Raw genomic sequence first — 72,089 nt, forward strand, 5'->3', positions numbered from 1 at the left:
AAAAGGAAAATCCAAAATAAAAGAGCGTATTTATATTTTATGTACCGAAAGTTGTTAGATGAGAAAAGCCATTGGTACCGCCGGTTTCAAGCCCGATAGTTAGGACCGTTTAAGATATCCTTATCAAGCTCTCTTCAGCCAATACTCGTCTCGTATATATACTAGCAGGACCCGTGTACCGGCGTGGGCAGTGGAAATATGACCAAACACCAGAAGAGATTTGGTAAAGTCCCAACCCCCGAAAACAATATTATGACAGGTATGTGTGGAAGCGCTCAAGAATTGTGTATCAACCAACGAAGAAAAGCTATCATCCAAGGGCTAGAAAATAAAAGAAGAAAAAAAAATATATAACGCCAAGTCGTTCAGTGAGTAACTGCTGAGGTTACTCGTGTAGAGTGTTGGGTAGTATCGAAGGGATTTTTCGTATCATGATGTTTGTGTCGACGGAATTGTTGGGGTTCATGACGGTCGTGTCGACAGAAGCATTCGTGTTACTTTTGTTGTTCGGTGGACTTGACGGTTGTCGCAGTCGTACTGCCGCGTGCAATAACAATAATTTTTTATGGTTCCGTCTGCTCTCTATATATAAAGCATCTTATTGTCCATGTAAACTACTATAAAGACTGGTTAAAACAAAAACAAATCTGGTCACGATATCTTATCAACTGTTTTCATAAAATTCTTTTTTTTTTAACTGAAAAGAGATTTTTTAGTCTACGTGTATGTTTATTAGGCGTTTAATTTTCTACTTAAATCTGTTTAACTTGTACATTATACGTGTGTCTTTTAAATTAAAAACATCCGTGCATGAAGTGAGATTAGCAGTAGGGTGGAGCGTCACACAAAGAGTATTATTATTTCTACTGCTACTACTACTACTACTACTACTACTACTACTACTACTACTACTAAACGCATGATTGGAGAGAAAGAAAGAGCAACAAAAGAAGAAACATAGACACCGGGAAGGAAAAGACTGATATGTTTTTTTTTTTTGTTTGTTTATTTATCTTTTTAAGTATACAGAATAATAGCGTTTCTGATTTTTTGAGATGAGGATTAGTTATTTATATTATTATTCATCGGACTACTGTTCTCATCTTGAGTGTGATTTTCACAACGTTTCGGTCGATATAACCTCCGACCTTCTTCAGGTGTATATTGTCGAACTCGGGAATGTTTCTGTCGAACTCGGGAATTTGGACGGAATTTCGAGCGGAACCCTTTATTTACTTCACGGGGGTAGCGTGCTCTTGTTCTGTCAGCCATGACTGGATAGTGGTCCTAAGTAATCTTTACAAAACAATAGCTTTTTTTTTTTTTAAATGTATCTGCTTATCCTACAGCTAATATCCATGTCTGTGGAGACTTCAATGTTCACAATGTGGAATGGTTAACTCACTCAAACAAGACCAATGATGACGGGAGGTTCTGTCATGATTTATCCATTGCTTATGACCTCACTCAGATTGTTCACGAACCCACCCGTTTACCCGATACTGACGGCCAGTATGCAAGTCTCCTAGACCTCTTTCTCACAACTTGCCCTGAACTGTGTTCAGCTTCTGTTCTGTCTCCACTTGGATCTTCCGACTACTCAGTTGTAACAGTTAAGATAAAAATGAAATGTAATAAGTCTTCATATTTACCTCTCCATCGTACAGCATATAGATACTTTATGGCTGACTGGGATAGCTTCCGCACATTTAGATCAGATCTACCTCTCCGTTCCATGTTTAAAAAGGATGTGTCCTCTATAGTATCAGACCTGACAGAATAGTTAATTGTTAGTATAGACCGTTTCATACCCTCGAAAACCTTCCAGCTAAAACCTAACAGCTAACCGTGGTTCTCTCCGGAATGCGCTGCTGTTATTGCGCATAGAAATCACTTTTTCCATTGCTTTCAACGTAATAGATGTACTGAGACTAAAGCCGCTTTCAGAACTGCCAGCAACCACTGTAAAAAAGAGTAATAAAGAACGCAAGAGAGTTGTATGCTCAGTCCGTCAAGTTCAAAGTAGCTAAGCAGCCGCTTGGTTCCCACCAGTTTGTGCAAATAGCAAACAGAATCCTGAACAGAAGCGTGTGCTCTATCCCAGCTCTAATAACTGAACCTGAAGTAATCTTGTCAGCATCAGACAAAGCCAAACTCTTTGTCAAGAACTTTGCAGCTAATTCTAACCTTTGCGACCAAGGCTTCCAACCTCCAATATTTCCTCCTGTATCAGAAAACATGCAATGTGATACACAAATATCTGTACGTGATGTTGCTAAGTTAATCAAAAACCTTGATTCCAGTAAAGCAACCGGCCCTGACGGTATTCCAACTATAGTACTCAAAAGACTTTAACCAGAACTTGCGCCCATCCTTACAAAACTGTTTAAACGTTGTCTTAAGGAGAATTGCTTCCCGTCACCCTGGAAAATCTCATCAGTATGCCCCGTATTTAAGAATTCAGGCGATCGCTCATCGCCCTCACAGTACAGGCCAATAAGTCTCCTGTGCGTCATGAGTAAGTTGCTGGAATCTGTGTTAAATAGAGAAGTAATCAACCATCTTAGCAAAAATAACCTTTTTAGTGATACGCAATATGGTTTCCGTTCTGCTAGATCTACAGCAGATGTGCTTACAGTTATATCTCATAGAATTAGCGAATCTCTCGACGGAGGATAACTTTCTAGGGCAATTGCTCTTGACATATCAAAGGTCTTTGATAGAGTATGGTTGACTTCACAAGATCTGCAGCTACGGTATAGCTGAAAATGTCTTCTCAATTATTAAATAATTTCTTTCTGATATGTTCATAAGAGTAGTCGTTGATGGGTAGAAATCAGAAGCTCTTAGTATTAATGCTGGAGTCTCTCAGGGGTCCATGCTGGGCCCAACTCTCTTCCTGATCTATATTAATGATCTTCCAAATCACATCCTTACATCGTTCATAGACATTTATGCTGATGACACTACTATCTATGGTAGCACATCTAAGACCATAAAGACCAAGTTCTCTCCGATTCTCTCTCCTCTGATCTTGAGCAAGTGGTACAATGGGGAAAGAGGTGACTTGTTACTTTTAATGCATCTAAAACCGAGCTTCTATCTTTACATCATCAACGCTCTGATCCCCATCTGGCATCAATTGAAATGAATGGTTCTCGTCTTGGGGAGGCCTCATGTTTTGACAAGCTTCTGGGATTGACCTTTACTCCTGATCTTAAATGGAACACATACATTAAATCCGTTGCCAAGGCCGCTGGAAAAATGGTGGGATCCTTCTATCGATCCAGTAGATATCTCACTGCTGATGCAATTCTCTATCTATATAAGAACCAAGTACGTCCAATGGTGGAGTACTGTTGCCACATCTGGGCAGGAGCTGCTAGAAAGGACTTATCCTGTCTTGATAGAGTTCAAAATAGACTTCGTAGCCTCGTGGGGGATGTCTTTTTCCCTTTCATGCAACCTCTTTCTCACAGAAGAAATATTACAAGTTTCTGCTTTATCGTTATTTTCATGGCAGGTTCTCGGCTGAGCTCCATTCTATGACTCGCCCCATCGCCAAACTGTCACAAGAAACACCCGTTTAGCAGAAAACACCATCACTCGTTTCCCCCATTCTTTATCTGTGCCTAAACCTAAGCGTAGATTCCATGAGCAAAGCTTCTTTCTTAGAACTGCACGCCTATGGAATTGTCTTCCGTTTTTCTGCTTTCCAGCTGACTACAATATGGCTCTCTTCAAGTCTAACGTAAACAAGTTTTTGATGAGCCGTTCCATATAAGTTAACAAATTTACCGAATTACTAACGGTTACTCTATTGTCCAATTTCTACTGTACACTCTTTAACTCTTATCCTCGAGTGGCCTCATGGCCTTGATAAGTGGTGATGCCTATGTAACAAAATGTAGTAATAAAGTGAAGAAATAAAGCATAAATAAACTATACACTCACTGTTGAGTTTAAATGTATTAAAATAAAAAAAAAAACATTCAAATCAACATCGTCACATACAAATAAAAAAATTACATCCGATGAAGACTGAAATGAAATCGGTTGAAACGTAATAAATATATCTGCTATTATGAAGACAAGAGGCAAATGGCGGCTTTAAGTACTAAGTGGAACGTCTAGAACGGCATCCAAAATAACATGATTAAGAACAAAAAGGAGTGTATCCATTCTTCTTATAATGTTTCAAAGTGCTTGCCAAGCTGAGAAATGTACTTAACTGACACTAACATATTTACATATTCGGGCAGGGAAAGATATAGTAAGAGAAGGAAGAAGACAAAATCAGATCAGAAGAGGGAAGCAGAGAAATATAATGGGAGAAAAAAAAGGAGAAAAAGGAAAGAAAATGCGGCCATTTTCTGGCCTTTATAAAGTACTAGCCTGGTTTCCCGGCGTTGTCCGGGTGTTTGGAGGTGTGTGTTGAGAAAACAAAAGAAATTAAAAATTAGGGGTAGTAGGCAGAGACAGGCTAGAACCCGTGACGCGAACGCGGAAAAAAGTAAAAGAAAATCTGACGTCTTACCGCTACTCCATGACGCGACCAGAAGTTCGAAACGTTAAAATTAGGCAAAATCAATCCAACCGATGACTTGCAAAAATGATACCGATCTCGTGAAAATTCGTCGGCTCTATCGAAAGTTTAAGGTAGGCATACATACATACATACATACATACATACATACACACACATTCATAAATACATACATACATTTAAACAGACAGGTTAGATATATATTATAGATAATACACTTTGATCTCCTGATAAATGATGATGTTCCTACGCTGTACTACTGAAACACATCTATGTAAAGATCTCATAGATAAATGTAAGATAACAAATGCGAATGAAAATTATAAAAAAAGCAATTTAACTGCAGCTATTGACAAGGCATCAGACTCAATGTTATACCTAGCTCTCATTCATTATCTTGCCCAATATAATGAACAGTTAGTCTAGCATATCTCCAATATGTGGCTTTGGTTTGCTGACTTAAGATGAAGCGAAACATGCCAGATATCAAGCACCGTTTTAAATCGCCGGTATCATTATGCTATATGCCTGTGTGCCCGGCGTTTCCCGGGTATTTGGAGGCGTGTGCTCAGAAAAAAAAAAGTTGTAGTACGCAGGCAGGCTCGAACCCGTGAGTCGAAGGCGGAAAAGAAAGTGGAGGTGTATGTAAGAGTATTGGTCGAAGAAAAAAAAAAGGGGAAAAGTGCGAGCGCAAAAAAAATAAATAAATAAATAAGTAAAATAGAGTAGTAAGCAGGCTAGAACCTGTATCCCGCCAAAGAAAAAAGAGGTGAAAAAAAAAAAAAATAAAAATAAACTGTCTTACTTGTGTGCCTACCGTGGGTGTGACGTCACGGGCGATCGAAATAACGCGTTATTTTTTTTTTTTTTTTGCGACGTCGTGTAAGCGACGTCGTGTAAGCGAGGGTTGAATAAAGTACTAGCCTTGTTTCCCGGCGTTGTTCGGGTGTTTGGAGGTGTGTGTTGAGAAAACAAAAGAAATTAAAAATGAGTGGTAGTAGGCAGAGGTAGGCTCGAACCCGTGCCGCGAAGGCGGAAAAAAGTAAAAGAAAATCTGACGTCTTACCGCTACTCCATGACGCGACCAGAAAAAATGCCAGCGAAAAAAAAAAACGACTCTGTACAAAAGTGCCCAGTTAAAGGTGAAGAAGTTAATGTTTTTGGCCAATTTTTAGATATTTCTCGTCCGAAGGGTCGACCTTCAAGATGATATTAATATTGTGAAAATCAAGTGCCTCTGTCCAAAGTTTTTGCGAGACGTACAAACACACACGCACGCAAACACAAACATTTTGCCTTTTATATATATAAACTAGCGGGGGGGTATGCGGCGTTGCCAGAGTGTTTGTAGGTGTGTCTGGTTGTTAATGAAAACCCAAGAATAAGCGAAGTAAAAAAAGAAAACAGAAAAACGTACCCGGGCGGTGGAGGGGGAATCAAAACATCGAAAAATCACAAAAAAACTAACGTAAGGCAAACGAACGATGTTAAATGTAAAAATCGAAAAAACAAAAACAAAAAGAAAATAGAAAAACGAACGTTAAAAATCCCCCAAAAAAAACACACGTAAAAAATTGCTTAAATAAGCCTGTTTCGATATTAAAATTTAAAAAATTCGGTGGGTACCCTGGTGTTTTTGGGTGTATGGTCGGGGTGGGGGTGTTAATGAAAACCTAAGAATAAGCGAAGTAAAAAAAAACAACAAAAAAAAAACAGAAAAACGAACGTTACGTGAAAAATGGCTTAAATAACCCTGCTTCAATATTTAAATTGAAAAAATCGAAAAGAAAATGACATCTCACACCACGATTCGAAGCCAAAACGGTTAGATAATGAACCATTGCTCTAACCAACCCAGCAAACACGACGTACATGAAATTTAGTCCGTTCTTTAACTATTTAAAATAAGTAAGGGCATGACGTCATCTGACGCATGCGTAGAACCGATCTCGGCATGAGAGGACGGTTTTTGTTGACCCCCCCCCTGTAGAAAATTTTTGATTTCAGGGTGAAAAAATTAACGTTTTGGGCCGATTTTTCGATATTTTTCGGGCGAAGGATGGAGTCAATTTTTGTCAATTTTTGTTCTGTCTGTCGAAAGTTTTTAGCGAACATACAAAAACATACATACATACAAACATACACACATTTTCGCTTTTATATATATATAGATAATATATAAACGGATATATGGCTGTCTGTCTGTCTGTCTGTTAGTGTGTCTGTGTGTCTACCGGTCTGTCTCCATTTTTTCAACTCTACCCCACCCCCGAAACTAAAAGTGCAGAGCGACGCGAGTGTCCTCAAATGGTTGATAGTTTTACGGGCCGTTTTTTTCTGGGTCTTTAGTTAAAATTGTTTTTAAGGGTTCAAAAATCAAAAATAGGTTAAATTGAAAAATCGTTTAACATTCAGCTTATTGTTACCTTTTAATTTTAATCGTTTTATATGCGTGTCATGTTGGTACAATGGTAACGTCACCAGATTTGAATGCTACGGTTTTGATTTCGATTCTAGCTGATGGCACCTAAATACATTTTTCTTACTTTTCAAACCACGACTCTATAATGATATATGCGAAATCTGGACAAATTAAAATATCATATTTAAACCTATTTTACGCTCGAACAAAGCCAGGCGACCCCCCCATTAGTATATATATATATATATATATATATATATTCGGGTTTAATAACCCAATATTTTGTAAGATGTATATCTTTCATAATATCGTCCATATTATTTTAAATAACAAGCTCAATAAAGTTATGTTTCATGCTTCAGAGCATACACAATGAGTGGTTACAACACAATGAATGAAAAAAGAATCAATCCACCATCATAATTATTTATTTGTATATTAATTATTGTTGCGAATGCCTATATGTTTCCTTTCAGTTTTACGCAACCTTTCACAACATAAATCGATTATTGTAGAACATTTTAAATGTATATAGAAATATATATATATATATTTATATATACTAGCGGGGGGTACCCGGCGATGCCCGGGTGTTTTGAGTAAATCAAAACTCCTGGGGGGGGGTAAAATAAAAAAAAGTTTTGGTAGATGAGTATGAGGATCGAACCCGAACCATTGAGGCGAAGTTGGAAATTAAAGTGTGAAAAAGAGAATGTGCGACGTTAACCATTGTCCCACCGCAATGTACTATCGGGAGCACGTTTGAATTTATTTAATTACTTAGATTTGGCAGGTGCACGTTTTAATAACTTAATGAGGTCAACTTTGACTGCGGGATAGTATTTCATTTACTGCGGGAACGCTTTTTTATTTTTATTTTCCGAAGATGTTGGTGGGGTCCAAATTGAATAGCAATTGTTTGATATATGGAAAATATTTCCACATTGATCAAAGCTGATTGCTTTCGGACATTTTCGGCGATCGCCACCGGAAAATACCGACAGATTTAGTGTTGCTTTTATTATGTGAAAAAGCCTAATCCACATGCGGCGAGTGACAAATGTTGAATGTTTATCTCCCGAAGTCGAGCAAATTAAATAGACAGGCGGGCTCCGTTGTTAACTCGTAGATATTACGATTTATATGCGATATAAAAAGTTTTAAGAAGTTGCGAGCCGACCGACCTCTTCTCTGAAAAAAAGCCCTTCTTGGACATACACAAAAAGCGAACATACATACACACATTTTCGCTTTTATATATATAGATTAGGAGAGATATAGAAAGAGAGGGAGAGAAAAAAGATTGATATTTAAGGTGTGTATTCAATGATCAATTCTGACACATAGAATATGAATTTGGTCCTGGCGAGTGTGCACTTATACATGTTTGCATAAAATATATTTAAAAACTTTAACTCGTATTCAGCACTTTAGAAAAATATTGGTTTTGATTTCATTATTGAATGCTTTTGAGCTTATTCTATAAGCTGCGACGTTATCTGGTTGTGGAAATAATTATATATTCTCTCTCACATTCTGAAAATTATTTTGGTTATTGCTCGTTAGGTAAGCCTGTCGTGGCGACATCCTTAGCGAGTAATAAAAATTCCTACTAGTGAGACATCGACTTGGGTTATAGCTGGTGGCGATGATCACATCCCTTGTTCGAGACGAAAGTAGGTTCATTCCACTGTCGGATTTCGTTGCGGTTTGCTTGGTGTAATCTTAATATGACTTTCTTGTGTGTGGCACGTTTGTTCAGTTGGTAGAGTGCTTGCCTCACATGCAGGAGACTCGGGTTTCGAATCCTGAGTTTGAATGTCTCTAACTGATGAGCCCAAATGAGGGCGAAACTCGATACTTGGACTTCCGGTTCCTTACCTTCCATGGCTATTGTGAGCTGCGACGTTTTCTGGCTGTGGGAATAATTATATATTCTATCTCATATTCTGAATATATATATATATATATATATATATATATATATATATATATATATATATATATATATATATATATATAAATGTGACTGCATTAACATTACAATGATTCGGATATAGTATTTCTTAATGCTTCATAAGGCTTTAAACGGGTAAATCTTTTCCATTAGCATTAGAAACATGTTTTCCGTCAGAAAATACGTAGAAATTATATTATTATTATTATTATTATTATTATTATTATTATTATTATTATTATTATTATTATTATTATAAAATTAATAGTTTACATGATAAATATGTTCCTAACATATGATAATCGGCAAATTAGTACGGTAACCAAAATATATATACTAAAATAAACGTTCCCTATATTTTTGGTCACGCAACATACACATGAAAATATTTTTGACTTCCGTAATTGAGTTCTGTTTGAATAAAAATATCTTTTGTGGTCATTCTAATTAGCTGTGATACGCAAATAACTAAAATCTGACCTATTTTTTCCTAACTTTGACCCTAACCCTAACCCTTACCCTAACCTGTCAATCTCTTCATGTCTCACGGAAGTTTATTTCATTCCCCGTTCATATTTTATATCCTCTCTACTTCTCATTCAGTACCCTGTTTCTTTCACTGATTGCGTTCATTAAAAAAGTGAATCAATTTCCCACAACAATACAGTGTTTTTGTTTCCTTCTTATATTCACAAAATGTGCATTAATATCTATACGATACGATAGTGTGTTTCTGTGTCACGCTTACATCCGTGTAGTTTAATTGTTATGGACTTCCATTTCTTGTAATAAATAATTTTACCAATAATTCTTCATAAGTTCTGGTTTCAGTTTCAATTCACCGAAAGTATCCTGTACCTCTATAAGGCCACCATTCGCCCATGTATGGAGTATTGCTGTCACATCTGGACTAGTGCATCTGCTACTAGTCTCTCGCTCCTTGACAAGGTTCAAAAGAGAGTCGCAAACCTGATAGGCCCTGAACTGACATCTAAGCTTCAGCCTCTGTTCCATCGATGAACTGTTGCATCCCTCTGCCTTTTCTACAAGTATTTTAGTGGTGAATGCTCTGACGAACTGCAATCACTTGTGCCCCCACGACGTAAGCACCCTCGGCAAACCCGACAGGCTGCTAAATCCCACCCCCACACTGTAGAGATCCCTAGATGTAAAAGATCATTTTACTCCAATAGTTTCTTCCCCAGAACCGCTAGACTCTGGAATTCCATTCCAGGTCCCTGCTTCTCCAACAGTACTGACGTGCAGAAGTTCAAGTGTAACGTGAACCGACATCTTTCTGCCCAAATCCCTGCATAGCACCCCAGTAGTTGTTACCCCTGATAGTAGCCCCCTACACCAAAGTGGCAATTTGCCTTGTTTGGGGTCAAAATGTAATAAAAAATATATATATATATAAGCGGAGGCAACCAAATCATATGTATATAAATATATATATATATATATATATATATTTTTTTTTTTTTAAATTGCAACTTCATAATATATAAAAATCGATAGATTAACTCTATAATAATATATACGAAATCTCCAAGAATTATTATACTACCTCCGGTCGGAAATAGTTGGTGCAGAATGAAAACCGTCCGCGTTTTAGGTTTTGTCACGCACCATTTCAATATTTTAAGGGAAACTGGTAGTACTTTAGGGCTTAATTGAAAAAGAACAGTTTTCGTTCTAAAAGTCATTTAGAGTTTAATCCATGCACATTACTTTGTTGACTGTTATATAATCTATTTTTTAAAAATACCCGCAGTGGCTATATAAATATGGAAACTGTAGTTGATGCCAATGTAAAAACAAGTGATAAGAGAGAATTGACAAATTCAAGACGAACAGCAGTTCTGCAAGCGTTGCTACAAAGGTCTAAAGGGGGCATCCTAGAACGAGGTGCAATCAAAGATGTTGCCACAAAACTCGGTATAGGAAGAAACACTGTAGGCAGAATTTGGTCACGAGCAGTTCGTCCGATATATCGGTGCCAATGGATTCTTTGAGCCGTAAGTTTCTCTGTGGCCGAAAAAAGAAGGACTATAGTTCACAGTTGGCAAAGATAAACACCATTCTCTTGAGAAAAAGAAACACTTTGAGGTCTACTGCTCAAGCATGTGGAATACCTAAGACTACGTTGATTGCAAGGATGAAAGATGGCGAAATTCGGGCACATTCAAATGCTGTAAAACCGCTTCTCACGATAGAAAACATGAAATGTCGCGTTGATTTTTGCCGTTCGCAGTTGGATTTAAATCGAGGAACTTTTAAAGTTTTACTGTTTGATGTCATACATATTGATGAGAAATGATTTTACATGACGCAAAATGCAAGGAAATTTTATTTAGGCAAAGACGAACATGACCCTTTAAGAACCACTAAAAGCAAGCGTTTCATTACAAAGGTAATGTTTCTTGCTGCCGTGGCTCGAGCCCGTTGGGATCCGTATCGCAAATGTTACTTTGACAGGAAGATTGGAATTTGGCCATTTGTCGAACAAGAGGCGACTAAACGTAGCAGCAGAAACAGGCCTGCTGGAACAATGTTAACTAAAGTCAAGGAGACAATCACGAAAATTCAGATTCGTAAATTCCTTGTTGAAACGGTCCTTGTTTCCACACGGAACAAATGACCAAGTGGATCTATTCAACAAGACAATGCTAAGCCACACGTACATCCAACAGACCCCGTGCTCAAACAAGAATCGGAGAGATTAGGGCTGAACATTGAACTAGTTAACGAGCCTGCAAACAGTCCGGATCTGAATGTGCTTGACCTAGGTTACTTCAATACAATACAATCCATTCAACACCAAAAGGCTCCAAAGAATATTGATGAATTAATTGAAGCAGTTGAAACCAGCTTTCAAGAATTAGAAAAATCAAAGTTGAACAACATTTTCCTGACATTGCAGGAGATAATGGAACAAATAATTTTGGCTGATGGTAGCAACAATTGCAGTCTTCAGCATATGTAAAAAGCCCAGCTAGAAAGAAATGGAAAACTTCCCACTTCAATTTTGATATCAGAAGAATTGAAAAGTAAATTAACACAATTGAATAAATAGGTTTGTTTTAGGTTTTTGCATTGTTTTTTTTTGTATATTTATTTAATTATACATTGTAAGAATGTACGTACAATCAATTGTCAATTTAATTACGTATAATTATTTGGTTAACCTGTATTTCCTTTCAAAAGTACTGCCTTATAAAACTTGAAACTTGTATGCACCAAGTATTTCCGACCAAACTGAAAATTCTTGTGCACCAACTATTTCCGACCGGAGGTAGTATCATATTTAAGCGTACTTTACGACCGAACTACTGCTAGCTTAGATAAATACTTCTTACTAAAAGAGCTACATATATCATAATATCAGAGCGTCTCTATTTACGCTGAACATCTACAGAATGCTAACATCAATATGTTACATATGAATGATTCTGCTGTAGATTCCACAGGCCACGCAAGTTATTATTATTATTATTATTATTATTATTATTATTATTATTATTATTATTATTATTTATAATAATAATAATATTAATAATAATAATAAGTCTACAATCTGCCAGTTTTTTGACACTTTGTCAATGACGACCAAATTCGGACGATTATGTTCCAATTGCTTGGTCGTTATGACACTTTTGTCCCACCATACCTCTACCTTGCCATCTTCCCTTGTTCTCACTTCATCAGGCACCTCTTCAAACCATTTTCCAGCACACTTCACCCCAACCCTCTTACACACCTCCCAATATATCCGGAGTCCCATACGATCATGTCTTTTGCGGTACTCTTTCTGGACCAGTCCACTACACCCCTACTGCAAGGTGCGCAATTGACCCTGAGGTCTTACCACAAATCCGGCATTCTACAGCAACTTTCTCTCCTAGAACCGCTTTTGTGAACAATCGTGTTCCTAATACCTGTTCTTGTGCTGCACAAACAAAAGCTTCAGTACTCTTAGCCAGATACCCAGCTCTTTCTGCTATATCCTGGAAGAACCTTCCATGCATTTCCTTCCTAGCCAGTTCCTCTGCCATTTCTCTATCCATACGTTTCAAATAATCAGCCTTGGTCTCACATACCTCCACTTCATCATCCACAACCTTAAGCATCAACTCCTCACTTCTAACCACATGCTCCTTCAACGATATTTCCTCGGTTTTAACACAATCTTTTACACTTTTCAATCTTCTCCCACCTTTCCTCTTTCGATATAGCCTTGCTACATTAATTCGAATGTGAAATATACCTAATATTGCTAAAACTTTTCTTGTTTTGATATCCATAGCCTGCAAATCCTTGTAATAATAATAATAATAATAATAATAATAATAATAATAATAATAATAATAATAATAATAATAATAATCTGGAAAGTAAATTATATAGTAGAAACTTAATAAAAGGTATAAATACATGGGCAGTATCGCTAGTGAAATACTATTGACCGTTTATAGGATGGACAAAAGAAGAACTGAGGCAGCTCGACCAGAAAACCAGTAAACTCATGACCATGCATAATGCACTACACCCGAAGGATGATATTGATAGACTCTACGTGAAAAGGAAAGACGGCGAGAGAGAACTGAGCTGTGTAGAAGACTGTGTGAAGGACACAAAAAAGAACTAGAAAAATACATAATGCAAAACACTGAAAGCGAGAGCCACTGAGAAAACCAACAAAACAGAAAACAGAGAGACAAATGACAACACGACAAAAGAGAAATGGAAAGAGAAACAACTCCATGGAAGATTCATAAGAATGACAAAAGATGAGAATAACGAAAACACCTGGACATGGATGCGAAAAGGACATATAAACCGAGAAACTGAATCTCTAATAACTGCAGCAAAGATAACTCGATAAATAGCAACCATATCAAAGCAAGGATCGATAAAACACGAGAAAACAGCAAATGCAGACTCTGTGAACAAAGAGATGAAACGATAAACCATATAGTAAGTGAATGCAGCAAACTGGCCCAAAAGGAATACAAAAACAGGCATGACCAATGAGGAGGGTGGTGCACTAGGAATTGTGCAAACGGCTGCATTTTGAGCGTACAGATAAATGGTACAAGCATAAACCCGCAACACCACACGAAAACGAGAACCACAAAATCTTATGGGACATGGACACACAGACGGACAAACCCATTCAAGCAAGAAGATCAGATGTCGTAATAATTAATAAGAAAGAGAAATCCTGTCAAATCGTAGACTTTGCTGTCCGAGCTGACCACAGGGCGAGTATGAAAGAAAAGGAGAAACGAAGCAAATGCACAGAACTAGCCAGAGAGTTAAAAGGGATTTGGATGATGAAGAAAATCAAAATAGTACCGATAATAGTAGGAGAACTAGGAACAATTCCGAAAACTCTGGAAAAAAGAATGACAGAAATTAGAATCAGAGGAATAGCGGCAAAAATACAACACCTAACGATAATGAAAACGGCTGAAATATTAAGGAAAACCCTTGAATGGGGAGAATAATACAAGACAATATAACGAAGAAGCGTTACAGGGAATGAAGAACACCGAAGCTGCAGATCTACAAGTTCTACACTCTCATCATGCATCCCTTCCACTGTCTCACCACCGTTCCTCCCAATAGAAAAGCGATACCAAAGAGCCGACTAGGGATTTTTATCGGCTGTCATCAAAATCGTCAGCGATTAGACCATTCCTGTAATTATCTACTCCCTGTTGATTGCAGTGTAGTGCTAGTTCTATGCAGTTCTAGGAGGTTCACTATCAGGGTTTAGCTTTCTCTCTTTGAGAAGGTTTTTTTTTATTGTAAATCCCCTGAGGCGCCTTTAGCAGGGAATGCCGACAGAGCTGCCTAGGATTTTTTCGCAGGTCAGAGTGCCTCTCTCGTAGGCGCTGATTTCTCAATCTTACTCTGTTGATCTAAGTTTTTGCAGTTGTTACGACATATAGTTTCAACTTTTCAACTGCGTCGTTGGTCTTGTGGTCTACCTGGAATTCATCTGTTCTTGGAGGGAAGCTTGAACCTGTTTGAACGAATGCATTTCACTCAAGACAATGGTTGGTTTTATATAATTTTTATTCACTTTCCAGGTGTTGATATCTTTGCTTGGGTGGTTAATTCTAGTCTTCAATTCTGAGACACGTCAGCTCACTTCCCAGTGAGGATGGGAGGACCTGTTATACCGTTCGCCCTGCTCAACGTCCAAATTCCAACTTCATCCGACCTGAACACGTAATAACAAATATGAACTTCCGGTCATCTATTTTTAGAGCTGCTGCTGCAACTTGTCCATTTCATAGTTTTTACAAGTTGCTCAAAACATAATTTCACATCTCATCTTTTTTTATCTCGCCAGTTAGATAGCTAGATCGAGATAGATAGCTAGATCGAGATAGATAGCTAGCTAGATCTATATAGATAGATAGCTAGATCTATATAGATAGATAGCTAGATCTATATAGATAGATAGCTAGATCGAGAAACGTGTACATAGATATATAGAAAGATCGGCAGACAGGGAAATAACAGATAATTTCCCGTGTTCTACAACTATATAACACAGTGAGAGAGAACTGATTACCTTCTCTAGAAATTTTCCTCCTTCGGAGAAGGTGGCCCACTGGATGAATGCTGATTCGCTCCGTTTTATTTGATTTATAACAATGGCGTCTGCTCCTCTTGGTATTTTTCTAAATGTCTGTAACAAACAAAATCAATGAAGGATATTTTTTCGAAAGTTTTTAATAATAATGCTAAACGAATCCATATTTATAAATAAAGACGTTGATTGCAGAGAATGTTGGTGACCATCTGAACTTGAGGTTCATGCCTTCCCAGCAGAAAACCGGCATTCACCACATCCAGCAGCGTTGTTTGCTATAAATCGACCTTAAATTCACTGTTTATTCTACTAAATTTAAATGGTAAAAAATTATTTTAATATTTATTAAATTCCTGCATCGATTAAATTTATTTAAAAAAAATAATTGGTTTTGCAAAGTAATTATTTTGTACTAATTCAAAGAAATATCGACGCCTAGAGCCTGCTCTCGGCCTGCCAAGCTCGCATTGCATACCGTAAACCTTTCTTATATTTGCATATTGGTTTCAATAAAGGGTATTTTATTAGTTAATTATTATTTATTGGTATACGTGTTGGTATATTTATTGGTAAATATTGGTTAATGACGTTAGACATGTTCCCTTCTAAATTTTTTTATCATTTTATATTTATAATATATTTCAATGTCTGAATATTAACGTATTTCATTTTTTTACCTATTTATTAACAAATTCAGACAATCCTACCTGAGCTCAATGAGTGAGCCAACGGGTCATATTCTTTCTTAGAAGTATTATAAGGAGAGTATGCCTGCGTGGGTTTTCTGATGAGGTTCAAGGTATTTGACAAGCCGGCGAATGCACTCAAGTGACTCTAACTCATTTGCATACTTATAACAAAAAGAAGCGTATGTGAAAAGAAAGCGAAGGTGAGAGAGAGCGAGAACGGGTCATTTTGTGGTTTTTTGTGAGAACGATCTAAACTGAGAATCATGGTAAATCTATTTACTTCTTTACGGCACTAGTAAGACACATCAAAACAAAGAGACTTGGATACGTGAATATAAGAGAAATAATACAGCAAGGCACAAAACGCAACAAACGTACGTTGATTATCTATATAAAGCTCGGTATGCTGACACACACACACACACACACACACACACACACACACACACACATATATATTCAGAAAGTGTGAGAGAATTATTTTCCACAGCCGAACCAAAGTCGCAGCCCACAAGAACCAAGCAAACCAACAAACCGGAAGTCTAAGACTCGAGTTTCGCCTCCATTTGGGCTCATCAGTAAGGAACATCCGCGAAAATAGCAACCCCTCCCTGTAGAAAAGTGCCTAGTTGAGGATGAAGGAATTAATGTTTTTGGCTAATTTTCGAGATTTGTTGTCCGAAGTGCGAGCTTCAAAACGATACTGATTTCGTGAAGATCTGTAGCCTCTGCTGAAGGTTTTAGGCAGACACATTTAAACAGACAGGTGAGATTTATATCATAGATGGTCAGTTTTACAGTAAATCGCAGATCTACGAATATATATCTATATATATAATGTGAGAAATATTTCCATTCTCTCTATGTAGCCCTTTTTTGGGGGCGCCTAGCAGTGCATGAAAAAATATAAGCAAACAACAAAATTACCTTAAAATTGAACAGACATCTTTATTAATGTAATCCTCGAGGTTGCAAAAAAAAAAAAAAATGCTACACTTTTTTCAGCTGCACATAACTGGCTCGGGTATAATAGGATCTTATGATCCAAAAGTTCCCTTGGGAGTATCAGAGTTCGATTTACAGAGTTAACAGTTTATCCAGAGTTAAAGTCCATCTCCTTCTCGTTTCAACGTAAGTCGTCACTGTCGACAAGTTGAGAAATGTTTAACTTAGACTTTTCGTCTAAAAATGATTCGTTAACATCGGCACGCTGAAACACGTTTAACTTAGATTTTTCATCATAACGGTTCACTCATGCCTTGTTGGACAAACAAGTCCGAAAATTAATTAAACCCATTTTTTAGGGTTTTTAAAATCCCCTCGTGGGGAATATCTTGAGGCAAAGGCTGCCATATGGTGCGGCGGGAAGGGTGACGTCTCCTCCGTTCGCTGTCTTGTTGAAAACTACTGTATAACGACGAGAGTGTTGACATTTTGTCCGTTCGCCGTCTATCCAAAAAAAAAACTGTCTCCTGAAAAACAAACAGACACAAATTTCGCGCCCAATCTCTTCAGAGTGGCGTGACAAATTATTAACCAATGATAACTCCGCTGCTACTGCTATAATTTCTCACAATAATTATTTTCCACAATCGGAACCAACGCTGCAGCCCACAAAAACCAAGAAAGCCAACAAACAGGAAGTCTAAGACTTGAGTTTCGCCTTCATTTGGGCTCATCAGGTAGACACATCCGCGCTCAGGATTTGAACCCCGAATCTCTTGCATGCAAGGCTAGCACTCTACCAACTAAGCAAACACGCCACACGCACAAGAATGTCTATTAACTTACACAGATCAAGCTGGTTTTATACTTCGTCCCTTGTTCGATATAAGGTAGGTTCTTTTCACTGTCGGATCTGTGCCGCGGGTTGCTTGATCTGTGTAAGTTGATAGACATTCTTGTGCGTGTGGCGTTGTTTGCTCAGTTGGTAGAGTGATCAAATACCGAAAATTAGCCAAAAAATTAATTCCTTCATCCTCAACTGGGCACTTTTCTACAGGAAGGGGTTGCTATTCTCGCCGAGATTTTCGGAAGTCATCCCTCTTTTCGATGGTCTAGCCTTAATTTAAGCCTACGTCACTTCCGGTTTGGCGATAGGTGCAACAGCACAGATGTTACCGTTTTTTTTCACGTGCTTTGCCTACTTAGCGGTACGGGTTCGAGCCTGCCTTCCAAATACCAGCTTTTTTATTCAATTTTGTTTTTTTGCTCAACACACACCTCCTAACATCCGGGAACGCCGGGCATCCTGGCTAGTATTTCATAATATAAAGCTAGGTATGTGGACATATATATATATATATATATATATATATATATATATATATATATATATATATATATATATATTCTATCGATCGATGCCTCCGTTCAGTCTTGAAAGACAGAGAATACCCCAGTAAAGGCAGCTGTGCGTGTAATTGTATGGCAGTGGTTGCGCAATCTCTAACCACGCCTACCCTGAATCGGCACTGCTTGAGTGCAGTAACAGGAAGTCCAGGACAACTGGAAGCAATGCCGAGATAACTGGAGAACACATACAGCACTTCGAATTCCCAAATTGTTACCCATTATGGAATCAACTTTGTATAAGCAATATGGCATAATCCCGTTTGACACACCGGTTTTCGTTTAATCACCGAAGTTAAGCAACGATGAGCTTGGCCAGTACCAGATGGGTTACCATTTGAGACTTCTGGATGATATATATATATATATATATATATATATATATATATATATATATATATACTTTTTATTTGTTTTACATAAGCATTAATATGTCACCACACATTCATGAGTATGTTTCAGTCAGCCAGTTACAGTTGGTATTGAGCACTCTTGCATTAACCTCATTAAAACTTGATGCGTTGCTTTACCTCTGAAAAATATTAACAGTGAAGTATATATATATAATATATAAATATATAATATATAATATATATATATGATATAATATATATAATTATAATATATAATTATATATATTTATATATGTATATATTTATATATATATATAATCGTCCTAGAAAGGGCGACATAATTCTATTTCCGTTTGATGAAAACCTGTTTACATTTTTTGTCGAAGACTATCTACTAGTTAGCCAGTTGTGTACAAATCTCAAGAGCAATAGTAATCTTTAACGTATCAAACTCCATATGACATATATTGAACAACAGTGACAGTCCGCTAGTTAGAGCCACACCTTGCACTGCTTAACTTTTCTCTTTCTCCCTTTAATTCCTGATATTAGTTCTTATCTCTCTTTCTTCCCCCTACCCCCGCCTTCAAAGTATTACCCATCTTGCGCCTTCTCCCTTTCTCTCTTTTTCTCTCTCCCCTCCCTCTATCACAATCCGTGTCTGTCTGCATATCTTAAACCTCCCCTCGCACCTACCACCTTATAATGTTTATTAAATCTTAAACTTAACTATTGTCGAATTAGAATTTAAATTCTTCACCCTCTTTTTTGTGCTTCTTCTAATATCGTTTCTAATCATGATAACCATCTCTCTCAAGTCTGATGAAGTTACTGGGTCGTTGATATTATTCGGTAACCGAAACTTGCGTAATTAAGCAGATAACACGGTTATATATATATATATATATATATATATATATATATATATATATATATATATATATATATATATATACATATATATATATATGTGTATATATATATATATATCTTCTTCTATAATATAAAGCTGAATATCTGTTTGTGTATGTGTGTATGTGTGTGTGTGTTTGTGTGTGTCTGGTCACGAATAGGCTCCTATATGATTGACTATTTAAAAAAAAAACTGATTATATATAATGATAGAAGATTTATCGAGAGACCGGAATGGGTATGTTTGATCTGGCAGAACGGTGGTTCATTAAAATTGTGGGGCCAGCGTTCGCGCCTGGTCCACAAAGTATGGAAATAAAAAATTTAAAAATAAAAAAAAAACGTTTACAAGTGTTTTTGATATAGATGTACATAATAATACTTCGATAAGTATGTTTTAACTTAAATAGGGATGGTATAATAAAATTGTGGGGTCTGCGTTCGCGCTTGGCGTCCATAGAATGGAAATAGGCACAAATTTTAATAAATGTTATAAGGTCTTACAATGGATGATGTTTTTTGTTGTTTTTTTTATTAGGTATCATCTTTTATTCGGTATCAGTGCGGCATTATTGGTGAGTTAAAATGTTAATGAATGAACATTTTGAAAAATGGGAACAACAGGAATACCGAGTGTATCTAAATACGACAATTCAGAATGAATCAAGAAAATAAAACAATGAATGATTCGTCCTGGTTATTGAACAAAACACGACAATCCACAATGAATCGGAAAAACATAATGGGAATAATTCGTTCTGGTTATTGAACTTTTGATGCAATAAAACGTAAAATGAGGGCAAAAAAAGTCACACCGAATGAATAAAAAAAAACTTCATTGGAATTGAGGAGTTGTTTGTTTTACAAATGCAGCTGCAACTAAAATAGTCTCCTTCTAGGAAAAATGTTTCTATATTTCTATTGTATGCCCTATATTTCTACAAAGACACCATTCGCCAATGCATGAAGTACTGTTGCCAAAACGAAAGTGTCCAAAGAAGCGTTTCATATCTATTAGGTTCCGCACTGTAGAACACAGTTCAACCTCTGTTCCATCGCTGCAATGTTATTTTACAAGCATTTCAATGGAATGTGCTCCGCCTAACGCGTAGCACCGCTGCGCCACTTTGACATAAATCCTCTCAACAAATACAAGCAGCCATGTACTCCGCGTAGAGATCTCCCGATACCGGAGATCCTACTACTCTAATAGTTTCTTCCCACGAAATGTTATTCTTTGGAGTTTCCTCCCCGTTTCCTTTTTCCCTATTATACTAACACGTAGAAATTTAAATGGAAAAACCGAATGATTTCCCAATGTTCAAAAATAGAATTGTCTCTCCTTGTATCCCACCATTATCTTATACGCAAAATACAGCCCCTCAATAGTTAATAACTGTTGAACGAGAATAACCTCAAGAAATGCACTTAACTGAATTTATCAAGCATTTCTGCATAAGTGAAACGCCGATAGGTAGATAGATTGGTAGCTTGCGAAAGAGAAAGAGAGACAGAAAGAGAGAGAAAGAAAGAGAGAGAGATAGGGGGGGGCAGAAGAGGTGGAGAAAAGAGAAAGCGGGTTTTGCGGCCTTTGTGAGAATAGTCTAATTTTAGGGTCCCCATAAATAAGCAATGTCTTTTCACTAAGTAAGAGATAAACTTCGGTCCAGAGGTTTGGCTGGTTTTGTTTCATCGTATATCAACCCTTTCTTTGTCATTTCATGCCGATGCCAGACATGTTAATGAAACTTGTTTGTGCTTCAAGTTCTTAATATCTTAAAATCTTTATAGATTCATTCATTTTGCAGGCATATGTTTTTTTGGATAAATAGTCTGCAAGCGATAGATTATATTTAACCTATATAGCTGGCTGAAGTCAATCTGGGAGTAATGGCAGTTCCATTCTCCCCAAACCTGTCAGATTGGTCCTTATCTACCGGATGTAGTACAAGGTCACCACCACGGCAGGATTGGTATGGATGTGAGTATCTGATAGAGTTAGGAAGAGAACAGGCAAAATAAAATTTTAAAACAACAATAATTAAAAGATAGAGAGGGATGAGAAATGTTCATTTTTTCCCCCCATTTTTACTCCAAACAAGGCACAGTTCAACTTTGACGTAGAGAGCTACTATCGAGGACATAATTTGCAGCGATTATATCCAGGGGGTTGAGAATCGAGACGTCCGTTCACATTACACTTGAACTTTTGCATGTCAGTACAATTGGGGAAGCAAGAACTCGGGAGAAGTATTTAATAATTTAGTAGTATTTATTAATTTAGAAGTATTTAATAATTTAGAAGTATGTATGAATTTAGTAGTCTTTATTAATTTAGTAGTATTTATTAATTTAATAGTATTTAACAATTTAGTAGTATGTATTAAGTTAGAAGTATTTGATAATTTAGTAGTATTTATTAATTTAGTAGTATTTTATAATTTAGTAGTATTTATTAATTTAGTAGTATTTATTAATTTAGTAGTATTCATTTAGGTCGGTTCTTTATTAAAAATACAATGAACTCTATTTTTAGAGAAATGTTAATTAAATCATATTGACTGCGTCTTATAAGATTTTGCTATTATTTTTTCTTTATCTAAATTAATATCAGCTTTATCAAAACATATTTATTAATTAAATATATTTCTCCATCCGTGGAATTTCCTCAGGTACTGCTAGTATTTAATATTAACAAGGAAATAATAGAAAAAACGTAACAATTAATGGTGAAATGAAACAAGGAGCATAAGTTAAATACTGGAAAATAAAAAAAAGGTAAAAATCTCTAACGTAAATTACATTCGTCGGAATGTTGCATCCTCGTGTCTGTCTTACGAATACTTTAATAGAATATGCTCTGACGAACTCGAGAAATTGTAACTCCAAAGTACCCGATAAGCACCTACATCTCATCCATTAACTGCAGAGGTCCCAAGCCAATAAACCTACTATTCTATTACGTTCAAGTGGCAACGTGCCTTGTTTGGAGTTGATAATGAATAATAGGAAAGAAAATATATCGAGAACAATAACGAGGGTGATGACGTAGAGATGATGGGAAAGGTTAGTTCAAGTAGTAGATGTAGGATAAAGAGCGCCCCCCCCAATGAAATTAGTGAGGACAAGGATGAGAGTCAGGCCTCGCCTGGATAATGAGTACCGAAGTACTTGTCGCGACGATAAGTGTACTTAACTGCCTCGAAACTTATTTCCATAATAAAGTTGAGATGAAAGACGCGCGTTCGAGTAAGAGAGAGAAGGGGGACGAGAGGAGGAGAGAGGGAGGAAGGGAGAGGTAGACGACTGGCTTGTTATGTGGTTTTTGTGGAGACGGTCAAATTTTAAGGTCCTGAAAACTGAGTGCGTCTGCATATGAAGTTGGCGAGTTGCGACAACAAAAGGCTAACTAATAACAAGTAGTACCATATTTATTACTAATTTAATAAGTGTTTGATCTCAGTGTACACACACACACACACATATATATATATATATATATATAGAGAGAGAGAGAGAGAGAGAGAGAGAGAGGGGGGAGAGGGGAGAGGGGGAGAGCGAGAGATAATATTTAGCGTTTTAATATCATCATAAGTTCTAATTTATTTATATATATGATGAGAATATATGCATATAAAATGATATGTATGATAAAAATTATCAATATCTGAAAGTTTTGGTGTCTGAAGAAGAGCTATGTGTAGAATATTTTTAAATAATATAATGTTTACACCTGTCAAAATGGTTACAAAACAATTGTAATACATAAGGAAATACACTATATTGATTCTTATTTTATATTTTGTAGTCTTGCTTATTACAAAAATATTATTTATACATACGTAGAAAAAACTTATATATACGGATGAAAATTATATGTACATGAATTACATATATTTATAATTATACACATGATAAAATTATATATATATATGTATACACACACACACACACACACACACACACACACACATATATATATATAATTATTTTATTTACTTACATATAATTTATATATCTATTTCCAGGACATTCTTCAAGAGTGCTAAATAGTTAAATAGAACTAACTAAGTTTTGGAAATATGTACAGCAATTTAGCTACATAGAATTCTCCGAGTTTAATTCCTGTGTTGATTGGCCATGCTATTGGTATTTATTTGATTCCCCACGAGAGCAAAATGTGACACAGGGTCGTTTTAACGCAGGGGAAAAACTCCGTAAAAAGGGGGCACTCTGGAGGCAGGCAAAAATAAAAATTTCCTTAGTATAGAAGGGATTCCCCTACATTGACTAAGTACAAATTAACTTAAGTGTAGCATCAGAACAGATACTACACTCAGAGCTCACTCCGAAAATCAGACCCTACTATTGCATGGAGAGGATGTTACTGACCTTTATGTTCTCGGTTTACTGATATTGCTAGTAAGCAAATCAGATACTTTGTTATTAACAAACCTATTTATTGCGCGTTTATCAGTCAAAGGTTTACTTGACCTTTAATTCACCTTTTCTTTTATCGTTTGGGAGAGAATGGGTCCATTTTTTTTCTTTGTGTTAGAAAGTACACTAGTTTTAATCTGGCTATTTATTCCTTACATTTTAGTTTGTACAAGTTTATTTTTTGTTTATCTATATATTAATACGATAGCGTGTGTGTTCTAAGTGTGTCACGCTTACGTCCAGGTCGTTTAATTGTTATGTTCTTCTATTTCTTGTCATAAATAAATTCATCAAGAATTTTCATAAGTTTTGATTTCGGTTTCGATTATAGCTGAAGGTCCTCAAGTTATATATATATATATATATATATATATATATATATATATATATATATATATATTTTTATTTTTTTTATTCAATTTTCACCCCAAACAAGGCACAGTGCCACTTTGAAGCAGGGGGCTACTATTAGGGAATTAATTAGCGGGGTCATTATGAAGGGAGAAGAGTAGAAAGATGTCTGTTAACATTACACTTGAACTTCTGCATATCATTGCATTTGGGAAAGCAGAATCCCGGAAGGGAGTTCCAAAGACCCGCAGTTCTGGGGAAGAAACTATAAAGGCTTTCTTGCACCTAGGGATCTCCACTGTAAAGGGATGAGACTTAGTAGCTTGTCGGGTTTGTCGGGGGTAGTTACGTCGGGGAGGTACAAGTGTTTGCAGTTCGTCAGAGCATTCACCATTAAAGTATTTGTAGAACAGGCAGAGAGATGCAACATCTCGTCGATGGGACAGAGGTTGAAGCCTAGATGACAGTTCAGGACCTATCAGGTTGGCGACTCTTTTTTGAACCCTGTCCAGGAGCGAGAGACAAGCAGCAGATGCACCAGCCCAGGTGTGACAACAGTACTCCATACATGGGCGAATGGTTGCCTTATAGAGGTATAGGATACTGGCAGGCGTAAGTAGTTTTCTAGCACGGTAGAGGGAGCCAACCTTCCTTGCAGCAGCCTTGGCAATGCTCTCAATGTATCTATTCCAGTTCATATTCCCTGTAAACGTTAGGCCGAGGAGTTTAAAAGAAGTACTTTCAGGCAATGTGCTCTTGGCTATTGCTATTGGTGGTAGAGAAGGTTTCTTGTAGTTATTGAAGGAAACAAGCTTAGTCTTAGCAGCATTGAATGAGACCAACCATTTTTGTCCCCATTCCACTACGGATTGGAGGTCATCCTCTAGTGTTTCTGCCATTTTCTTGGATATGTGTTCATTTGTTTTCCCCTCATATCTGTTATAGAGAGTGGTGTCATCGACAAATATACCCATCTCCGAAACAATATTATCAGGGAGGTCGTTTATGAATATCAGGAACAATAGAGGTCCAAGGATAGACCCCTGAGGCACTCCCGCATTTATGTCATATTGTTTGGATGTACGTCCGTCGAGGACAACTTTGATTTTTCTATTACTTAAGAAGGATTTAATTACGTTATGAATTCTTCCAGTGATTCCATATGATCTAATTTTCCTTAGAAGACCATCGTGCCATACCCTGTCAAAATCCTTAGAGATATCAAGGGCCACCGCTCTACCCTCCCCTGTTTTATCCAATGAACGGTATATACGTCCAGAAACTACAGTTAAGATATCTGCTGTTGAACGAGCTTGCCTGAATCCATATTGTTTGTCAGTCAGGAGTTTAGCAGCTGTTAGGTGCTGGACTAGGACTTGATTAACTAAGGACTCAAATATTTTGGCGAAAAGCGGGAGGAGGCTAATGGGGCGATAATTTAGTGGGTCATTTTATAAGTTTTTTATTTCTGTTTCGATTCAATGCACCCAAGTCATATGGACATATTTTTTATTTTTGAAATCGCAACTTTATAACATATAAAAATCGGCAGAACATTAACTCTATAATAATATATACGAAATCTGCAAAAAGTAAATTATCATATTTAAGCGTACTTTACAACCGGGCTTTACTGGCCGTTCGTGATAGCTTAGATAAATACTTTTGCAGTTTTAACAAAAAAGCTACAATAATATCAGAGCGTCTTCATTTACACTGAACATCTACAAAATTCCAACATCAATATATTACATACGAATGAGTCCCCCGTGGAATTTCTACAGGTCCCGCTAGTTCGTTGTTATTATTTATATTGTTGTTATTTTAATTTATTTTTATTCATGCAGTATTTTTATTTTTCTCATGTGTTATTAACTTAAGGTAAGCTTTGTTATTTATATATATATATATATATATATATATATATATATATATATATATATATATATATATATATATATATAATGCTCCTCATCTTGAGTTGAGCATACTGAGAAATGATACACGGATTACCATTAGCGCATACAGCGATGCTCTTTGGGTAAACAAATTGAGCTTAGGTATTTCGGACGATGTCAAAACATCGTTAATTCACGACTCGTTCAGCAGACACCGATTAACGTAATGGTTAGGAACCTTGAACGTCGTACAGGCGGTCGGATTTTTAAATCGTTGCTTGAGGTAGTTGCCTGTCTAGCCGTACTGATTAGTTGTGAAACGGCGAAACAGTACTGTATGTGCATTACTATATATATATATATATATATATATGTGTGTGTGTGTGTGTGTGTGTGTGTGTGTGTGTGTGTATGTGTACATTACTAGTTTTTATTATTGTAAAACAACTCTCTTCCATCCCCATGCCCTTCTTTGTCTCCCTCCCCCAATCTAAATGTTTTTTGTGCTTTCTGATATGTGAACTATTAAAGTTAGGGCTGGGGTTAATTAATTATGGTTTTGATCTATTGAACGGTTTCTAATCATATATTTAATCTACCGAGTTAGTTACATTCAAATATGTGATTTACGGTTAATCCTTACCGAAACTAACTCACACTAACTCTAACCATGTAGAGCACCGGTTTTTATAAACTTTTCAATAAATTTGCTGATTCCTAGTCACACCATTCTTGTGGATCCCTACTGGATCTCTTAACGTCTAGAGCTCAATCAACGTTGGCACAAAGGTTAAAAAATGGTACGACTACTACTATTCAGCAAAAAGCACTTTATATCATTTCTACACGACACTTTAGAAACAAGAAGACATAAAGAGTTAAATGTAGCATATGTCCAGAGCGAAGATTGGACATCTCAGGAGAATACACTTTCACGACGCACTGAACATGATTTATGATTTGCAGTGCAGCGCTGGAATGTTGCCTACGCTGAAATACGAATGCAGATATGTAGAAATATATACACAATATGATTTAAACATTAGCAACGAGTCCTCGAGCAAACCTTGCAGCAAGTAAGTAGCACACTTACAGAGATTATCTACAAGGTATCGATAGTATATATATATATATATATATATATATATATCATTTTCACCCCAAACAAGGCACATTGCCACTTTGATGCAGGGGGCTACTATCAGGGACCTAAGTTGCAGGTGTACTATGTAGGGAGTTTAGCAGCAAGATTTCTGTTCACATTACACTTGAACTTCTGCATATCAGTAAAGTTGGGGAAGCAGGAAACCGGAAGAGAATTCCAAAGTCCTGCAGTTCTTGGGAAGAAGCTATTAGAGTAAAAGGCTTACTCACGTCGAGGGATCTCCACTGTGCAGGGGTGAGACTTCACTGCTTGTCGGGTTTGTCGGGGGTATTTTCGTCGAGGAGGTATAAGGGCTTGTAGTTCGCCAGAACATCCACCGTTAAAATACTTATAAAACAGGCAGAGGGATGCAACATTTCGTCGGTGGGATAGGGGCTGAAGTTTAGATGAGAGTTCGGGACCAATCGGTTGGCGACTCTCTTTTGGACCCTGTCGAGGCGTGAGAGACTAGTAACAGATTCACCAGCTCAAATGTGACAGCAGTACTCCATACGTGGGCGAATGGTGGCTTTGTAGAAGTACAGGATACTTTCAGGCTTAAGTAACTTTCTAGTACGATAAAGAGAGAGCCCACTTTCTTTGCTCTCAGGTAAAGTATCTCTAGCCATAGCTATTGGTGGTTGGTAAGGTTTCATATATATATATATATATATATATATATATATATATATATATATATATATATATATATATATGACGGACTCTCCCGTCGATTTCGACGTATGAGGTTCTACCACAACAACTAAGTTCTTCGGAAATACACACAGATGAGTTGTTTATAGTGGCAAAGTTAGAGTTACCTTCTCATAGATTAACTAAGATTGGGGGCGCATCGCTCCCAGTGAATAAATGTGCCTTCAGATACCAAACCGGGAAATTTCTACCTCTCAATATTAAACATTGAATATTAAACAGTGTCACTATGTGATGAAGTGTGTATATATATATATATATATATATATATATATATATATATATATATATATATATATATATATATTCTAGCATGGGTGCCCGGCGTTGCCCGGGTATTTGGAGGTGTATGTTGAGCAAAAAAAAAGGTCAATTTTTTAAACTTTGACCCCTATTATGGCCCCTTTAAATTTATTAATAATTGAGTTATTAAGTAAGATCCATGTCCAAAGAACCTATATCTAAAATTTCAAGTGTTTTGACCATAAATTGTCGGAGGAGTTTGGTAGAGTTCTCGAAAGTCAAATCGTTGAACTTTGACCCCTTAACAGCCAAATTTCTGGCCGAAAACGGTTCACATAGATTTTTCTAAATCTCAGTTCTCTGTATATCAAATTTCGAGTCTATAGACTTAACACTAACAGAGTTATTGCGAAGGAAAATGTACACAGACAGATAGACAGACACACACACAGACACGTTCACTTTTATAGATATATAGACTAGCAGTTCCACCCGACTTTGCTTGGGCCCTATGTGCTGTTCATAAGGTTATGTGCATATGTATATATTAAAAAGTGTGAATGTGTAAAGTAATGCCTTTCTGTATTATAGTCTTCCTTAACTATCATACAGAAAAGACAGGCAGACATTTTCACTTTTGTAGATATAGATAGATTGATAGATAGATTGGATGTAATATATAGTAATTATTTAAAAAGTATTAAAAAAGACTTATGCGCCACCACCGAGAATCGAAACCAAAATGTTCAGCTCACGATTTACTTTGCCTCTGCCGTCAATGACTGGGCAATGAAAACATGTTTACTGCAATGCTAAAAATTAAAACATGAACCAATAGCTACTATATTATGCAAATTACATTTTTTTTTAAATTTTTACACTTTTGCACCAATTTTTCCGCGATAAAACCCAAATATATATTTTGCATGGATTCAAATACCTTGTATATGAAGTTTCATGTCTGTAGACCAAAACCTCTAGGAGGAGTTTGGTAGACAAAATTTGTTAAACAAAAATATATGCGTATGCATAAATATATATGGAAACAATTTTTTATTTACTGTAAATTTTTACGCAAATATTATGCAAGGATACATCATGTAGAATATCTGCATGAATATAATTACACGTAAAAGTTAACTAAAGATGAGCATCCCATAAGAAAACCGAAAAAACTAATAGGGAATTAATTAAAATGAATTTTTAAAAGAATATGCAAATTAGCTAGATCTTTTGCAAGTGAATGCAATTCCACAAGCCATGTATAAGAAAATTGTCTTTTCTATTTAAATAAATAGAAAAACGGGATGCGCAGCTGTCCAGGCTCCGCGTCCAGGAGTTTGGTAACTATTTGGCTGGCTCGCCCCGCCTGGAGGCGGCCCGAGCGGCTAGTTGCGATGGTCGGGTTGCAGAGTGTGAGGTCGTAGCTGCTATGAAGCAGGTCGCCTATAATAGATCACCAGGACTCGATGGACTGCCCTACGAGCTATACTTGAGGATGTCGCACATGTTTGTCCCGATTCTGACGGGTGGGTTTAACCACTGGTTTGACACGGGATCTATCCCGAGTCAGGTTACCAAAGGCGTGGCCACACTTCTGAAGAAGAAGGACACACATGTTGGGGGGGTTGGATGATTTTAGGCCCATCACGTTGTTGAACACGGATATTAAAATCCTGGCCCGAGTGCTGGCGAACCGTTTGCAGGTTGTTATCACTGACTTGATCGAACCGGATCAGACTTACGCTGTGAAGGGGAGATCAATTCAAAACAATTTGCATTTGATTCGTACAGTCCTAGAAAACCTAGAAGACGACACTGAAGCCGCGCTGATCAATTTAGATCAGTCTAAGGCGTTCGATAGGGTGGATCATCGTTTCCTGATGGCTGTTTTAGAGACCGCCGGCTTTAGGTCCGGCTTCTGCAGATGGATTTCCATTTTGTATGCTCGTCCGACGGCAGTTGTGCAGGTCAATGGGGTGCGGTCGGCGCCGTTCGCGGTTTCTCGGTCGGTGAGACAGGGGTGTCCGTTGTCGCCCTTGCTGTATGTCCTCGCGCTGGAACCATTCCTTAGGAACGTGAGGACTAGGGTGGCTGGACCGGCCCTGCGCGGAATTGCTCTTCCTGGTGGTGCGCGAGCCAGGGTTTCCGCGTTTGCCGATGATGTCACCGTATTTGTTTCGAGCGTGGTAGATATTATTACGGTGATTAAGGCTCTCAAGCGTTATGAAAAAGTTACAGGGGCTGTAGTCAATCTCAGCAAATCCGTTGGCCTGAGGTTGGCCGCTTGGCGGGGCTCGAATGCTTTGCCTGGCGCATTTGTCTGGACGGATGGCCCGGTCCGGATCCTTGGTGTTTGGTTTGGGCCCAGTCTCTGTCTAGATAAGAACTGGTCGGAGGTACAGAGCAAGGTCGAAGCGTCTGTGAGGGTTTGGCTTCGAAGGGGATTGTCCCTTAAAGGCAGGGCGGAAGCATGCGCTACTTACGTGTTTCCGCTGATCCTTTACCGATTGGCTGTACTTCCTCTGCCTGCGGTCCGAATGGCGGCCTTAACGCGTGCGCTCTTCTCACTGTTGTGGAATGAGCGACGACCGCTTGTCCGTAGACAGGTCTGTACTCAACGTCTTGAAGATGGGGGCCTGGGGATGCCTGACCTGGCAAGTCACAAAAACGCCCAAAGGTTGGCATTCCTGGGTAGAACTCTGATCGAGGAGTGTGATTGGGGTCCCGCGGTTGGTGAGGCTTTTTCCAACCTTATTCCCAATCACTTAATTGAATGCCAAAGAAGGCCGAGAGGGCAGTCAAGATTCCTCAACGAATGCCGAAATGCGCTTAGAGCGATGCCAGGGTCCTTAGACCTTGCACAGCCTAGAAGGGCATTATATCGGGGATTAGTGGTGGGGACCGCTTCGGACCCGCTTGGGGAGCGGCTGCAGCTGTCGGAGGGGGAGGTTCGCTCTCTATGGAATTGGGCGCCAGGCCGGGGATATCTTAATAATTCCGAATTTTCACTGACCTGGCGATTGGTTAGAAACGCTTTACCCCTCAATGACATACTGTTCAGAATTGGTAGTACGTTTAGTCCTTTTTGTCCACGGTGCGAGGAAGATAGCTTAGAAGCTGTAGATCATGCTTTTTATACTTGTTCCAAGCTCCGTGAATTCTGGGAGTATGTAAGTGAGGTCACGGCTCGCATCGTCCCCGATCAGGTGACGATCCTGGATTTAGCATCCGTAGTCTATAACGTAGATCCCTTGTGGCCTAGGGAGGAACGAATAGTGTTCCTAGCGACCTTGGCCGTAGCTAGACTGGTAGTGTGGGTTTCACGCATAGAGATAGGGCGTGGGGGGAGCCGCCTTCTCATCGGGATCTGATTTTGTATTTTAAACACCAACTTAAAATCAAAATCAGATGCGATAGAAGGAGATTATCTCGCTCACAGTTTAGTAGAAGGTGGATTCACACCGCTAGTTTATGTGCGTTCGTGCGAAACAGGCTTGAGTACGTGTTCCCTGCTTAGGCATGGCACACGCCGACCGGATAAGCAATTCCCAGACAAATTCAAGACCATCCCTTAGTGGATTAGTCCCTTAGCTAGTTGGTATAAATGAGGTCCATGTCCCCAATCTTTATTTTAGGTGTTAGAATACCTCCAAAGAAGCCCAGTCCTGATTAATTTATTTTAGTCCAAACCTGTCCCAATGGAATTTTTCTTGGAGGTCACCGAATATCCCTCCCCCCCCTTTATTTTGTCCGTAGTTGTGCCCATTCCCTCTTAGGAAGTGCTCCCTTGTTTTCGGCTGATACCGGAAAACAGGAAGCATTTCAAAATTAAATAGGTAAGGGTGGGTCCTGATTAACACATTCATCGCTTTACGTTTTATTTGGTTCATCTATTTTTCATTACTGTTATTTTTCTTTATTTTGGGGTGTTTTAAGGCTCTCATTACCCCCGCCCATCACCCGCATATATCACACGCATCACAATTTCACCCCTCATATATCATACGCATCACCCTCATTGTTTCATTGTAAAATAAATCATTGTTATAAAAAAAACAAAACAAAAGTCATTGTAAATATTGTTCATATCATCTGGGGTTTTAAGTAGATCCAACCCCTAGAGTGTATGTGGTATTGTGGTGACTGCAACTAGTTATAGGGAATAGACCAAGTGGACGACCCCCGACCCCCATTCTCCCCCCACACCCTTTTGGCCTCATGCCACATTTGGAAAGTGTTATTTCCACATTTTATTCTATTTTTCTTGTAAAAATTTTGTAAAGTTTGGAATATTCTTTTTGAATAAATATTTAAATAGAAAAACGGGATTTTGATATGAATATCAATACACATAAAAGAAAAACGAATTCATAGGAGTATATATATATAAATTTATTCATTTATTTTTTTTTGTGTATTGATATTCATATTAACCCCCCTTTTTTCTATGTATTTACGTACTTAGTTGCTTCCTCACGAAAGCAAATATGATACTAGGCCGGTTTTCATATGGGGGAAACCAACTCCCCTAAAACAAGGGCAAAAACGGGGCAGTCTAGTAGTATCCAAAAGATAGTAATTGTCTCAGTATGAAGTGATTCCCCTACAGTGACCAAGGTCCAATTAACCTAATTTAAGTGAATCATCATAAAAGATACTACACCCTAATCCCGACCCGAAGTCCAAAGAAAGAAAAAGGCGGGCCCTTTTTCTATTTATTTAAAAAAAAAAAAACAACTTTGTTATATATGGAACGTGGAATTGCATTCACCTGCAAAATATCTTGCTAATTTGCATATTCTTTAAAACATTCATTTTAATTATCTCTCTATTAGTTTTTCTTTTTCAGTTTTCTCATGGGATGATCATCTTTAGTTAACTATTACGGGTAATTATGTTCATGGAGATATTCTACATGATTTTTACTTGCGAAATATTTGCCTAAAAAAATTAAAGTGAACATACATCTCTTTCTATATATATTTATGTATGCGCATATATATTTGTTTAAAAAATTTTGCCTACCAAACTCTTCTGTCAGTTTTTGGTCTACAGACCTGAAAGTAATATATATCGTATTCGAATCCATGCGAATGTTTATCTTTGTTTTTAACCGGGGAAAATCGGTGCACAAGTGTGAAAATTTAAAAAAAAATTGTCATGTGAAGGTCGAACGATGGCATTACTAATATGTATACGTAACAGATTAGCTATTGGTTCATATTTTAATTGAAGACCCGTTTTCCTTTCAGCAAACGTGTCTTCATATCTCATGCATTAAAGTCAAAAGAAAAAGTAAATCGTAAGCTAAACGTTTTGGTTTCGATTCTCGGTGATGGTGCAATTTTTATTTTTTTAAACTTTTTAAATAATTACTATATACTAAGTCCAGCATAATATAATAATAAATACGAAATTCGCATTAATCAAAATATGATATTTAAGTGTATCTTACGACCGGGCAAGGTGGGGCGGCCTGCTTGTATATATATATATATATATATATATATATATATATATATATATATATATATATGTGTGTGTGTGTGTGTGTGTGTACTGTATGGGGATGACTATAATGCTCCTCATCTTGAGTTGAGCATATTGAGAAGTGATATACACATTACCATTAGCGTATAAAGCGATGCTCTTTGTGTAAACAAATCGAGCTTAGGTATTTGAGACGATGTCAAAACATCGTTAATTCATGACTTGCACAGCAGCCTCCGATTAGCGCAATGGTTAGGAGCCTTGACTGTCGTACAGGCGGTCGGGTTCCAATCCTGGCTTGAAGTAATTGCCTGTCTAGCTGCACTGAAAAGCTGTGAAGCAGCGAAACAGTACTGTATCTGGATGACTATATATATATATATATATATGTGTGTGTGTGTGTGTGTGTGTGTGTTTGTCTGTGTGTTTACATATAAATGATAATGATCTCGTATATTTAATATTATATTGCGATAGCAATCTAATTTGTGAGAATTTGTAACGGCATTTTATATTTGACACATATCACTTGATATTGTTTTAAATTTGATCTTTTTTTCACAGTAAATTATGTCATTTAAAGTATCAAATCAAAAGTGACATACCGGAAATTACTATCATCGAAGGCCTCTCTTGCTTATCTCCACTCTGTTTTATGCCCATAACTTCATGTGTTTAATCTCTATTTTACCAAGTATTCCTTGAAAATTTGGTGATTTATTACAGCTTCTGAGAGTGTTTCATTATTAATAAACTTTTTCATTTAACGGATATTGCAGCTGATAATCGTATATAGACAGAGTGAAGCATGAATGGCGCACATATATGCAAGTCAGATGCGTCCTACAATAATAATAAAAAAAAACTTTCACATCTGGCGAGGTTCCGCACAGAACATGGTTTCTGTGTTGACAGAGTACAGAATCGACTTTGAAATCCACTGAAATGTGTTCTCGTTTTTTCTCTACAATACTTTTCTCATAGAAAGGAACAAGAGAGTGTTTTTTTTACATTAGGATCACTGCTTATCAAGTCTCGAAAGCCACCCATTCGAGGATAATGGTTTATGAGTGCCAGTAGGTCGTAGGAATAACACCACAATGACGAGAAGCTATGGAAATTGGGTAAAATCTGATTATTTAAGAAGACGGTTCAATAAGAACTTGTTTACATTGGACTTGAAAACGATTATGTTGTAGTCAGCTGGGAAGCAGTCCCTCGGTATAGTGTTCCACAGTCGGGCACTTCTAGGAAAGAAACTTTGTTCATAGCATTTGTAATTTTAGGCACGGATAAAAAGTAGGAATTAATGAGAGTGATGTTACTAGACGAGTGTTTGCTGTGAATGTTTTGCAGAGGGTACCATATATTTAAGTTCAGTCGAGCAATTACCATGAAAATACTGACAGAGCAAAGATAGATTGGCAACGTTTCTTTCTAGATTTCTAAGCCGGTTTTGAACCTGGCAAGGCCGGAACCGGTGCACTGAGCAGCTCCTGTCTAGATGATGCTAGTCTATTTCTACTCTATCATTACTATATTATTATTTCTTTGAAGGATGTTCGACTGAGCTCTATACATCGGTTCATCCTTGTAAAACATTTACAGCAAAATCTTGTCTTCCTAACATAACAAAATATATCAATTCTTGGAACAATTTTTCGTGATTCTCCAGTGACTCCCTTTTATTTAAAACTGCTTCGTAAAAGAAATATAAACAAAATAGAATAAAATAATTTATGTATTTACGTGTCAGATAAGAAAATATAGTACACAGAAAATTACGTAAATTAGTTTAGTATTTTTGTTTTTCAACAATAAAATCACATTTTATTGGTGATATATGTCGATGGATATTTTCGGCATCATCTCCCCTTTAATTAGGTATTCTTAAAAAAGAGTTTAAATCTCACATAACCATCGTCATAATGGCTATAACAACAGCATATTCCTTGCTTTGATTCCCAGATATATATCCATTGATATATGTTTTTATGTACAATGGTGTGGTTCTCGGTTGATTAATTGTGTCTGTGTCGGATATACTCGGGAGTAAAATCAATGAAAAGAATATGCTGTTGGCATAGCCCTAGTGATAACACTGATTAAAAAGTGTCTATCGGTGATAACAAAAATACTGTATGTACAATGTTTTCTTTACCTAACAGGTGCGTATATTATAACGATTTTGTGAGATTATCATTTTTAAGTATAGGAGTGAAACTAATAAATCACCCAATGTTTACATTGTTTGCATTTTCTTGATTAACACAAATTTTTCCTGGGTCTTAGATATTAAAGCAGAGTATTTTTTTTTAATATAAAGATGCATTTAGAATTTTTTTCTTCTGATCTTATCTTTTAATACTTGAGGATTTGGAGAGAAAGGAAGTTAAAACAAGTTTATTTAAGGTGGCACGGGTAGTCATGGACCACTTCCAGGGATTTTAGCGAACTTTTCGAAACGACCCCATCAATGTACTACAAACAATAGCCGCCATTGTAATATATGGTTTTGTAAACCCATTCAAACGAAACAATTTTAGACACTTTAATAGATATAATCAGTTATTCTAGATGATATTGTGATAATTTAACGGGTTATAACAGCAACTTTGAAAAGAAATTAACGAGGACACCGTTTTTTTTATTTTTTTAATTGTTGGCCTAGATTTTGACAATTCTGTTAAAGTGTGTCTTTGTTAATATTGTCAACAATACGACAGTCAGAAAAGAAACAAAGAGATTGGGGCGTGGTCCCTAGCCCTGGTATAGATCATTTTGGATGACACTAGAGTCTTTGTATATAGTCAACAACAACGCCTAGAATTAATATAAACCGAGGTATAAACGTATTTTAGCAAACGAAGAAAAACGAAGAATATGTCTAGGTATTCATATAAAATGGAGATATAGAAAACCTTGAGATAATAGAAGGGTCGCCAAGTAGCAAGTGCTATCTACAGCATAAACACAGTTTCGTAAATGAAAAATAGAGAAAATTAAATTAACAAAACATTTTTATACAAAGATAAGATTACTTTCACTAATGAAAATGTTATGCGTTTAGGTAAAGAAGGTTGAGTGAATGCTAATCACAATTCAATATATTCTCAGAGTGAATAATATATGTATGTGAGGAACATAATTATATGAGTGTTTGGCAGCATAGCATTGTGTATGTGTGTGCGTTAGTTTACCTGGTTCTTGTTAGTACGTGTATAGATGTGGGTAGTAGTTCGTTTTTGTTCGTCTGACTGCTTTACGCAAGCTGGAGAAACTTGTATGAAACCATTAACTCCTTTCTGTCTCCTTCCCTGCCAGGCACAGAAGGGAATCGATAGGAGTTAATCATTTCATATTTGTTACGTTGTATGAGCATATGACTATGTTCCATAACGACGTACGTGTTGAATAGTGGGGTTTACATTTTATCTGTATATTCATGTACGTGTGAATGCGTGTATCATTTAGTTGATAGTCTAGTGTGTATATGTTAACATTTATGCAACAGTTCTAACAGGAAACGACTGATGTGGACGTATCGAAACAGTTGTTGACAAACGGTTCTTTTTACCAGATGTGAATAACACAAACCATACCTGGATTGTATACGAAATTTTATTTTCATGATTTCGGCCGGCATCTTCAGATAGTACGTTTTCACATCTTGGCTGCCTGAGAAAACGCCGCTCCCTGCGTCATGGAGAAACCAACTTCCCCTTGAGTCGTTCGTCCTCTCTGATGTCCAACTTACGACTGACTAGAATCTCCCCAAATCTACATCTCACCACGTGTCCAAGACTCCAACCACTGACGTAACATAAATTTGATTATTTGTTTATCCAAACCAAAAATTATGTTTTCCTGTATTTTCTAAAATCACATTCATTTTGTAGTTGTTTATTATTTCAATTGTCAATCACTTTTTCCCAATTGGGAAATGTTTATTTTTCTAACCGTAATAATCGATACAGCGACCCGCCGTCGCTCCAATCAATTAATAATAATAATAATAATAATAATAATAATAATAATAATAATAATAATAATAATAATAATAATAATAATGTTTTGACGTCTGGCCCTGCCTGCCACAGTTAACACAGATACTACGCTATGATCACAGCCAAAGGGTCATAACATTACATATTGAATTGATGTTTTTGTGCGAATGACTGATGTCGTATAGTCAAGTTTTTACTGTTGATCTCCTCAGTTTATAGGATTTTTAAACTTCGAACTGGCTTATTACATTTACGTCGACGTGTTACTTTTGAGCTAAAAACGATTTTATTGGCTGCCAATTATTTGGAGTTCAAGTTTCTGCGAAAACGTCAATGATTTAGGGAGTGAGGAGTAAAACAAATTCCAAGAAAGCGAACAAAAGGCAGAGTTTAACGATCATAGCCATTTGTTTTTTAGCATCTACTTGTATTGTTACGTAGCCGCCAAATCGTATTCGTTACAGTTCAAGTCTCTCTCTAACCTCTATGCTGTCTGTTACCATCGAAAAAGAACAACAAAACAAACTTAAATAAATATGGCGGATTTTCTTCTGTTTAGCAAATGGGGTTCGTTATCGTAATTTTTCAAACAATTCCCGCTTCTTGTTTTTTTCTAAATGTTCATTTCGTTTGCCATGAGATTAACAAAACCCCGCTGTCTCGGCACCAGCTTAAAAGAATATCGCCGCCACTACGGTGCCACACGTCCATTTCACCCGATTTTTATTTCCCTTTCTCGTCCCGGGTGCATTTTTCTATCCTTTTTTCTTTTTCTTCTTATGCACGCCTGCGTACACTTGTCAATTTGTATACGCGTTCAAAAGGTTGCTGCTGCTGGTGCTGTTACTAATACCTTTGCTAGCCATCCATCCATCCTTCGGCTGCTGCTAATCTCTTCACACGCGCCCATACGTTTTCTAAAAATCACGAAATTTAGATGTTACAAACACTTTAGGGTATATTCAAGTTTAATTAATGACAGAGACATTATGAAGCCAAACAAAATTTATTTAAAAATGTATTTTGAAATTAATATCAAAGTATTTCAAACAATTAGTTAATGGCTCTAACAATAAATAGACTTATTAAAAATAGTATTATTTCGCTAGTTAAATAGTAAACTAATATTAATATACACACTCTGTACACACTGATAGCCAGAAAACATTGTAATACTTAACATGTAGAGGGCTTTGTCAGAGACACTGACACGACGATACTTTTCATTAGTAGTAAAATCTGGCCAAATCTTCAAAAAGAAATTCGCGTAGCATCTCCTCAAGCCATTCAATACGTCCCTCAGGTTATGGATGTGGAGAACCTTTTCCTTAATAGCGTTAACGTTTTATTAATAATAACAAAACTAATCCGTAGACAGTGAGAAACTCTTATATTAAAATATGAATAAAAACAAAATTAAATACTGGCAGGCCGACAACCCGGATAAAACGGGTTCCCCCAAAAGTTTACACATTAGGCAAAAAGAGGCAAACAATAGTGCAGAACTTTCGATGTCTGGAAGTGGCACTCCAGACATGACAGAGGTCAACCAGTGCCATCCATCAGGCGTTGATGAAAGAAGTGTGGGACTTCTATCTCCATCATTTAAATGTATGCGCATATGTAGCTAGAATATGTGTAAGAATAAAATGTTTATATTGAATCGATATACATATATATTTGTTGTTGAGCACTATTTTATACACCCAGTATATTTCATAGGTTTATTTATTCATTAGCTATGCAATCTCTACAAACATCCACCTGAATCCGTTACACACACACACACACACACACACACATACACACACACACATATATATATATATATATATATATATATATATATATATATATATATATAATGTGTACATACGTGTGCATACATTTTGACCAGCAATTGTATTATCGGTCATGCCAGTATTCCATAATCAGGGATAGTCAGGATGTGAACTGAGTTGCAAAATGGACCAATGAAAAAGCTTTCTAGTCACACTACCTAACCAATCGCTACAGAGATCACCATCCGGTGAAAACATCCACCAATCGGATGCCTGTAAGAAAAATGACAACATTGAGTTGAAAAAAAAAATGAAGAGAGAAAGAAAGTGAATAATATTGGCAAAAAGAAAGGAGATAAAGAAAAAAGTAATAACAGAACAAATAGTCGTTTATGTTGTGGTAGTAATTACAGTAATAATAGTAGAAGTTGAAATTGTGACTTTTCACTAACAAAACCCCAGTGTCGTTATCTGTTAGAGCTGCTACTGCTGCTGTTCTCGTACGCGGTTATCCATTGAGAGAAAAATCTTGAACCATTTGCATTCTCTACTCCTTCAATGAAGACAGCAATGCACAGACTCCCCCTTTTTTCACTCTCTTACTTTCTGTCTCTGTTCCGTTCGGTTTATCCTTTTATATTTTTATCTTAGGCTTATAAACAGACAATGCATTCATACGCACGCACGCACACACACACACACACACGCACACGCACACACACAACACACACATATATACATATATATATATATATATATATATATATATATATATATATAGAGAGAGAGAGAGAGAGGGGAGAGAGATGCAGCGAGAAAGATTCAGTAGTGAAGCACGGGTTGTGTAATCATCAACTGCAGATATCCTGAACCGGCATATTTTCAACCCAGTGGAAATGAGAACCCTAACCAAACTGAAATAATGTCGGTAATGACGGATTTTATTTTGATCTTTTGCACAACAAGGTTGGAGAATCTACTCTAACTTACTATTTAATCCATAGCTGTAGTATTATATACGGCATAATCGCGTTGACACACCGGTTCTCGTTAGATCAAAGAAGTGAAGCAACTTTGAGCCTGGTTAGTACCAGATGGGTGACCATTTTGGAATTTTAGGCGCTGTATGTGCTCTCTGCTTATCTGGGCATTTGTTTCCAGTCGTCCTGTACGTACACTTCACTTGCCACTTGTATTTAACAATGTTGACTCCGGCGAGGTGTTGTTGGAGATTGGGCACATCCTGACACAAAAATTTCACACCCAGGCATCCCTTCGTGGGTATCCATAGTCTGTCAAAGACTGAAGAAGCCGGTGCGTGGTTTTGTTTAGAATTATATCTATACGATTGAACGCCATTCTATAGTCCCCCTTGCCAAATTTTCACAAGAAATACTCGACTAGCTACAACCACTATATATGATTTCCCCAACCTTCTATCTGTGCCTTAATATAAACGCAGATAACATGAACAAATCTTCTTTCTCAGATCTGTCCGTCTTTTGAACACTGTTCCGGTGGCCTGCTTAGCGGTTGAATATCCTTCAAGTCCAATGTAAACAAGTTCTTGTTAAGCCGTCCTTATAAATAATAAAATTATACGCAATTACACCATAAGTGATTACTACACTACCATCTTACATTCATTAACCCTTATCCTTGACGACGAGACTTGATAAGTGGTAATTCCTATGTAATATATATATATATATATATATATATATATATATATATATATATATATATATATATATATATACGCGTGAACAAAAAAAAATGTATTGACTTAAAATTGGAAATCCTATGTCCGGTACTTTTTCTTAGTCACCATCGCACTTGATTAATAGAAATTAACTACTTCCGCGCTTGCTTTATCAACTACTCTTATCTGACTATTTAGAAACTGAATACAAACAGTGAAGCGTCTTCCTCTCTCGAGAGTTCCAAAAGATCTCGGTTGCCCCTCGTCGTGGTTTTAATAATCTCACTTCCTATATATTTGTTCTGCTAATGAACATTTTTTCTCTTGTTGTCGGTGTTCTGGGTTCTGGTTAGAGCGTTGACGTTTATACTATTAAAACACTGTACTATCCCACACATTGTACATAATTGATGTTGAAAATAAACAATGTTGGTCAGTATTTGTTTCAATGGCTTATAACTTGACAACAGATATAACCGGTTACGCATAGCTTTATTATTACATAAAAGAAGATTTGTCTGTGTGTGTTTGTGTGAGTGTGTATGTTTGTTCCCTATAGACTTCACAACAGCTACACCAATTTTTATTAATTTCACACAAATGCACTTTCTGTGACTGGCAGTGTTCTTAGATAGTTTTTTATCGGATGGTCTTCAATATGTATCGATAATCGATAATTGAGAAAACCCAATGAAAGAAGAAACGGACGATTTTGACCAAAGTTAACACCTTATACAACCTAACATCACAATTACATTTTAAAAGTTTTATTACCACACAAGAAGAAAGGCATGGGAATATAAAATCAAGAGTGGGTTCTTTCATATGACAGGGGCGCATTCGAAATGAATGTTTTTGTTTAAAAGAACAACTGAACCAGGATTTTTCTAAATGAAACTTTAAAACTAAAATTTAAGCCATTATAACAGCGCAAGCAAAATGGTCAGACATATAAAATTAATTATAAGTTTTTAATATGACAGCGTCGCGTTCGGACGGAATGTTTCTGTTTAGAGCACAATTGAAACATGATCCTTGACATTTTTCATTTGAAACTTTTATTCAAGCTGTTATATATGCAGTAAAACTCCTTTAATTTGAACTTCATCTAAAGTTGGACTTCATCTCATTTGGACTTCCTCTCATTTGGACTTCCTATCATTTGGACTTCTTCTAAACCTGGACTTTCTCTAAACTTGAACTGTCTCGTCACTGAAATTGTATTAGCATATTTGATGCGGAGTTGCAGTAAAACTGTTTACATGGTTTAGTCAGATATTGCGCAGAAATCTTAATATTGGTACTATGTAATTAATGTAGATTAACTATTGATAATTAATTAACACTAACTGTAATTTTTTTCAGTTTCCTATATTTAAAATAGCGTAAAACAACCCCTCACAATAGCTTGCAACTCTAAAAGAAAACAAGTGACTGACTTCACTAGAAAAAAAAAAGTCAAATTATAGAAAAATTAGATGCTGGCGTTGAAAATAGCGTTATATTGAGAGATTATAAGATTGGAAGAAGTACACTGTTTTACATCAAAAAGAAAAAAGAGGAAATATTGAAGGCTGCTCCTTTCTCTCCAAATAAAATACATGTCAAAAGAAGGACTCTTCGCAGACCAAAGCAAGTTGAATTCGATTGAATATTTCATGAGTGGTTTGTAGCAAAACGGAATGAAGGTGTAGCAATATCTGGGCCCATGTTAATTGCTAAAGCAAAATCTCTTAAGGAAGAGCTGAATAACACAGAAGATATGAAATTCAGTGAAGGCTGGCTTAGGAGCTTTAAGAGTAAACAATTTACAATGTCAGGCGAACAACGGTCTGCTGATACACACGCAGCATCAAATTATTGTGACAAATTCAAGACGATAATTGCTGATTATGGTTTAACACCAGAGGATGTTTACAACGCTGATGAAAGTGGCGTAAATTGGAAGTGCTTTCCTACAGAAACATTAGCCGAATCCGAAGAGCCGAGAATAAAAGGATTCAAATTAAATAAAGAAAGACTAACAGTGATCGTATGCGCTAATGCTTCTGGAACTCATAAACTTAAGCTTCTTGTCATCAGCAAATCAAAGTATCCCCGAGCATTGACAGAAGTTTCGCCTTTGCCAGTATCCTATTATTCTTCACGAAATGGATGGATGAATCAACAGTTGTTTAAAAAAATTGTCCAGAGGCGTTTTCTTGAATTAGGTAAACCTGATTCAAAGTGCTTGCTTCTGTTGAACAATTGTAGAGCACAGCCTCCTGGGCCAGAACTAGTGTCATCTTTGGGAATATTTTTGTGTGCTACTAACCACCTAATGTGACTTCTCTCATCCAACCTATGAATCAAGGGATTATTTGGAACTTAAAATGTTTCTACAGAAATGATTTCATGATGAATATGATAAATAGTACCGTGAGTATAAGCGATTTTCAGCGCCATTTTACTATCAAATGTGCTATATTTTCTCTCGCAAGTGCATGGAATCAAGTTCGAGCAAGCACATTAACAAAAGCATGGGGTAAATTATGCCCAGTGCCAAAGGCTTCTGAACTGAAAGAATCAGAGAATACATCTAGTCTAGAAAGATTCTTGAAACCAAACGGTTACCGACCAACCACGCTGTTCTTAAACCACTTAATGCAAATGATGTTGAAATGTGGGTGCAACAAGATGAGGAAACTACGGATCAATATCCTGAAGGCAGTAATGGTGATGAAAATAGCGACAGCTCCCATTCTCTTAATCCTAATGTAAATAACCAAGAACACTCTGATAAAGCAATATCATGGGATGATGCAGAAAATCTATGAAGACGGTTATAACATTTCTAGAAAAAAGTCCTTACTTTAGTGACAACTATGTTTTGCAAGCAATTTAGAAACTGAATACAACCGAAGAGATATAATCATAAAGAAGCTACAGAACCAAGAAATTGTAGATTTTCGTGATCGCTTACGGAATACAATGGCAGCGCCTGAGAACTCAATCGATGAAAATAGAAACTGAAATGAGACTCATTCAATGAATAAATAAATAAAAACTGTACTTTACACAAACGTATGATTTCTGTAGAGGATAACTTAGGTAATAAATACCTAACAAGTAAGAGTAGATTTAATTTATTTTCAATGTTTATGTTCCTGGTAATAATATTTAACACTTTTTACTTGCAATATATCGTAAACTCAACTTAATATATACTTGAAGCATCATATTGCAATGAATTTCATTTACTATTAACTGCAGCACATTTTTTTATCACGAAACTTGAACAGCATCCTCTAATTTGAACGAAGCGGAGGTTCAAATTATAGGAGTTATACTGCATATAAAAATAATTTTATAAAATCAAGAGTAGGTTCTCTACAGTGCAATGTAGATATATTTTGAACTAACGCAGTGCGGGAAGGCATGTGAAGCTTTCTTTCGGGGCACCGCGATTGGTTCCCTACCAGAGCAGGCAATCAATCGATTTGCATTGAAAAATTGGCGATTTAACTCGTTTTTCTGACAATAAAAGTATGGAAGGTTGAAACATTCGTGGATCATCATTCAATCCCGGGCAACGTCGGGTCTCCCTGCTAGTAAGCATATAAAATGTAGTCATGTCACTGATTTTTCAAGCACCATGTATAGTAAATGATATTTTGAAAAATAAAAGGTTTCCGTTGATCAGACTATCATTGACTTGTGGTAGATCATTAAAAATATTCCATACTGCAAATAACTATTCGAATACATTTGATATTATCATAGATTAATACTCTGTGCTAAACAACTCCAAACTTAAAGGGTCTATTTTTGGCAAGCAATGACGAGTGAACGTTCTGACAAAAAATTTGTAAAGAAAGAAAACATACAAAACAAAAACAATTGTTTTAGAATTTAGACTGTAAATTCAGTTTTGCATATAAATTTAAAACAAAATGACTTCACATTTACGGACCATTCTAGTATTTCCGAGGTCATGCATATATATTGATCCAGTTTCGCTATGAAGTGTAGGTTGCTGATTGTAAAATAGTATCGAATAAACGAATGGAAAAACCGGAATGAGACTCAGGTGTTTGTACTAGACTGAGGTCTTCTCAAATTTAACCGGCCGAAGAAATAGAGCAGTTCGTAATTCAATTCCAACCATATACCTTCGATCTATTACGCCATTACAAGTGGAATTTTATGCTACAGGTGTGCCATTTAGAAAACCAGAATAAACAGATTTTATGTAAATCACTCAAGACAATGCAAGACGTCACTTAATGAAAGGAGCTAACAAGAAAAAAAAAGTATCAAAGAGAGAGCATGTCCATAAACGTCGGTAGATATGTTTAGGTTAGTGTGTGTGTGTATACGTAAATATATATATACACATACATATACACACACACATATATATATATATATATGATGATTGCAACATCTTGTCAGACGAGTGCCACTCCCTCAGACATTTAAAATCCATGAGCCCAAATGTCTGAGGGAGTATCTATACAAATATGAGGTTACAGAGTCTTAGCTTTGTACGACAGCTAAGTCTCTCTCTCTCTCTCTCTCTCTCTCTCTCTCTCTCTCTCTCTCTCTCTCTCTGTTCAAAATGTTGAGATCCAGCAACAAGCAAGAGCAAGATAGCCAGCAACAAATTAAACTGCAGACCAGCTTAATGCGGGCACTGGGCTTCCGTTTTATGGTTTTTTAAATCAGAGAGTTGCTTCTCCTAGAAAGGTTGCCTTCACCACGGCTTACGGGAGCCCTCTCTACCCCAAATCATATACATACATACATACATACATACATACATACATACATGCATACATACATACATACATACATACATACATACGTATATATATATATATATATATATATATTTGTATATTGATCTCTAGTGGTTATGTCAACGTGTGTATAACGTTTAAGGGACTGTATCATTATGCATCGGACTTCTGTTTTCATCTTGAGTGTGATTTTCAAAACATTTCGGTCGATATAACCTTCAACCTTCTTTAGGTGTATCTTTTCGAACTCGGGATGCTTCTGTCGAACCCGGGAATTTGGACGGAATTTCGAGCGGAACCCTTTATTTACTTCACGGAGGTAGTGTGTTCTTGTTCCGTCACAATGACTAAATATAGGTCCTAAGTAATTCGCAAATGTATTTTTCGGTCGCCCCCACTGAGGAATACTTAGGACCTCTATCCAGGCATGGCTGACGGAACAAGAGCACGCTACCCCCGTGAAGTAAATAAAGGGTTCCGCTCGAAAATCCGTCAAAATTCCCGGGTCCGGCAGAAACATTCCCGTGTTCGACAAGATACACCTGAAGAAGGTCGGAGGTTATATCGACCAAAACGTTATGAAAAATCACACTCAAGATGAAAACAGATGAACAGTAATACAAATAACCAATCCTCATCTCAAAAATTCAGAAACGTCATTTAAGGGGCAGTCCACAAGAAACATACAGATTGCAAAATATTGAAGGGGGCAATGCAGTCTCGTCCGATAGGTTCCATTAAGCTGGTATTTGGTTCTCCTATCTGGACAACCGGGCCTGGAATAAAGATCTTCAACTTCTCCGAAGAAAAAGACCAACACAGAAATCATCGATAAATAATATTTACACTTCATTCCCTTCATTCTCCAAGTTGCAAGCACATTTCTTATTAACATTTCCATTCTGTTGGATTCGAACCGCTTTCTGGTCGTTAGGAGAAAACCAGCTACTCCTGTCAGGTCCAAAACCCAAACTCCTCCAACTCAATCTCCACGCCTCATTCTAAGTTCATCTTATCTTCATCTCATCTTCACTTTAACTTCATCTTAAGTTGCCTCTACGTCAGACTACGTTAGGCTACCAGAGGTCAGACATATTTTTGAATTATTGTTATTAATTGAATCGTTCTAAAACACATTTTATTTATATTATTTCTCTAAACATAATCTTTCTAGTTTATATTTATATAAACATTTATTTCAACTAGAATTAAATTTCAAACAGCCAATTTGTCCTAGGCTAGCAAGGTTATCTGCCATCGTCCGGCATTGCTTATGCTACACATTTAGTTTTGAAAAGATACAGACTGTTACTATAGGGGGAAACAGTGAGCAGGAATAGAGTGGCACAATCTTGCATTGGTCATGCTATCACGCTTACGTATGAAATTGCATTTTTTTCGATCCGCCACAATTTAACTTAGAATATCATGTCGTCGATACCAGACTTAAATTTGAAATGTTATTTCGCCACCCTGTTTTAAATGGTATTTCGTCGCATTGTCACGCTTTGATTTGAAATAGTCTTTCGTCGCTCTGTCACGCTTGTTAAAATTATAAATATATTAGCAGGCCGCCCAGCATTGCCTGGTCGTTAAATACGCTTAAATATGATATTTTGATTAATGCAGATTTCGTATTTATATTGGACGCTATATATAGCAATGATTTACAAAGTTATAGCAAAGTTATAGCAATTTATATTGGACGCTATATATAGCAATGATTTACAAAGTTAAAAAAAATATGACTCGTCCGCCACCACCGAAAATTGAAACGAAATCGTTTATCATTTCCTTTTACTTTTAATGCCTGAGCTATGAAAACATGTTTGCTGCAAGAATAAAAATTAAAACATGAGCCAATAGTTATTACGTTACACATTCATAATCTTAATGAGGTCGTTCGACCGTTACCTGGCAAATTCCATTTTTTACGTTTCATACTTTTGTACCGTTTTTCTCCGACTAAAAAACAAATATAACATTTTGCATGGGTTCGAATACCCTATATATGAAGTTCCATGTCTGTAGACAAAAAACTGGCAGAGGACTTTGGAAGACAATTTTTTTTAACAAATACATATACGCATACATATATATATATATATATATATATATATATATATATATATATATAGAAAGCGGTTTCTGTTTACAATAAACTTTTTACGCAAATATTACGCAAGTATAAATCATGGAGAATATAATTACACGCAATAGTTAACTAAAGATGATCATCCCATAAAAAACGACAAAAAAACTAATAGGGAGTTAATTAAAATGAATGTTTAAAAGAATATGCAAATAAGCTAGACCTTTTGCAGATGAATACAATTCCACGACCCATATGTAACAAAGTTGTATTTTCTTTTTAAGTAAATAGAAAAAATGGGGTTTTAAGGTTTGAATAACATTATACAAAAAATATTTATAGGAGCATATATATATATATATATATATATATATATATATATATATCATGTCCAGGTAACCTACATCTAAAATTTTATAGTGTTTAGACCCAAAATTGGCGGAGGAGTTTGGTAGAGTTTTCAAATGTCAAATCGTTGAACTTTAACCCCTTTGCAGCCAAATTTATTGCCGAAAACCGATTAAAAAGATTTTCCGAAATTTTAATTCCCCTTATGTTAAATCTCGAGTCTGTAGACTGAAAATTGGCACAGTAGTTTTGTACACACAGACACACACACGCAGACAAATTCACTTTTATAGATATATAAATAGATTGCCAGATGATGCGGCGGGTTTATATCATTGCAATGGTTAATTAATCATACTTAGATAGAAAAGAACATGGGGAAAAGTAAAAGTAATATAATCGAGATACAGGAACGACGAAAGGTGTGATTTATTAGATTGAAAAATAAAGACCAATCGTCGATAGATATGTAGGATGAGGCTGAAATAGATAGATGGATATGTAAATAGAAAGAATTGAAGATAGATATGTTGAAAGGAAAATAAAACAAAAGCATAGATAAATATATCGATAAACAGATAGATAGAAAAGAAGATACATTATAGATTGTTAGATAGATGGATCGATAAATAGAACCGAATATATTTGGATACAAGGGAAGATAGATAGATAGATGGATATATATAGGATAGAATAGTGCTGCCATATCTGGGCAGGACCTGCTAAAAACAGCCTATCCTCCCTTGACAGAGTACAAAATAGACTTCGTGGCTTAGTGGGGGATGCCCTTTTCTCTACCCTGCAACCTCTCTTCCACAGAAGAGACGTTGCGAGCCTATCCTTGTTTTATCGTTATTTCCATGGCAGGTGCTCGTCTGAACTCCAATCTCTAGTCCCCCCGAATCCATTGTGAAAAATTTCCCCCACTCTTTATCTGTGCCTAAATCAAAACGTAGATTCCATGAAAAAAGCTTCTTTCTTAGAACTGCACGCATGTGGAACTCTGTTCCGTCTGCTTGCTTCCCACCTGACTACAACTTGGATGTCTCCAAGTCCAACGTCTACTAATTCCTAATGAACCGCCCCCTTAAGTAAACACTTCATCAAATCTCCACACTAACGTAATGTACTTGCAATAACCCTTATCCCTGAGTGGCTTCCGGGCCTTGATAAGTGGTGACCACAGTGTAAAAAAGAAAGAAAGATAGATAGATAGATAGAAATGAAGGTCTATAAATAGATGGATAGATAAATAGGACAGAAGATATTTAGATACAACGGACGATATATATATATATATATATATATATATATATATATATATATATATATAGAGAGAGAGAGAGAGAGAGATAGATAGATAGATAGATAGATATATGAAAGAAAGAAAAAAGAAGTGAAGGCTGAACGAAAATTAAATACAGGGTAAAGACGAACCGAATTATTGAAGTTAGAAAATGGAACAGAAAACAAGAAACAGAAACAACCAGATGACGTAAAACAAAAAGAAAAAGAAGACTAGTTCTCTGGAGAAATTCTAAGCAAGCTAAGAATTTAGTGAACCAACGAAATAACAGTCTCAAGTTTACGTGACATTGAAGGAAGATCGTGTTAATGCGTAATTTCAGTAATAGTCAAAATAAACGCCTTTCAATCAGACATTATGAAATCAGAAAAGATGACTATGTGTCGTGTTTTAGTACTCTGCCCGACAGAAACACAGTTGCTAGCGCTAAGGGTGTCAGTGTCGCAGAAACCACAGAAACCACAGAAACTCTTTTAACCATTGCACGGCGACTGCTGAGAAGTTGCATATGCAAATCGGTTCGACAGTGACATTGTTGCTGTCGGACTGGTGTGTTCTTATTTTCAGTGTTAAGATGTCAACTCTCCTAGGCTTTATCTTATATCTGAGAATGAGTTCATTGCTAATTGCCTGAGGCCTAGATATACGGCCCTGTCGGTGGGGCATTAGAATACGTCGGCTGCCCCCCTGCAGAGGGTAAAAGTCCCTCAATGGGGGTCCTGGATATGACGTTAAACTATATCCAGTGGTGAGGCCCCAGCTTGTGGGCTTTGGGGAGTGTGGAGCCACCCTTTAATTACCATTGCTCCCATGTCCACTCTGACCCGGAGTGGTAGTACCTGTTAGGGTCCCAACTATGGGTTGAATAGAAACCGACGTGAAAACAACAAATATATTCTATTAAAAAAAAAATTCTTCAAAATCTTTGGATTCGGCATTAAATAACCCAAAAATGGTTGATATGCCGTAAAACAACCAAACCAACCAACCAACCAACCAACCTAGATATACAGACATGCCTATAGAGCTGTTCAGACATTTTTGAAAGCCAAAGTGCTATGGCGTCCGAAAACCACACGTGACCTTATGTTTCACATCCTGGCAAGTATATAAATACTATGTTGCATTTGACGGTTAAAAATTGGTAAGAGCATCGCGTCCCAGCCGTTCTTAAGCGGAAAACAAAGAAGGAATCACAAAAGAATAAAGAAAGCCCCAGATATTAAATGAAGGCCTTTAAAGTTCCGTTTGAATACTGAAAACAGAAATATCGGCGTTATGAAATGCGGCAACCTCGCCCATTTGGCAACCAACACAAATAGCCGATAACAATATTTTATCCGGAATTAAACCACATGCACACCGCAAAAGCATTGACTCTCGGCCTTCTTCTAAACATAGAGGTGACGGTGGCTAAGTGGTTTATAACGCAGGATGACAACCTGGATATGCCAAGTTCAAATTCAGTTTGATGGCACAGAAACATTTGCACTCATGAACGTTAGCAACCTAGCAACATGGTCCCTTCCATAAGTAATCAATGTCTGTCTAGAAAAAATTCTAACTAGAAAAATATTCAAGAAACGTTATACCAACAAAAACATCTGTTTTATTCGAAATAAACGAATGATTCGCAACAACAGCAGCCAATCTAGCAAAATGATAATCTGAAATGGTAACTTACACTGGGTAAACAATTTTGTTTACTTTTCGAATGTTGTTTAGATTTCTACAACTAATTTAGGGGTATTTCTGCACTGGTGAACCAAGAAATGGCATACGTTTTATTCCATCATCTCATGGAGTTTGTGGTAACTTGATTTGAAAATGAATCAGTTCTTGTAGCCAAAACAATTACATTTTTTGTGGCACTATCAGCTGATATTTGTCAGCACATATCTTAAATGTTTTTAAGAGAAAAATGTTTTATCAACAACATATGTTGATTGCCTGATGAGACATCGTTTACTGTAAACTGAATCGTGAATATTGATAAAGGTAAGCACTAACGTAAACAAGTTTTTGATGAGCCGTTCCATATAAGTTAACAAATTTACCGAATTTCCATTACTAACGATTACTAAATTGTCCAATTTATACTGTACACCCTTTAACCCTTATCCTCGAGTGGCTTCTTGGCCTTGAAAAGTGGTGATGCCTATGTAAAAAAAAGTACATAGAAATTGCATGGTGTTTTACCATTGTTCAGAGCTTGAAATTCATCGCGGCAGGGAGGACTCTTATCAGATTCCGATAGTAGTCACTGATCATGACTACGTCCCAGCGACCCTGATACCTGGTCTCTAATATTTTCATGTCCTGGTGGAATTTCTCATCCTGCTCATCACTCATTGAACTCAGGTTCTCAGAAAACTAGTGTATATGTTACAATAGGTAGCGCATCTTGACGTTCGTGTTTCTAAAACTAGTCAGCAGGTTATTGACAAATTCTGCGTAGTTTCTAGACTTATTTTACCCAGACAGTTCTTCACTAACAGAACAAATGTATTCCGCGCTTCCAGTTCTACTTCGTTCATTGAGTTTCAAACACTGGTTTTCTGACGAGCTGCCGATTCTGGGGACCGCCAAAGATGCCAGCTTTTAAATTATCCATGGTAAATCCTGGAAAATCCTGGCACAAGTAAATAAAGCAGCCATCGTCCTTGTTCTGAGCCTCGGTGAACTGGTTGGTTAAGCTGAGTTTGATGTGTAGCGATGAAAAGAGTAGTTTGTCCTCGTCCACTGAATGGTCGTTGATGATGTTCCTTTCTTTGCGAGGCAAAGACCAGTCTTTTTTCGTGTAGTCTTGACACTAATATTTGAAAGATTTCGAGGTTTTATGACGCCAAAATTCCTTTTCGATATAATCACTAGGGCTATGACAACAGGATATTCTTATAATTGTTTTGACTCTCTCTCTCTCTCTCTCTCTCTCTCTCTCTCATTGTTTTAGACACAGTTAATCAACCAAGAACCACATCACTCTATATAAAAGCATATAGGATATCAATGGATACACACTCAAGGGTCAAAACAATAAAAAGCTATGCTGTCGTCCTAGCCTTAATAGTCACTCAGAATTATCGGGCTTGAAATTTTGTCATTCAAATAACCATTTTCAATCAAAACGTGGCATTTTACCCCGACTAACTTCCTTTAATATGCTCCAAATATGCGTATGCAGTGTAACCCGGATATAAGATACCTGTATATAAGAAAAACCGGATATGAAAGAAATTTCCTCCGGTCCCAAATTAGGGTCTGTGTTAATGTACAGTCTAATCCGGATATAAGAGAGATTAAGGGCGGGAGAAGTCTCTTATATTCGAGTTCAAACTATAGTTGGAACAAAAACGTAAGAAAATATATAGCCATAGCGCAAAAACTGAACCAGATTGAGCAAAACAAATGTGATTTTTGGATTCAGCGTATCAAATGCGTTCTAAATCAGCTGAAAAAAAAAACAAGAAAAAGAAACGCAAAAACAAATTTGTGTCATTATACATTTTATTGAACTTTAAAAAAAAACTAAGATTTTTTTCATAAATTTTTTCATATCACTGATTGCTCTGAACAAGTTATTTGCATAATTTGTAGCGTCTCGCTTTCTCTGACCTGCTCGTTTAAAATAGGTAAGAAGTCATTGGCGTCTCAACCGACGTTGATGTCTGTTCTCACTAGGGCAGTGCTCGATTTATTTCGTTTTTCTAAATAATTACGCAAAACGCATACTAGCGTACATTAGAGTATGTTAAAAATTGAATACCAATCCTGTCTTGATAATAATACGACCTTTCGGGAAGTCGAAATGATTAAACAACTTTAAGTTATACTCCACTACAACGTGTATTGCGTCAAAAACTTTACTTGGTTTTTAGGTTTATTTGATATTTACTTATTAATTTAGTTATTACAATGGAATCACCTTTTATCAAGGGCAGAAAGACACTTGAGAATAAAGGTTAATGAGTGTATGGTGGTCACCGAGAGGACAGCGTAGTGAATGTAAGTGGTGGAAATTGGGTGTGATTTGATTATTAAAGGGCGGCTAAACAAGAACTTGTTTACATTAGGGTTGAAGACAACCACGTTGTTATCAGCTAAAAAGCAGGCCAAGAGAACAAAGTTTCACAGGCTGAAAAGTCTATGAAAAAGCTTTGTTCATGAAGTTTACGTTCAGATTTAGGCACAGATAGACAGTGGAGAAAATTTTTTGATAGTGGTTTTAGATAGACGAGTGTTGTTTTGCGAGAGCTTGCCGAGAGTTGACTATAGATTGAAGCTCACACGAGAACTTGATACGAAAATAATGATAATGTGGGCAAGAGGTTACGGGGAAGGGAAAGGGCATGATTTACTCGGTTTCAAAGGTTTTGAACTCTATTAAAACAGATAGGGTGCCCCGAACAGCTATTGCTCTGATGTGGTAAGCGTACTCTATTTTGCCACGTATCTGGCACTTATGCGGATATAGAGCTGTGCCGAAAGTGAGATACCTCTTTTAGCGATAGAATAATGCAACCATTTTCATGACAATCTTGGCAACAGTTTCTATTTAAGGCCAAGTGTGTAGGCCAGACCCAGACGTTTTTCAAAGCTAGGAGCTTTGAGATGAGAGCCATTTATATCAACTGGATCCAAGTGGGGATGAAAGCGTTGATTATGAAAAGATAGCAGTTTGGTTTTGGATGCATTAAAATGAACCAGTCACCCATTGCCCATTGTACCATACGGTCAAGCTTGGTGGAAAGAAAGATTCAGAGAGATCTTAGTCATTGTTGGCCTTTGAAGTGTTGTCATAGATAGTAGTTTCGTCTGCATATATCTCGACAGAATGAACATAACGTCTGATTTGGGGATCATTAATGAAGATAAGGAAGAGAGTATGACGCAAGATGGATCCTTAAGACACGTCAGCGTTGATGATAGTTTGATCTTCGGACTTCTGCTAATCAACGACTACTTGTAAAAATCGAGAAAAGATTCGATGATTCGGAAGACATTTCCAGATATTTTCTCGCTGATAATCTTGTGAAGTAGACCTTTAGGCAAACCCTATCAAATGTCTTGAATATGTGTAGAGTTGTTGCTCTGGAGAGGAAATCACTGTCAATAGATTCACTGATTCTATGTGAAATTAAAGTCAGTAAATTAATTGTTGATTTTGCAGGACGGAAACCATAATGTTTGTCACCGAGTAGGTTATTTTTGCCGAGATGATTGAGCATTTCTCTATTTAACACGGTTTCAAAAAACTTACTTGGTCCTTACTAAGATGCAAGTGACTCATCACTAGGGCTATGACAACAGAATATTCTGTTCATTTTTGTGACTCTCGAGTATATATCTGACACAGTTAGACACAGTTAATCAGCCGAGAACCACATCACTCTATGTAACAGTATATAAGATATTAACTCCATACACACTCGAGAGTCAAAACAATGAAAAGAATATGCTGTTATCCTAGCCTTACTGATCACCTAGTATTTTTAGATTTTTAAATGTGTTAGGAGGGATGTCTCCTTTAGTCAATGATTGAACAGCTTTGCAAAGATGGATGCTAGTTCTGGGCGAAGCTTTTAGGGAATATTATTAGAAACATTTGTCTTATTGGCAGCAAGGGTGTTGATGAGTGTGACAACATCACAAACAATTATATAGATGTCGCTGAGATTATTTTTGGTCTTGGGAGGAAATTTTGAAATTAGGTGACTTTGATCGCATAGGATTGAGTTGGTATTTATTTGCTCCCCCACCGAGCAAATTAAGCACAAGGCCGATTTTTAATGTGAGGAGTGAAGGGGAAATGGGGATCAACTCTCCGGGGAGTAGGAGAGCTGGATAGTGACAATTGGTATGAAGGGTTGCCCCTACATTGACCAGAGACGCCCCATGGGGAAATATATTTTCTCTTCCTGCTGAACAGTGTGCAACCGAGACCACTGAATGGTTCAAAACTGCAATCGAAGCGCATGTTCCCATGCGGAAATTCTATAGCAAGCCCCACTCTCCCCAATGGTTTACTTCGACTTGCGCAACTGCCATTGCCCAAAGGCAGCATGCATTCCGCAGGTTTAACCGACATAATTCCAGTTCAAACAGACAGAAGTACATAGAAGCTAGAAGTAACGTTAAGAAAGAAATAGCGACAGCTAAGAGGGAATTTACGGAAACCACTAAAAAACGCATCGAAGCACAAAAACTAGGAACTCGTGACTTCTGGAAAATCTACAACAGTGTAGTAAATAATGGGCAATCAACAATTCCCCCACTAACCAACAATCACGAGGTTCTTTGCTCAGAAACCGAGAAGGCTAACATGCTTGCCAGTCGGTTTGCCTCCAACTCCACACTGGACCCTCTAAACCACCCCCTACCTAAATGTCCTATGCGGACAGACGCCACGCTTGACGATCACCCCTGCTCAGGTGCATGCTATCATAAAAAACCTTGACACTTCAAAAGCATGTGGACCCGACCTCATCCCAGCTGTGTTATTAAAAAAGTGCTCAGCCGAAGTAGCTCCAGTTCTCTCCAAACTCTACAATAAATGCCTTAATAAATCTTGCTTTCCGGGCTGTTAGAAAACTGCTTCTGTGGTACCAGTATTCAAGAATTCTGGCGAAAGAACTGACCCATTAAATTATCGCCCTATTAGCCTCCTCCCACTGTTTGCCAAAATATTTGAGGCCTTAATTAACCATGCTCTAGTCCAGCACCTTACAGATGCTAAACTTCTGACCGACCAACAATATGGATTTAGACAAGCCCGTTCCACGGCAGACATCCTCACTGTAATCTCTGAACGCATAAACCATCCACTGGACAAAGCGGGAGAGGGCAGAGCGGTAGCTCTAGATATATCCAAGGCTTTTGACAGGGTATGGCATGAGGGTCTCCTCAGGAAGGTTAGATCATATGGTATCACTGGTAGAATACTTAACATAATTAAATCCTTCTTAGATAAGAGAAAAATCCAGGTTGTCCTCGACGGTCGTACATCTAAACAATATGATATAAATGTGGGAGTGCCCCAGGGATCTATCCTTGGACCTCTGCTGTTCCTGATATTCATAAATGACCTCCCCGACAAAATTGCCTCTGAGATGGGTATATATGCTGATGACACCACACTCTATAGCAGGCACGACAGGAAAACAAATGAACATATATCTAAAGTAATGGCAGAAACACTAGAGGATGACCTCCAATCAGTAGTGGAATGGGGACAACAATGGATGGTCACGTTCAATGCCGCCAAGACAAAACTGGTTTCATTCAATAATTACAAGAAACCTTCTCTACCACCTATAGCAATGGCCAACGACTCTTTATCTGAGAGTACGTCTCTCAAGCTCCTTGGCCTAACGTTCACAGGAAACATGAGCTGGAACAATTACATCGAGACCAAGGAAGGTGGGCTCTCTCTACCGTGCTAGAAAACTTCTAACACCCGAAAGTATCCTGTACCTCTACAAGGCCACTATTCGCCCATGTATGGAGTATTGCTGTCATATTTGGGCTGGTGCATCGGCTACAAGTTTCTCGCTCCTTGACAGGGTTCAAAAGAGAGTCGCAAATCGGATAGGCCCTAAACTGGCATCTAAGCTTCAGCCTCTGTCCCATCGTCGAAACGTTGCATCCCTCTGCCTGTTCTACAAGTATTATAATGGTGAATGCTCTGATGAACTGCAAGCACTTGTGCCCCCACGACGTAAACACCCTCGACAGACCCGACAAGCTGCAAAATCCCACCCGCACACTGTAGAGATCCCTAGATGTAAAAGATCTTTCTACTCCAGTAGTTTCTTCCCCAGAACTGCTAGACTTTGGAATTCCATTCCAGGTCACTGCTTCCCCAACTGTACTGAGATGCATAAGTTCAAATGCAACGTGAACCAACATCTCGCTGCCCTAATCCCTACATAGTACCCCAGTAGATGTTTCCCCTGATAGTAGCCCCCTACACCAAAGTGGCAATGTGCCTTGTTTGGGGTGAAAATGTAAAAAAAAAAAAAAAAAGTCTTATATGTGAGGTTACCCCCACATATGGTCTTTGCTTGAACTTTGGTGTCCAGCCCCGCACGGGAGCCGGGCGAATTGCTTCGCACAGGATTGAGTTTGCTGTAAAGTTCTGGGCAAGAGTTTGGTTTTCTCAGATTGAGACAAAGAAACCGGGTCGGTTGATGATGGTCGGGATAGAGGACATGCATTTGTTCAGGACATTGTTATTCACTAACACTCATGGCAACTAAGCATTTATTCTACTTTGAACTTGAGGGACTGCGCATATGCCTCTCTCGCATTTTTATAATTCTTTTGCAGTGATTTCTCAAATCATTTATTACGTTTAAAAAAACTGAAGTAGTGGTTTTGTGTGCAAAGTTGGCGGAACATTTATGAGTTTACCATGGCTGGCTGTTCGGTTTCTGTTGGATTTTTTTTAGAAGTTATGTAGCTGTCTATGCCGATGGTTAACCAATCAGTTAAGTAAAATAATATCGCGGACACATTCTTTATAAACATAGGGTGGAGTGGTAGTTCTGATATGAATGTTCGGAAACCGTCCCAGGCAGCTATTGAGTATCGATACATTGTTTAAGGTTTTGTCATATTTTGCTTCCATCTTTATTGAGACAAACGAGTGATCTGAAGATCGCAGCGGAGACAGAACTAAAGACGAACACTATTCAGGACAAATTGTTATAAAAATGATCTACAAGACTTGCAAATTGTCCATTAGCATCAGGTTTCCGAGTAAGGTCGTTAACATTCTGCGTCAGGTCATAAGCAAGGGTTTTGTTTAAGTGGACTAACCATTCAACATAGTAAAGATTAAAATACGTGAATGTTGACTGAGGGATAATCAGAGAAGGAAAAAGAAATTTGCTTAGCGATATTCTTAATGATAGCTAATGTGGGGAAGGTAGAGTGCAAACATTAATGCGTTGCTGTGAGTAAATGCTACTATAAATCACGAGGAAGGATGTTTGGTGGCTTCGTTGTCCATGACATATGGGACTGTATCCTTAATGTTAGCACATATTCCATATTCATGGGTATCTTGAGCCTAAGTTTCGAATGTGATGGAGAAATCGGCTAAAGAGACAGTTGTGTTATTACCGGTTTCAAGCGGCCAGGCTCGGTCTCTCGTTTCAATCTCTGGGATCCTCGAACCTGTGTTAGAGAAAGAGATCTTGTAGTAGGGGTGTATACTAGAAGTTGTTGGTCTGGGTTTTCTCTTAATTTGTTGGAAGTTTTCATAGTTATGCTGTGGAGTTTACTGAAGAGGTCGACGGAGTTATCAAATGCAGGGCAGAAGAGAAGCAAGAGAGTAAGAGAGAGAGATATATAGCGAGAAAGAAAGAAAGAAAGAAAGAGATAGAATAAGGAAGCAAAAAACGAGTGAGAAATGAACACGTTTGGAGACTATTGAAAATGAAAAAAAAACGTAGCAGTTTCTACTATTATGGCATCGATGGAGAACACCTGAAGCTATTAAATAGTTCAGGCTCTATTCACCAAATGGCAATGCAGCAGACCAGATATTCTTCACCTGCTGATAGTACAGCCTCATTGGGAGTTACTCCAAGGGTTAGGCCCCTAACTACCAGTCGGATAACGTCGGCCCAGAAAAGCCGTTTACTCCCAGCATCTTTATCAGTGACAAAATAACAAGAATGCAATAGAAATAGAATTAAGACATCTCTCGTTCCTGCTTACACAAAACTGCCAACAGAACATACAGCGATTTATTTCCCTTTTGTCAGAAACATCACTCATTCGTTTAAGATGAGGACTGAAAAAAAATTAAGGCAAACAAGAGTATTTGAGCGGCCGAAAATCCACTCATACTGCCTTTTCTATCTTCCTATAGTAAAACAAAAAAGAAACTAAGTATTATACTTAGAATAAGTTCACGACTGCTATTTTTGAAAAAAGAGATTTGAAGATAGGTTCCCCTCTCATATGGTATCGCATGCCCTAAGAGAAAGATACTTTTGGAGGGAGTTAAATTTGCATAGTTTAGGGACTCAGAGCTGAGAAATTCGATTATTTACCTGAAATAAAAATGGCTATTAAAAGGCATGACGACTACTAATATAACACGTTATTTACTCATATGTCCCGGCATGGGAAGATCGGAAGGAGTGGCATTAAAAGTGAAACATTATTCGAGATCGTTACTTGAATGATGATCTCCATACCGAGAGGACCGGAAACAATGAGTGAGATAGGCAGAAGGTTGCTAAAGAGAAATGTATTATCCAAGAAAACAGGCCATCAAATATTTATTTACAATAGACATGAAAACGACCTTGCTGAAGTTGGAAAGTAGTTTCTTGGTAAGTGTTCTAAGAAATACATCTTGTTAATGGAATTTTTGTCTGGCTTTTGGTAAAGAGGGCGAAATAGATAGATAGATGAATAGATAGATAGATAGATAGATAGATGGATGGATAGATAGATGGACAGATAGATATAGATAGATAGAGTGAGAGAGAGAGAAAAAAAAGAGAGAGAGAGACCGAAATGAAAATTCCTTGTTCTGGTTGCATTCAAAAGCGACACAGGTGTATAAATTTCTATGAGAGAATATAAATAAAATGATGGGATTATGAATTAGGATTACATCCACAGTTTTATGGTGACGATGGATAATTTGTATCATTTTGATTAATCAGATTATTTGAAACTTCAAACTCTGGAAGAATATCACTGACAACTTGGTGTACCAACGTGATTATGCCGTATATATACATACATGCATACATACATACATACATACATACATACATACATATACATAGTTATTTATATGTATGGATACCCAATTTTTGCCACAGAAAGGTTCCAAAGTTTGATAAAATACAGTTGAAGAATGTCGGAAATTAAATCGGCCGAAGCGTTGTGCAAAAAATTATTATTCAGTAGTCTGGATAATCCAAATAAAACATGCATCCACAGTGTTGAGTATCCCATTGTTAATGGTTAATGGTCTGGAGAAACACTAAACACGCCAGATTTTAGTGGTTCAAGCGTAAGACGCACACATGGGATAATATTTCTCTTGTTTACATGATATCAAGTGACAAGCGTTTAGACATGTCATATCGTCATGGCATCTTGAAACAGAACTACAAAGATGAATATACGTTAGTTGTTAATACCCTGTCCTGTAGCAAAAAGGCTGTTGTTAGCGTCACTAGTTTGACTAACGCCTTGGCCTCCGAAACTGTGTTACCAGAGTTGGTTGGTTGGGGGGGGGGGTGATGAGGACAGAAGATTGCACGAGTTTTCCCGCGTTTAATGTTTCCAACCACCGACTGTTATGGCAGACAAAATCTTTTCCGGTCTAATATTGTAATTTCCGACCTGACATTCTCATGTAATATGTATAGAAATAAGTATATATAACCTATTGCTAAGTCTGTCGCAGATAAATGAGTCTCCCTCTACTGGGTTAAATAAATTCTCACACTTGTTAGTATCATACATTTCTATAAATCGAGTATTGCAGTCTTGTGTGTATTGCTGCACCAACTACTCGCCCCTCCATTTTTAACAGGGTGCAAAACAGAATCTTCTACGTCATAAGTTTCGCACTTTCTGCCAAGCTCTAGACTGTCACATCACCGCAGTATTGCATCCTTATGCTTGTTTTAAAAGGCAGTTCGCCACCCTTTCTATAGTCCAGACCTTGCTCCCTGTGACTTTTGGTCATTCCCTAGGCTAAAGGAAAACCTTAGAGGTTGTCGTTATGAGACAGTTGAGGAGATGTAACAGGCTGTGACGAGGGTCATTGATACGCTCGCACAAGAGAACTTTCATGGGGCCTTTCAGGTGTTTTTGGAATAGTAAAATAGTGCATTGCAACAGGAGGAGATTACTTCGAAGGGGACTACACTTTCATTGTGTGCACTATCAATTAAAGTGCCCATACGAAAAAAGTCTGGAAAGGTTTTTAAGGCACCTCGTACCAACGTGAACAAATTTTAAATGTAATGTAAACATCCATTTTGCTGTCCACTTTTCTCCCCAAATCGGCCCTTTTCATAATAGCCCTTGCGCTCCAATAGCAATAGGCATTGTATTTGTGTGTGAGGAACACATTAAAAAAGCTAAATAATAAAAATGTAGAGTAAGGACATCGAGATATTTGTCTCAGAGCAAGTGTAGTATGTGTTCTGTAACTACGCTTCATCTTTTTTGTCGTGGTTCGTGAAAAAGCGGTCTAACTTTCCTTTAAAATCTGCCTTTTTCATAATAGTCCTTTTATTTCGATACTATTATGCCTAGTGTGGGGAGAACACAAGTAAAAGTCTAAATTTAAAAAATAAAACAGAACGCTTTTGACTTGCAGCAAGTGTAGTATCTTTTTTAATGCTGCGCTTCTTCTTTTCTGTTTTTGAATCGTGAAGGCGGGAACATTCTAGACTGAATTTTTATATGTATCATAATCCAGAGAATTCTTTTTTATGGGGCTGGATTTTCCCCACATTAAAAACTCACATTGGCTCTATCTTTGCCTCCCACCAATGGGGATGAATTAAATAAGGACTCAATATAATAACACATTGGTGATTTTTTTCTATTTCAGAATATGACGAAACAGCTTTTAAAATGTGACTTTAGAGACAAACATTTATCAATTGCAAGAAACATTCTCAACCATTGATAACCATGACTAATAACTAGAGCTATGACAAGAGAATATTCTTATTATTTTTTTTACTCTCCCGTATATATCGGATACAGTCAGACGCAGTTAATCAATCGAAAACCAAATCGCTCTATCTAAAAGCATATAATATATCAAGGGATATATACTCGAGAGTACAAAATAACGAAAAGAATATTCTCTTGCCATAGCCCTACTAATAACACTCTATCTGAGAGTACATTATTTAAACTCGTCAGCTTAACATTCACACACAACATAAATTAAAACAAACACATGGAGATAATTGCCGACGCTGCATCAAAGACATAACGTGGGTTCCTTCTACTGTGCTAGAAAAATTACCAGACGAGATAGCATCTCTACAAAGCCACTAATTCGTCTATGCTTGAAGTATGTTTGCCACATATGGCTTGGTACATCAATCCTCTTCCTCTTCTACATGGTACAAAAATAGTCTAAAATCAAATAAACCACACACTACCAACTAAATTCCAAACTCAAGCCCTTGTCTCATCGCCCAACTGTCGTATCACGTGTCTGTTTTATAGTTTCTTTAATGCAATTTGCTCTGACGAACACATTACATTTGTCTACACCAATGCACACACCAGACAAACCTATCTAGCAGCAAAACCCCACAACTTTAAGATGGAAGTCTCTAGATGCCGAAAACCTCTACTCTAATAGCTTTTTCCCTTAGACTCTTAGACATTTGAATCCCTTCCTGTTTTCTGCTTCCATGCCTGTATTAACATACAGAAGTTTAAATGTATGGTAAACAAACATCTCGCTTATCTCCTGATAGTTGAATGGTTCCAAATAGTAGCCCTTACGTCCAAGTATCAATATTCAAAAGCAAAACCAGACATATAATCTTAATCATAATAATATGAAGGTTAAAAAAAACTATATTATTTATCAAAGAATTCATTTAGTTACTTATTAAAAAAAACAAATTGTAGCACAATGAAGATTCTTTTTTTAGGGGCTGGGGCTTTTACATTACTTGTGCACTACTAGTTCAGTACTTGTGGGGAGTTGCGCAGATATTTCAAATTATTAGGATTGCCAACTCCACAGTTTAACAGATGACGAGATTGTTTATGCAATCAGATTGACAGTTGTTTATCAAAACTTAATCAAGTCACCAAGCCTGCTATGTATATATGTCTCTCTCTCTCTCTCTCTCTTTCTATCTCTCTCTATCAATCTATCTATCTATATATATATATAACTCCTTTTATCTCTGTGTCAATGAAAAGGAGAGGAGAATTGAATTATAATTCTATTGTTTTAAAACAGTAGAAGCTTGGCTTTTGTGCGCGATAAACGGTCGCATGCAAGCGACGCATGCAATGGTTTGTGCCCCTCGACGATGGACGGTCGAGAATGGGTTTAAAGTCAAAAACTCTTTTTTAATTGTTAAGAATAAATAATTTTATTTTATATAAAAAAAATTCCTGTTCACTTATTCTATGCAGCGTTAAATTGCAACCAACGGTTCCTGTTATCAACAATGATGATAAAACCCTGTCCGTAATAACGTCAAGACGAGACCCTGTACTCCCTCGACGTAAATACTCCCGACAAACCCAACAACCAGCAAGGTCTCATCCTACACAGTAGAGATCCCAAGATGTAAGAAAGTTTTCTACCCTAATAGTTTCTTTCCCAGAACTGGTAGACTTATAATTCCCTTCCAGTTTCCTTCTTCCCCAACTGTACTGACATGCAGAAGTTCAAGTGTAATGTGAACAGACATCTTGCTGCTTAACTCCCTACATAGTATCCCTGCAACTTATGTCCCTGATAGTAGCCCCCCCCACATCAAAGTAGCACTGCTCCTTTTTTTGGGTGAAAATGTAATGAAAACAAATTCATACGTGAACTAAAATAACTATTTAAAAATGTGCATAAAATAAATAAACACATAAATTTTGTTTCATTTCGTTTTTTACTTTTCGGTCTGATCTTTAAGTTTGATGGACGCGGACGATTTTTGGAGGGACGATTTGGCCAGGCTATTCCGATAGTAACATTTACCACGAAAGTCTTAAAAACGCCTCAAAATAAATAAAAATAACAGTACAAAAAATAAAGAAAGCACATAAAATGCTAATGATGATATGTCAGTTATAGTCAACGTCATATCGACCCGTTTATGCTCTATCGCCCATGTACCTATCGATTGATCGTGTATAACACCCGGGGGGGGGGGTCCAAAGATGTTTCTCAACCAAGTAACACTCTCCGGCAACCGATAGTGCCATAAAATAAACGAATAAAAAATAAAAAAGAGCAATACTAAGTTTACTGATGGACAGTATCGGCGTTATTTTTTTTACTACATTTTCACAGATAATGCCTCATAGTATTATAAAAACTTCATTAGTAGCCCAAGAATTGTAAATATTAATATTTACAATATTAAAAACGACAAGGTACTGGGATGCCATTAGAGATCACATTAGAGATGCCCCGTGGGAAAATATTTTTGCTCTTCCTACGGAATAGTGCTCACTAAATGAATCAAAGTAGCAATTTAAACACATGTTCCCCTACGGAAGTTTTATAGCTAACCCCTCTCTCCCCAATGGTTTACTTCTACTTGTGCAGCTGCCATTGGTCAAAGGACACATGCATACCGCAGATTTATCCGGCATAAATCCAGTACAAACAGACAAACGTTTATAGAAGCTAGAAGTAATTGTAAGAAAGAAGTAACGACAGCTGAGAGAGAACATACAGAAACCGCCAGAAAACGACACGGGACATCACGGGTATTATACAAATTATCCGAAGTAAGAACAAAAGTAGAAGACGAATAGCAAATAAAAAAGATTGAAACTAGATATATAGAAAAAAAAGCAAAGAATTATGTTTAAAAGTACGGAAAGAATATATATATATATATATATATATAGTCATCCATATATATATATATATATATATATATATATATATATATATATATATATATATATATATAAAATTTATTTATACAAACATTAATGGCTACATATGTGCATACATGTTTCTGTAATCACCCGCGTTGGGGGACTACGTCTTCAGGCCAAGAATTACCGTCGAAAACTGTTTTCGACGGTAATTCTTGGCCTGAAGACGTAGTCCCCCAACGCGGGTGATTACAGAAACATGTATGCACATATGTAGCCATTAATGTTTGTATAAATAAATTTTATATATATATATATATATATATATATATATATATATATATATATATATATACCAAAGGTTCAGAAATCCCAAGAAAAGTAAACTTAATTCTCCAAATTGAACAGTTTTGCACCAATTTTATGTTCCCTTTACGATATTGAAAATCAACATATAATCATAATAAGTCTAACTGCTAGAATACTTCTTTTTTTTAGCTACACCTTTATTACAGTATTTTTTATCATAGAACGTTTCTAAAATTTACAGTTTAAGCTTTAATAGTCTAAATGAGAAAGTCAAATTAGGAGAATATTGCTGAATATATAATCCATTTCAAATCTGCAATAATGGAATTCTCAAGGTTGTGCCTAAATTAAAACTCCTTTAAAATATTGAACAGAAAGTGAAATTTGGAAAATATTTAAAAATTGATGTCTAACACCTATTGTAGGAATTGCAAAACAATCAAAGTTATCTACATTATAATTATTAGCTTCCACATTCTCTCTGTACAATAAGATAAAAAAAATTTAAGTATACAATAGAGGGGCCTGTGGAAGTTCCAGAGGGGAGTCATTCATATGTAATATATTGATGTTGACATTCTGTAGATGTTCAATGTAAATGGATACGCTTTGATATTATTGTAGATTTTTTGTTAAAACTGCAAAAGTATTTATATAAGCTAGCACGAACGCCCGGTCGTAAAGTACGCTTAAATATGATATTTTAGTTCTCGCAGATTTCGTATATATTATTATAGAGTTAATATTCTATTGATTTTTATACTTTATAATATATACTTTATAATAAAGTTGCAATTTCAAAAATAAAAAATATATATCCATATGACAGGTGCATTACCTTGAATCAAAACCGAACTAAAAACTTATGAATATATATATAATATAAAGCTGAATGTGTGTGTGTGTGTGTGTTTCTGGTCACGAATAGGCTCCTATATGGTTGACTATTTTAAAAAACTGATTACATATAATGATAGAAGATGTATCGAGACACAGGAATAGGTATGTTTGATCTGGCAGAACGGTGGTTCATTAAAATTGTGTGGTCTGCATTCGCGCCTGGTCCACAAAGTATGGAAATAAAAAATTTAAAAGTTAAAAAAAAGCGTTTACAAGTGTTTTTCATATAGATGTACATAAGAAAACTTTGATAAATATGTTTTAACTTAAATAGGGATAGTATAATAAAATTGTGGGGTCTGTGTTCGCGCCTGGGCTCCATAGAATGGAAATAGACACAAATTTTAATTAAGACTTTTCATACCTATCTGCGTAAGTATACTTTGATAATTATGTTTCCGTTTGAAGAAATATGTAATATGAAAATTATGGGGTGTTCGTTCGCGCCTGACCTCCATAGAATGGAAATATATCACAAAATTTAACAAGGTTTTTTTAATATAGATCCACAGAATATTGTGGTAACTGTTTCAGTGTGAACTTTTTTTTTTTTTACTTTTATCATATTTTGCTTTGGTTTTGATACCCCCGAATTCGAAGCGATCTCTTTACAACCCTTCCTTTTCATCACCTATCATACTTTCATAAATCAGAGTTCATTTTCTGTAGGCTGTTTTTGAACCCAGTCAACGACGGGCACTTTTGCTAGTATATATATATATTTATATATATATATATATATATATATATATAACTTGAGTCCCTTCAGCTATAATCGAAATCGAAACTAAAACTTATGAGGAATAATTAATAAAATTAGTTAATAATTCATTAAAAAATTAGATGACTTAAGTGTCATCAGCTATAATCAAAACCGAAACCAGAACTTATGAAGAATTCTTTGTAAAATTGTTTATGATAAGAAATGGATGTACATAACAATTAAATGATCCGGATGTAAGCGTGACACAAAATAAGAGACACTCTATCCTATTAATATATAGGTAATCCACATTATGACACTGTGTGTCGAGCAACTGTTTTGCAAATTTCATAATGATCGGTTAATTGTTTTAAGATTAAATTTGGTGCATATACATACAATTAGCATATACACATTCCTTACTTCACGTAGAGATAAACCGAAAAAGAATTCGATTTACCTAAAAACAAAAAAAAACACAGATAACGTGAATAGAAAATAAAGCAAATCGAAAAATGTAATAATACAGAAGAAACAGAAAATCTGAGTGATTTATGGGAAATAACAAGAATAATGAGATAAAGAAAAGGATGAAAAAAGATGAAGCAAAAAATAAAGTGAAAAGACAGAAATGTAAATATAAAAGAGATGGAGGAAAATAATAAGGAAATCTGGAAAAGAACATCCACATAGGGACGCAGGAGAAAAAAAAAGGGAAAAATAATATAAAAAGAAATACATAAAGAACGGAAAACGAAAAAATAATGAAATAAAGTTAAAAAAAACGAAACAAATAATGAAACAAATAATGAAAGAAAGTAAAAAAACGAAAAATAATGAAAGAAAGTAAAAAAAAACGAAACAAATAATAAAAGAAAGTAAAAAAAACGAAACAAATAATAAAAGAAAGTAAAAAAAGGAAACAAATAATGAAATAAAGCAAAAGAAACGAAGCAAATAATGAAAGAAAGTAAAAAAACGAAACAAATAATAAAAGAAAGTAAAAAAAACGAAACAAATAATAAAAGAAAATAAAAAAAAGGAAACAAATAATGAAATAAAGCAAAAGAAACGAAGCAAATAATGAAAGAAAGTAAAATACGAAACAAATAATGAAAGAAAGTAAAAAAGCGAAACAAATAATGAAAGAAAGTAAAAAAAAGACGCAAATAATGAAAGAAAGCAAAAAAATGAAACAAATAATGAAATAAAGTAAAAAAAGACGCAAATAATGAAAGAAAGCAAAAAACAAAACAAATAATGAAAGGAAGTTAAAAAAAACGAAACAAATAATGAAAGAAAATATAAAAACGAAAGAAATAATGAAAGAAAGTAAAAACACGAAGCAAATAATGAAAGAAAGTAAAAAACGAAACAAATAATGAAAGAAAGAAAAAAAACGAAACAAATAATGAAAGAAAGTAAAAAACGAAACAAATAATGAAAGAAAGTAAAAATACGAAACAAATAATGAAAGAAAGTAAAAAAAAAAGAATAAAAAACAACATAAAACGCGAAAGTAAACATAGAATATCGGATTTATTCTGGCGCACGTCTCTCTAAAAATCGGATAACCTCAAAAGTTAGAAAGAAAAAAAAATCAACTCGTGATGATGTTTTGCTAATTTGGACGGCCACCGCGAAGACCTAAACTTTATATTCCACTGATTAGCCTACCGCAGACGCAAGAAGACGTGTGCTTTCGTCTCCGAAACGCTTCAGATTCCCCAGCACCACCAGCCAACCTCAATCTGTTTTCCTCTTGCTCGCCAGGAAATTTAGCTGAGAAAAATAGACGGCCTGACAACTAGAAAGAATTTCAATGGAATCAAGATGGCGAGGATGGTTGAGATTCGCAGGGGGCGGGTAAAAAAACAAAACAAAAACAAAAATTAGTGTAAAGTATTTCAAAGAAGTACATAAAAAAGCTATTCAAAGACATTTTCTTGAAAAATGAGTACAATTCTTTATTTATTAAAAAAAAAAAGTTATGCAAGAGGGTAAAAACGCGGATGTAACACTGAACAAACACAATCCGTGCATCTGGCCTATGCATGACGTCATACTGACGTCATCACAATATAAATAAGCTCTAAGCCTGTTTGGAAAAGGTCGTAGAGTCGAACAAGGTTTCTTTCTTTTCGTTTTTTTTTTATATTTCTTGTTTTCTTATTGAAAGACGACTTATTTTAGTGTTTGTAGGCATGTGTATGTGTGTGTGTGTGTGTCACAAAAGAGATGAAAAGAGAGTAATAGACTAAGTCTGATAGAAACACGATTAAAAATAAACAAACAGACATTAAAAGAAGAATATGAAAGGGAAACATGCCAGCTATAATAAGAAAAGGTATACGAGAGATCATTATTTTGATTAAATACGTAAATCATTAAAACGTAGCGAACAAAAGAAAGATAGAAAACAACAAAGAGCGAATACATAAAGAGACATAACGGATAAAGTCAGAAGGTTTACAAGTGTTAAAGAAACATAGAAATAAGGAACATCGGTATATGATGAAAAGAAAAGAAAAAGAGCAAAAATGAAAAGGAACTAACGAATATAAAATAATTTTAAAAAAAAGGAGAAAACAATTGAGAAAGAAGAAGATAGAAAACAACAGAATTTAAAAGATTGAAATATAAAAGAGGCAAATACAGGAATGAGAGAAAGGAGAGAAAAGAGCGGAAAATTACGAAAAGAAAGAAATTAAAAAAAAGGGGGAAACATTAAAATATTACGGAAAGAAGGAAATGGAAAAACAGTGAGATATGAAAAATGGAGACAAAAAATGTGAAATCTATTATAATAAAGTTGTATTTCTATCTGTTTGTTTGTTTGTTTGTTTGTTTTCATCCATCTGGGGGGGGGGCTAGACCATCTACAACTTTGTAGATGTTTTGGTAGCGAGGAGTTAATTTTCGGGGTGAGGATGCTGGCTCCACGCCCGACCTTCCCAGAAGGTACATACAACGCCTAGCCTTCCCAAATGGTCACCCATATGGTACAGACCAGGCTCAACATTGCCTAACTTCGATGATCTGGCGAGAATCGGTGTGTCAACATGATTGTGCCGTGTCACCTGCTTGATTAATACTACAAAATTAAATTTCATACTGAAACTATGTTTTTATACACTTTTATTCCAGCATGAGTTCTATATATATATACTATTCATTCAGAGAAAAATTACATTCATAAGCAACCTAATTTGTATATTACATTAAAAAAATATTTTTAATAATTAGCTCCACATTTTTAATTATTTGTTGTGAAATAATTGCTTAAACTGTTCTATCAGGTTAACAAGAAAGTTCTTGCGGTTTTTAACTTTTAAATTCAGATAAACATATTTTGACTCAAACAAAAATTTATTAATCGAAATAAGTACCACCAGAATCCACACATTTTTGCCATAGTAAAACAAGTATATTTATGCCAATAACTTCAAAATCTTGCTTTCTGATAGCGATGAAGTCAATGAAGACGTTTTTGATAGCGTTTACGTTTTTTATGCATTTGTCACGCAGAAAGTTACCTAGGTGCTTGAAAACGTGGTAGTCAGTAGCTGAAAGGTTTGGCGAGTATGGTGGATGAGGTAGACTTTCGTAGCCCCATTCGTTCAACTTGTGCAAAGTCAGTTTAGTAACGTGCTGTGGAGCATTGTCGTGGGGGAGAATTGGTCATTTTCTATTGACTAATACTGGGTGTTGTGTTCGAAGTTTCTGATGCCTTTCTTTCATTCGTTGACCAGTCGCAGATCACAAACAGTCAGCGTGACCTTCTTTTGGTGCAGTTCTGGCTTGTGGAAGTGTCATGGAGTTTTGTCGGCGTCTAACCACTGAGCTGAGCGTCGCCAGTTGTCGTAAAGAACCCACTTTTAATCGCAAATCACAACCCGGTCAATAAACGGGTGTTCTTGTTGTGTAAAAGAAGGGAAGATAACACTTCATAATAACGTTTCTTTTGGTTGGCATTTAATAAGTGAGGAACACATTTGCCATGTTTTTGTCTTTCCAATCTACCTCACGTGGTTGGAAATTGTAGTATACATTACAGCTAATTAAGAAGCAAGTTCTCGAACAGTTGTGCGATGACTGGCTTCGACTAAGGCTCTTAATTGATCGTTGTCAACATCTGATGGCTGACTATTACGTTCATTATATTCAAGAGTCTCGTCGCCGCCACAACATTTCTTAAACCACCATTGTACTGTTCGTTCAGTAGAAGTTCCTGGGTACAAGCGCTTCCTTGATATCGCAAGCTGTTTCAGCAGCTTTTTGGCCTAGCTTGAATTGAAATAAAATATTTTGCGAATTTGCTGTTTCCATCTTGTATTAAACGTTCTGAAAAGAAGGCATTATGATTTCAAAACAACTGTAATTTAAACGATTAGATAGAGCGAAAACGCTCTTTAAAATGCTATATAAATTAAAGGTATTATAACGAAAAC

The sequence above is a fragment of the Euprymna scolopes genome, chromosome 7 (assembly GCF_053919585.1).
Source record: "Euprymna scolopes isolate OS-2025 chromosome 7, ASM5391958v1, whole genome shotgun sequence".
Lineage (NCBI taxonomy): Eukaryota > Metazoa > Mollusca > Cephalopoda > Sepiida > Sepiolidae > Euprymna > Euprymna scolopes.